The 72,089-nt window shown below is 40.4% G+C and overlaps 2 protein-coding genes across 4 annotated transcripts; both read right to left on the bottom strand.

Moving 5' to 3' along the window:
• Positions 1–1,174: 1,174 nt before the first annotated feature.
• On the bottom strand, positions 1,175–55,859 carry MSH2 (mutS homolog 2). 3 transcript variants are annotated; one of them, XM_050893098.1, is made up of 16 exons: positions 55,628–55,859; positions 52,664–52,818; positions 51,979–52,257; positions 51,504–51,650; positions 50,272–50,421; positions 47,686–47,819; positions 27,945–28,144; positions 22,695–22,804; positions 16,935–17,058; positions 16,410–16,560; positions 13,297–13,394; positions 11,185–11,430; positions 9,461–9,665; positions 8,824–9,071; positions 4,036–4,208; positions 1,175–1,579 (listed from the first exon to the last, which is right to left on the bottom strand). In XM_050893098.1, exons 1-16 carry the CDS (start codon positions 55,845–55,847, stop codon positions 1,409–1,411), a joined length of 2,811 nt encoding a protein of 936 aa, XP_050749055.1. In that variant the 5' UTR covers positions 55,848–55,859; the 3' UTR covers positions 1,175–1,408. The 3 variants fall into 3 exon arrangements, with proteins under 3 accessions (XP_050749055.1, XP_050749054.1, XP_050749057.1); XM_050893097.1 differs by lacking the exon at positions 50,272–50,421 and having other exon boundaries at positions 55,628–55,847; XM_050893100.1 differs by lacking the exons at positions 1,175–1,579; positions 4,036–4,208; positions 8,824–9,071; positions 9,461–9,665; positions 13,297–13,394 and having other exon boundaries at positions 11,334–11,430; positions 55,628–55,847.
• Positions 55,860–63,333: 7,474 nt separating this feature from the next.
• Positions 63,334–69,261, bottom strand: EPCAM (epithelial cell adhesion molecule). The gene is made up of 9 exons (XM_050894219.1): positions 69,048–69,261; positions 68,446–68,550; positions 67,561–67,801; positions 67,205–67,270; positions 65,854–65,917; positions 65,363–65,464; positions 65,007–65,201; positions 64,557–64,598; positions 63,334–63,853 (listed from the first exon to the last, which is right to left on the bottom strand). The coding sequence occupies exons 1-9, from the start codon at positions 69,112–69,114 to the stop codon at positions 63,812–63,814; spliced, it is 924 nt and encodes a 307-aa protein (XP_050750176.1). The 5' UTR covers positions 69,115–69,261; the 3' UTR covers positions 63,334–63,811.
• Positions 69,262–72,089: the final 2,828 nt, after the last annotated feature.

Consider the following 72,089-nt stretch of genomic DNA (forward strand, 5'->3'; position numbering starts at 1 on the left):
TCTGTATTTTTTGATAGCTTGTACTTGAACCAATTGAATTTACAAAAACAGCTATATTTTTCATTACTTTAACAGATTTTTCCATTCACACACTTTTCCAGACACAGCTACTGAATACATGTATCGACTGTGCTGTTTGTAAATGCAAGTCTATTTTTGTCTTTATAAGTAGAATGCATCCTAATTTAAAGACCAAAAAGGTGTTCTGCAGAACCTAAACCTCTCAAACTAGCCTTTATCTTCTTCTGTCGAGAAGTATATCTAGTATGTCCAAGTTCTAGTCTAACTACAAACAAATGTTATCCAACAGCAAGTTGAACAACACACCTCTTTTATGACTGTTGTTGGAACGTTTAAACGCAGACCACTGCAACACATTAATCCCTGACGCAGAGCTATAGCACAGCTTTAACAGCAGCACTGCTGTCCCCAGCACACACCCACTGATGCAATCTCTGAACACAGCAAGAGTTTGCATGGCATCTTCAGCATGATTTTATTCCTATAATCTCATGCAATAAACACCTTTTCCCATTAATCTTTCAACACTGACAGTTTTAAATATAGGTGAAGTGTTCTTGAGCTACAATTTAAAATGCTAAATTTCAAGGAGAATATAAACTTGTATCTGGATGCTTTCAAACTGTCTCAGTGCGAGAAGTACATTAGATAAAAATCAATATGTTCTTTCTTCGTAGGCAGACCTCACAAATCATGACCAACTCAGAAGTTCCAGTTAAACTGTAACTTCACCCCAGCCTCTGCTTACATTACAAAACCACCAAAATATGCAAGAGTGATCACCACTCAGGCATGAAGAGCAGGCCCATAGTATATTTGACTCGAGCATTACCGCCCACACAGCAAACAAAAAAAATCCCGCCCCGCCCCCCCAAGCTCCACGCAGGTACACATGCAAAAATTTTATGACAAATCACTTAGATTAGATGCTTTTTTCTATTGGAGCCCTAATATAGCGTTACTAGAACTTTGCTGAATTAATTAATGTAATTGCATCATACAAAAAAGAATCATGGTATAGGACAAAGATTTTGTGTATGCGCTGTTGTTTTTCAAGGCTGTGGTAGTTGTATGCCATCTCAATTGTTATACTTTCTAGCACACATTTCTGGTAAAATATTACGCATTTTGTTTGTACAGTTAATTCTCTCAATACTGAGAAAGCATTTTATTGAAAACTTCTAAAAGGACACAATGATCACAACTACAGCAGGAATCTGGCACAGAATGTGCTCAGAATTTTTTACAAAATAATTACAATTCAAGAAAAAAAATGCCTGCATAAATCAGTACAAGTATCACAAAGTATAAAAGCTATAAGACAAGAAAATCATAGTTCTTGCAATGTAAAACACGCTTCAAGAGCTGTATCCTGTTCTCACACCTTTTATGATTTAACTTTCGTTCGGGAAATGATTTCATTCACAAAACTGTTGTTCTTTGCCAACACATCATTTCTCAGCTGTTTCAGCTTGATTTTGATGTCTTCTTCTGACATATCTGTCAGGGGCAGTGCTTTCACTTGACAAAGAAAATCCTGAATTACCTTTTCACCTTCCTGAAATGGAGGGAGGAGAAGAAAAAGAAAACAGAAAGGATGTTTAGATTGCAAGCAGGATTTTTCCAAATCCCCCAAAGTATTATTCATCACCAGAAACTTTTTGCAGGCAAAAACCATTGTTATTTTTGCACTTGCTATCGTGTTCTCAACACCAGAACAATCCAGTTATACTGGTATCAGGAGTTCTTTCCCCTTTCAGTCCGTGAGCAAAAAGCGTCAGCTGATCAGCAGAAATACAATATTTAACATTGAGAGCTCATATATGTGTTCCACATTTAATTCCAGTGTGCAACCCCATTAGGTGAGGATTGCTAGCAATAATAGCATCAGAGTGGCCATATTACCCGAACTAGTTACTTTTTGGAGGACTTGTAAATCAAAACCAATGTTTCAGTATGCAAAAGGAAAGAACAAATTGTAACCAAGCAACTGGAGAGTGGCCGTCACCAAGGAGAACAGATGATAATTAAGCTTTATGCATATGCTTTTACACAAACAGGCAAAGTGGAACTTCCAAACAATCTGAATTGAATAGCAAGAACAAACATTTCAATGAACAGTATTCAGGATCCCTGTATTAGAAACAATTTGCCCAGAATACAGAATTTTGTCTAGTCCTCTGCATTTTGCATTTTAGAACCCTACTACAAAGTTTGCTTAGTTTTGTTTTATCATTTAAGACTAATGCAGTATGCTTTCAGTGCAGAAGTCTCCAAAGGACTTGGAAATGTAATAGCACGCTTTTCCCTCTAAACATGATGTTAACGAAGGCAGACAAATTGCCTGGGCGAGACATCTAAAGCCATGCCATTCTATTGCCTAGTTTATGAAATATTATGTATTACTGAAATATCCAAGAATAAAACATGATGCTCTATTTGTCAGAAGTGTTTGCCACGTCAATTTAATTTACACCAACTTAAGACCACACAGCCAGATCCAACTAATATGAAAAATACTTCACCATGATACCTAGCAAGCTGGCAAAGGAAAGGTAATAGTGGAGCAACTGAGGCAGCCGGAGGAGGAACCCTCCGGGCACTAAAAGGCAGGACAAACCAGAGATGGTTCATCCACAACATCAGATCCACTTACTGAGCCAGGAACAAATGCAGTAGACCTCTGAAACTGAAAATAAAGTAACAGGTAACAGCCTCTGTCTAGAGCAAAGGCTTTTTAAATGTAGAAAGTGCTTTAGATATGGACTAACACTTCAAGGCTTCCATATACTGGAGTATTACCAAGATTGCCACTGAGGAGATAAATGACTTACAAGGCTGTGAAGTTTCAGGCCAGCTGCTGGGACACAGAACTAAGATCTGTAAGCAGATTTATATGCATGCAGCAAGGAGGACCTGACTATTGGCCAAAAACAAGGCAAGTCATAAGGCAGCATGTGGATTTCCTAGGAGACTGCAACAGATGTCACTGTAAGGACTCTTAATCCAGCAATAAGACGACACCGGATATTCTTAAAAAGCTTCCTGCAAGCTATTGTTTTCCTTTACACTACCTGCTAAATGAAGCTTCTTTCAAGAGAAAGCGACGGGAGAAGAGAAAAACCGGTTCACTCAAATGGCTTTACACAACTGTATTATACAATGTAGACATGATCAGATCTGTGCTGAAGATGTGGGTTTCCTCAACTTCTGCTTGAAGCCTGGGCAAAGCCAAGAGCATTTTACTTCTCAGTTGAGCAGAGAGAACCAAGCTAAAATTCTCACATGTGAAATGGGAAGAACTTTATGACATCTGTAAAACAGACACTCCACGTCCAAATTGCCGTGTCCTTCAATATGATCAGCTTGTGAGACATGTTAGTACTGATGGGAGATGGAAGGGCACAAAGAAGAAAGCTGTGTACTCAGCTTTTCTCTGATGTGAACAGATCTGAACATGTTCATGTTGAGCTTCAAGAAATCAGCACTAATGAGCCCCCAAATAAGGGGGAGCAAAACCAGGTGCAACCCACCTGCAGAGCCAAGAATAATCTAAACAATTAAAACAAAAGCTATAACTTAAGTCCCAAGAAACATTGCATACAAACTAAGCAGCCAACAAAACTGATGAACACAAAATTCTGGCTTGGTTCATGGCATAAAGGAAACCCGAGAGGACACCTAGAGACATGGTGTCTTGTATGACTCCAGTTGTATGCCAATCATACTAACTGCTGATCATTATTCTTTAAGAAAAAAATTTGTTTCATTCTCATGACTATGTTTTTAGATAAAATTCTTGCTTATGTTAACTCGAAATGAATCTAAACCAAAACCCACTATCCTTGAACATCTCTTCAACTCCTAATAAACTTCACAGCTAAAACATTTTGTTAGGGAAAAATGAGATTATAGTTAATTATCCTCAAGCTTTGGGGGAATCTGAATCCTTAAACTATTTTGCTTGGGCTATTCCAGCTAAACAAATTTAAAAAAGCATTCTTGACAGCAAACCTCTCTTTCTCTGTAGAATTTCTTGGCTGGTGGTTCTCCTTCAGATTCCTTGGACTTGCCAATGTTTTGAAACTCCTCCAGCTCCAATGCTTTCTCTCTTGCACTTTCTATCACATGTTTTGGGAAAGCCGCCAACTCTGCTACATGTATTCCAAAACTCTGGTCACAAACACCTGGATGCAGAGGAAAAAAAACCAGCAAAGAACTCTCAAGAGATAATATGGCTACACAGAGATTATATGAACAAACTTGTAATAGTTCTCTGTTCTGAAGAATTAAGTGCATGACATCGTTTGGTTCTCCCAACAGTTTCTGATTTACCTTTTGGACTATACACAATAACACATACTAAAGAATATGCTCTTATTTAATTAAGCTCTCTTAGAGCAATAATTGCAGAGCTCCTGTCCTGGTTTCAGCTGGGATTTAGTGAATTTTCTTCCTAGGAGCTGGTATAGTGTTGTGTTTTGGATTTAGTATGAGAATAATGTTGATAGCAACAACTAAAACATCAGTGTGTTAAGTAGTGTTTATACTAAGTCAAGGACTTTTCAGCTTCTCATGCCCTGCCAGCGAGAAGGCTGGAGGGGCAGAAGAAGTTGCAAGGGGACACAGCCAGGACAGCTGACACAAACTGGCCAAAGGGATATTCCATACCATATGACATCATGCTCAGTATATAAACTGGGGGGAAAGCTGGCCAGGGGCCGCTGCTCAGGAACGGGTTGGGCATTACTCAGCGAGTGGTGAGTAATTGCATTGTGCATCACTTGTGTTGATATTCTAATTCTATTATTACCACCACCATTATTATTATTTTCTTCCTTTTCTGTCCTATTAAACTGTCTTTATCTCAACCCACGTGTTTTACTTTTTTTTCCCAGATTTCTCTTCCCCGATCCCGCTGGGGGTGGGGGGAGTGAGCGAGTGGCTATGTGGTGCTTAGTTCCCAGCTGGGGTTAAACCACGACAGCTCCAAAAGTGCTTCAGAAAGAAAGGGAAAACTCTTCAGGCAGAAAGCATTTCCCATACTTGGATGAAACTGAATAATGGTTTTTATTAAAGTACTTCAGCACAGTCTGTAAAATATAGTAGTTCGCATAATTTATTTTTTATATATCGCTCACATTTTTTCTATATTTATTTGAACACATATGTGTGTGTGTGTATATAAAAATATTTAAAATGTTGCATTCTCAGTCCTCCTCCTCCTCCTTTCCATCAGTACCATGTAACTCCTCAGTCTCCAGGAGTCGTCTTTAATTATATCAAAACCTTTCAACTTTAACTTTACACTTACTTCAATTAATACACTGTTTATAACATTTGGTTGAGAAAGAAAAGTTCTCATAATTGCTCAAAGTATGTCAATTATACACAGTTACATAAGAATTTTCACTTCAATATCAAAAGCCCTCTGATACAATCTGTCAACACCATTCATTTACATTACTATAATTCCCATTGGCCACCCACAAATATTACTACATCCTTTTAATTCTGGTGTCCAGCAAGGAGTTATGAACAAATGAATTACACATGTAAAATGATCCTTAACTAATCATCTATTAAATACTGAGTAACTGAAGAACAGGTAAAGGAAAACTTAGCATTCAGATTTTTTCTGGTTTATTAACCTTGTAATCTCTCAGGCTTCTTAAAGGAAATAAACATTTTAAAGCAGAAATTAGTCTTCTTGATTTTATATTAAGAACACACACCTCCCCAGACACAAAGCTAACTCAGGTCTCTGCTCAGAGAACAGTACTTTCTGTGTCTTCTCTTCCAGCGATTCTGTCACACTCGAAGCATGAAGACAGGGATGAAAGCACTGTATAAAAGTTCCTGGTCATGCATTTCAGATTTAGTTATACATTTCAAATGACATGAAACCTGTTATTTGTTTCAAAACACAGCTGTATCCAAGCTGCCTATACTCACATCCTTGACTGAGCAACATAACTCTTCCAAAAGGGAAAGAGCACAACACTAAATGCAAAAACTTATGTGAAAGACATCCAATTTGAGACCAGGTATTTCAAGATGAAGATTTCATAATGTTGTATCTGATCTGACAGAGGTTTAAGTAGACAGATATGAACTATTGTGCCTCTATGCTCAACAGCACTTCCAAGAAAATGGATCGAACGAAAAGACACTACATGTACAAAGAAAAGATGTGTATGACTAAAAATGGCAAAACTGATTGAAGAAAAACATGAAACCAGACTTCTAGAGTTTTCACCAGGACCGGAATGGGTGAGTTAATACAGGTTAAAAAAAAACCAAAAGAGGCGGGGGGAGGGTTTGAAGAAAGAGAATTCACCCAACTATCTGGGGAATATTAATTAGGAGTTTTTATCGTAAGAGTTTCTATTCCAAAGGATTTAGAATGTAGAAGGTTTAGATTTAGTGTATATTACTTCCCTCCCCAACATAAGTACTCAAAATAAGGCACCTAAATAAAGATGGCTTGTTTGAAGATACTGTACATCGCCAGCTCTTGCTGCATTGAAAACACTTATAGTTTCAATGTACGCTTGCAGCAATTTATGACTATACTTGTCTTCAGTTCCCATGCCACACTAAGTCATATTTTAAGCATTGATTTGAGCAAGGCATTCAGAGGGCTCTGAACCTTCACTTGGTGGAAGGAGCTCAACATGTGCTGGAGAAGATGGGAAACAACAAACTACAAAAGAACCACAGACACTGCCTCTCCACTGGAACAGGCTGGGTACCAGGGCCACAGCACTTTGGACTAATACTCAGAAGCAAAGCCTGGGCATCGCCTAGGAAAAGTGCATGAACAGAGAGGAGAACAGAGGCCATTTCTAAGGAATAAAGATCTCAAAAAGACAAGGACACAGAGTAAAAGAAACAAGACTGTGGCAGCTGGAGATGTTCTAACCAGCTTTAAGTAGGCTTTCAGTAAAGCCAGAGCAGAGCAGTACTTCTGGTCATGCTTTGATTCCCCTTGTTCAGAGCAGTCTCCTAGCTTTACAGAAAAGTATCCGAAACCTAATTGCAAGACTATAGCCAGAGGGGAATACAAAATTAGAAGTGGTTATACAAGTAATCAAAGGGCAAGAAATGAAGTAATTTAATGGATTTAAAACCAGCAGAAATGAGTAAGAAATAGTCAATTAGTAACATCATAGGAGGAAAACTAGCATGGTACCACTTGAGTGAGGCTCAGATCAGGATATAATAAAAACACATTTACTAGTTATCTAAAGACACTTAATAGTGTGGTGATAGCCTGTGATGATTATAAAAATTATCTTTAAAAGCATAACAGTAAAATTTAATAATTGGAGACCATATTAGATTCATTTCATATATGCCAGAAGGAATGAACTGAAAAGTCCTAAATTGGCTAAAGAAATCAGGAAATATTGGAGAGTGTTCCAGGATAACACATACTGAACATGCACTGATCATGAAAAGCAGAGTTATAGGGATGAACTAAGCAAGCAAAAGCAAGTATTTGGTATTGTGTCAACATGACAAAACAGCTTTTAAAATGAGGAATGAAGTTCAGCAATTGTACCTGTAAGATTAAATCCTAAACTAAAAAGATATAAGTAAACATCAGTCTCCAGGACTTGAGATATGAGACAAGGAAAAGCTCCTTAGCCTTAACAAGAATGGATAATACTTAATTGTTTTAGTGAAGATAATAGCCTAACTCCTCAAATAGTTATTCCTTATTTGAGACAAAACCACTCCACAAGGTAAGTTGTTGATTGGATCCAGTATAGCCACAGTGTTCTATCAACCTGAGTGTCATCTAACTCATTCCTTCATTGTGGAACTCAGAAAAGGAAAATTAAGAGGTATTTTAAAGTGAAAACATAGCATAACAGTACACTGCCCACATTTTAAATCAAAATCTCAGTCCAGAGGTTGGCAACCTGACTGAAATGCTCTTATGGGAACAACCAAATCACTGTAGAGTTTACAACTAAATCTGAATGCCATAAATGACCACACCTTGCAAGCCACAGTTATACAGCCTTGCTTTATTTAGCATAAATATAGGCTCCTGCTGAAGGGAGCAAGAACAAATGATTGGGGATATAGACAAGCACGAGAAACCACTTATTGCGGTTAACAGATGAAATTTATGCCCAATTAAAAATTGTCTAATTTAATGCCAAAAGGAGGAATAACTGGATCCACCAAAGGGTTTTAATTAAATACATCTGACTTATCTTACACTAACAAAACAGGCTACTTGTTGTTTTACTATGATGCCATTTGCTAAAAACTAAACATATGATTTTTCCTACAGCAAACTACTGCATAAATTGAACAACATCTTTCTTCAATGACTAAGCCTTATTACAATGAAATAGACATTATTAAAAACTGTCAGCACATAAAAGTTGTACTCATTTCTTTTAAAAGAACAGTTTAAGGAACATAAGTCTTTTCTATCAGCAGGTTAAAATGGCTGATTTAGGAAAACAGAAAATAACCTTTTGGAACCCTCCTCTCTGCTCTTTAAAAAACAAAAAGGGACCAACCTCAAAAGCATCAACTTGAGTGGCAGAAATAACCTAGAAGTCTTAACAAATAATCATCAACATCACCACCAACTGTGTTCACACATGGACAGAGCTCCTGCCATACACACTCTCTATGGACAGAGAAGAATATGTCTACTATAAACCCTAAGTCTGGAGTAAGACATGAAATTTTTTTCATCTTTTTTCCATTAAGATTTCTTCCTCTCTCAGAGCGAAATAAAGTTTACCTCGTTCACCATTTACACAGTCTTACCTTCCTTGACACGATAAAGCATCGTCAGTGTGTCGTCACTGGTCAGAGCAGTAACATGTAGGTTATTTACTGTTGGCACTTGGTCAGCAAGAGCTGTCAGTTCATGAAAATGTGTAGCAAACATACAGAAAGCACGGATTTTGCTAGCAATGTATTCTGAAATAGCCCATGCTAAGCCAAAGCCATCATAGGTAGAAGTTCCTCTTCCCAGCTCATCAATGATTATTAGGGAGTTTTCAGATGCTGTCCTAAAAACACAAGAGCATTTTATAACGTTTGGGAACAGCATGAACTCTAGATATTGGAGTACCACAAGCTATGTTGTAGAGGCATAGCATAAAAGAGGCAAAAGACCTTTTCTATTTACATAACAACATACAAATAAAGTGCAGTACACACACACAGACCATTCCAAATTAGTTTCTTTGTCCCATTTAGACTTTGGTCTCCTGGTAGCAGCTCTATATGACCACTGAAATAAACAGAAGGCTACTTCAAGAACTTAAGACCCTGCTAAAGAGGACTTCAGATCCTCCACTGAGATCCTACATAAAAGGAAATCTTAAATGCATCTTTCTTAGAGCACCTCCTTTCCGATCAACTCCAACCAACAAAATCAAATAAGCACAGGACTTACCTAAGGATTGAAGCAGTTTCTAACATTTCAGCCATAAAAGTAGACACGCCTTTCAGCTGACTGTCTCCAGCTCCCACTCGAGCCAGGATACAATCCACAACAGTTATTTCTGCAGAGTCGCATGGTACAAAACACCCAATTTGGGCCATAAGAACAATCACCCCTGTCTGTCGGATGTAGGTTGACTTTCCCCCCATGTTAGGGCCTAAAGAAGAAATTTTGCAAATGAACTAAAAAACCATCATCTTTTACAATTCAACAGTTCTTTTAAAGGAGAACAGGCTCTAAATTAAAACAAAGAATGTTTAAACTTATCACTCTCTTGCCAGGAAAGAGTAGCAGACTTGTCTAACAGGTGCAACAAGCAGCTCCACTACTAATAAGGCTTGCTTTTATGTCTTACTGAATGCTGCTTTTTCAAAAGAAAGGTGATCGGAGAGCATTAGGGGCCTTCATAAGTTTTGGGACTTTTCAGAAGTATAAGCAGCCATCTAAAACACATCCATACCTAAAACTAATAAGCTTTAATTTAAAAGTCATCAGTATTGCTGCTTAAGAATGAAAATAATTTGCTTTCACCTCAAACAATTACAATTTGTCTGTAAAAATGAAATAGCTTAGTTACAGACCAGGTACAAGCTAATGGGTAATTTAAATTATAATCTAAAGGGATTCTGAATCAGCAAAACCAGATATTAATAAGTTAAAATTAACTGAAGTACAAATGAAATAAGAAGTATTTTCCAGAAAACTGATCATTAAAACCAATTTTACGCTTTTGCTAATCAGAAAAACACGGGTGTTACCATGCATTTATTCAGATTTTTAGTTTTTCTTTTTGATTATGTTAGAAGTGTTCATTAATCATTCTCTAATTTCAGATCTTTGCCACTCAGAATGTATGTCAAGGACATCTGGATGGAAATTAAAATTCAATTAAATCTATAAACACTAAAAATGTTTTCCTGTGTAGCAAAATTATCTTAATTACACCAGAGAATAGGGGGAAAAAAGGGTACAGTCATTGAAACATGTTTTGCATTTAAGATCGACTTTAATACCAAACAAAGAAAACATTAACAAAGAGGCTGCTTAAAATCTTGCCTACAGAAGGGGCCTACGTGGCTACAGTACAATTGATGCCTAGTGGAATTTTCCAAATCACTTAAGCAGGTTCAGGTTCTCCAGCTCCTGAGGTTGCCTGGCTTGTGGAGTTACATTCACTAAAGGCAAAGAATACATGTATTAAGGAAGCACTAATTTCTTATTTCCTACTGTCCTAGCAGCCTCCCTCTTCTTCCCAAATGACTATTTATAAATTAGTGGTCACCTTCTCCAAACAGTGCACTATAACTACAACTGTAACAACTAATTCCATGACTATTAGTTTGGAAGATGAGAAATATGTCTGTATGTGCATAAACATGTAGAATATCCACTATCAAAGGAAATATTTCACAAGAACACTGTGGACACTTTCTTTTTTTAGTATAATAAACAACAATAGCTTACAAATACCCTCCCTTCTTTTCCAGAGCTAAATCTTATCCCCCATACAGAGAGATGAATAACTTGCTAGCTGCTCACCCTTTGTTGATTGGAGAAATTGTTTTGACAGAGTTTTATTGGGTTGTTGGTTTGTTTTTTTAAAGACATCATTATTGGAAATACTTGAGACATTTAAAATGTAAATAACAAATGAAAAAGAGAACAGAAACATTTACCAGTAATAATGTGGAACATCTGCTTGCCCTTCTCAAACGTAATGTCATTGGGGATGAAAGCCACCTCATCTTGCACTTCGATGCAAGGATGCCTGGCACCTTTCAGCACAATTCTTCCTTGTCCCTTTTCCAGAATGACAGGACGGACATACGGCACTGGTGCTCCGTTTGACACATGAGCAAAACTGACAATTGCATCTAGTTGAGCTATCACATCATTCATTGTCTGTATTGGTTCTGCATAACCTGTTTTTTATTAGAGAGATATCCAAATTCAACACAGTTAGAAATTGTTTTGTTCTTGCTGAAAAGATATCTTAAAGCCTATATAGAGCCCATAAAATTAATTCATCTGCATTAAAAGTCAATTTTGTTCTAGGTAACAGTCACTTTCTATGAGAGTCTAAGATGTAATACTAAAGTTTCCATGCTTTGACTACAAAGGGAACTTCTTCAAACAAAGAGAAGGAAGAGGTGAGGCCCTGTTGATTGTTTTGCCTTAACACTAGATGAGAAACAGCTTGTCTCAGTACAGGAAGGCAAATGCTCACAGTGGCAAGACAGCTGGAAATCCAGTAAGTTTCCTCCCTCAATAATACACTGCATTTTGATGCTCATGCAAACAAAGACAATAAAGACACAGCACTGACAACTCAGACACAGCAACCATTTACGCTTATGTATGGAGAGGTCTGTAAGATACAGTGCCTGTGATACCAGACAACTAGACTAGATGGCCCAGCATCCCCAGTACCAGTTTTTAAGTTCTGGTGTTTGGGTTTTTTCAGTGAAAGGGATGAGGGACAGGAGGTCCTCTACAGAGGTAAACCATCCAACACCTGCGAATGGGATGCATGTGTCAGAAGAGGTGAGCAGCAACTTGCAGAAAGAGTCCTACCTGTACAAAGTACATTTACTGTTCTAACATCATCTCTTGAACTGGCTAGGTATAGATCATTAAGAGGATTTTAAGTCACTTTCATTCAAGAATTACACACATAATCCAGTCTTTTTCGTTAAACTGCCTCCACTTGGGAAGAAAAATGCTTTTTAAATACGCGTATACACTTGTAAGTCTATGACTGCACACCACTGAAGCTTTAAGCAGCACCAAAGGACTTTATTAAACATACTAGGTATTTATAGATGACATATTGAAGCTAATCCCGCTATAATACCCAATTAGCTTTCCACATAAATATACAAACCTTAGTATGCTACACACAGAAAAACACCACTTGAAAATTACCAAGATACAAAAACCCGCCAAATATCTAACAAGCTACTGATTTTGCAATACACTGGCGAATTCCTTATCAAGACAACGGGTCAAAGCTTATGAAAATTTCCACTGTAACTTAATACACACTCAAATATATTAATACATCAGCTTAAAAAGGGTTTTTATCTTTAATCCTTTCACCCTTAGTTTAGTATTCATTAGTACTTTCACTTTCCACTTCTCTCTTTCAAAGAGCTAAGATTTGTTCTGCTGGAACTAGTGCCTTTGGGAGAGTGAATTTTTACAGAATCCTGCAGCCCAACTTCCCTGATGTCTCTTCGCCTTTTGGTGAAGGATAGTAAAGAATGCCCTGTAAGTAGGCAATCTTGGAGCAAAATATATGGAAATTAATTAGGAAAACAATAATTTTTTATTGTACCATACAAGTAATGAATAACTTGATGTTATATTGTATACCAACGTTATTTCTTCACCATCCTTCACAGACCTCAGGTCCCACTCCCTCAGTTCTCTGTTGTCCTTGACCTCTTCTGCCTTCTACTTAGTCTGCCATTTGGGTGGAGATGCCCAGAGTCAGGGAGGTAGATGGAGGACAGATGTGGCCTTTATGGGTGTACTTTTGTTCCTTTTATGGGATTAGCATTTGCACACACCCCATCACTGCACATTTGTAGCAATGTCAGGAAAGGGTCTGACCACAGAAGACAATATATTTCAAACTTTCAACAACTGTCTAAACGCCAAACCTCATTTTTCACACTAATTCTTTGGGGAATGTTATGGTTCTTCTCTATAGAAGGATCTACAAAGTAACTGCAAGTCCTCCCAGCATTCCAGACTGTGATACACATCAACATTGACATACTCACCTGAAGCAATGTTAATGATTTCCTTAACAATTGCATCCTGAGCCTCTTCATACTCTTCCCTGTTCTTTATATATTCGTCATTGACGGAGCTCAGTTTGCTGTGAACAAAACCACAATATTTAGAAGCTGTGATGTTCTGTCTTCACTGCTGCAACACCAAACTTCTGGCCTCCTCATCTATGAGTCAATACCAGTTGTCCCCACTTGTTTTAACAGCAAGGTTCAGCACAAGGACCACAAAGCAACTAATCTATGATTCATCCACACCAGGATATCAGTCAGACTAATTCCAAGTTGAAGATCACCCACAAGGGCCAAACCAGCAATTCTAGCATCTCTGAACACATCATTCTTAAAAATCTTACACTAGTTGTTTGTTATAGACATACTATGTGATAAGGACTTGCTCTTACAGCTGAGTTTCTGGCCATTTTGCAACGAGATGTGGCACATTATAGCACTGGCAGAGGAGAATTTCTGCTAAGCAACTGTGTAATTAGCCCAGAGTCCTACAACAGGCTTATCAGAGCTGAAGGCATTGACTTCTTTCATTTAGTAAAAACTTCAGTGAACTACTGTCACTAAGAACAGGTTCTAGTCTTCAAAATAAGGTAAGCTGAAATCAAGAGATAGTTGAAACAAGTGTTTATTCCTCTCAAGCTCATCTCCAAACACAGAGCAGAGTCTGCAGGACTGAATATGAAACCCACCCAAGTAACGCACCCACACTATAAGCAGAAGTCAGCCTTGTGCTTCTAGTACCATCTACAGAAGCAACTATAACTTAATTAAGCACAGAGAAGTCTGTTTTATTAGTGATCCACGGGTTTCTTCCCTAAGGGAAAGTAACAGATGACACTTACAGAGGTTCTAAGTACCATCTTCTCAGTTACAGAAAAGCCTAACTTCATCATTACGTTTAGATTCATAACATATTTAGAAGCAAAAAAAGCTGTTTTAAATTTCAGGAATGTTTTGAAAAAAAATCCTCTGAGTAAATGTTAAAACAAAATGCAATTAAGGTTTACACTTTGTTCATTTAAGTAAATTGGTGTGAAATACACCAACATATTGGTTGGCGTGAACCAGTACGTTTGCCCTCCTTTTCAAAGCAAAGGATTTATTACTATGAAAGTGAGTGATTAACAGAAACAGTCACTATTAGTAATAGCACTGGCTTGAAACCAACCTTGCCCTGTAGGCAGTTCTCCTCATACATGTCTATCAATCAAGATCTCTCTCTCTCAATAAACTCACTTCTCTGATGCTAACTCCAGCAGGAACTGTTATACATAAAGCAATAGCAGCATGGTTTGTCTGAAACAGACTGTATGATGTATTAATCTCTGCTATTTTTACCCTTCCATACATAACACATGCAGGAGACTTAAAGACTAGTTTTCTCCTGGACCTGCCACTGACAGACATGAAGGAACTTGTCAGGAGGTTGAAGTCCAATTAGTGGCTGATTATTAGCGGCATTTCTTAGGGTTGATACTGGGGCTGATACTATTTATGCCTTGATTAACAACTTGAATGATGGGACTGAATGCACTCTGAAATGCACTCTCAGCAAGGTTGTGAACAAGACCACATTAAGGGGAGCTGCCAGTACGCTGGAGGACAGGGCTGCCATTCACTGGGATATCTACAGACTAGAGAAATAGGTGGACAAGAATTTCAACACAGGCAAATGCAACATCCTGCACTTGGGATGAAACTCCATGCAACAGTACAGACTGGGGTCCAAACGGCTATAGAACATCTATTTCATAAAAGTTGGGGGACCCAGTAGACAAGAAGCTGAACACAAGCCAGCAGTGTGCCCCTGAGGCAGAGAAGGCCAAGTCCATACTGGCTGTACTAGCAAGAGCACAGCCAGCATGTCGAAGGAAGTGATTCTTCCCCTCTATTCAGCACTCGTGAGACCACATCTGCAGTGCTGTCTCCAGTTTTGTCTTCCCAGTATAAGAGAGACATCGAACCTGGAGCAGATGGCCACCACGAAGATTTGGAGCTGGAGCACATGGCATACAAGGACAGGCTGAGAGAGATGCCTGCCCAGGCTGAGAGAATCTGAAGTCAGCCTGGAGAGGAGAGGCACCAGACTCTTCTTGGAGGTGCACAACAGAAGAATGAGATACTAAAACCCCAAGCTTCTGCAAGGAAAATTCTCATTAGATCTGACTAGGAAATTTTTCACAAAGAGTGGTTCAGCACTGGAACTTGTGCCCCACCAGGTTGTGAAGGATGCTTGGAGGATGGGCACCTGGGCAAGGCCTTGAATGACCTCATCTAACTTTGAGATAGGACCTAATTTCCAAGGTGGCTCTGCTTTGAGTGAGGGGTTAGACCAGTTAACCTCAAGAGATCGCCTTCAACCTAAGTTATTACCTGATTCTGCATATGCAACTTTCTACTTTGTTTGCTCTGTGTAAAAATAATGAAGTACAGAAAGAGAGACATCTGACGACCAAGGTAGCCCTTGCTCCTTCTAAAATGCTCTAGAAGAGCTAAAAATTCAACAAAAAGTACAGACTTTTTGCTTGGCTGATCTGTGACAGAACTGCTGTCCTGACAAGGAGGCACTGAAACAGCATCAATGCAATTAGCCTGAAGACTGAAATTTTTAAATAGCTTAATCTACAGAGCCACAGAATCAAAGTCCAATACATAGGACCAACAGAAATTACAGTGTGATTTGCAACAAAAAAAAGGTAATCACCAACAAAACTGCTGCATGTCGTATTTGGTGATAAACATAAATAGCTCTTTTCCTATTGCAGCTTGTGAAAGTGTCTGTATAAACACTCACAGTGAATGCAATTATGCTACTAGCTGCAGCTAAAGCAGAGAAATTAGCCCAAGTCAAAGGACCAAAAATAGCTAACAGTTGGCAAAGTAAATGGGGAATGCAGCTTTTAACAGAAACTGTATGACTACTCATCCCTCATGCCAGTCTTGCTCACATCTCAATCTGTGAGCCAATTAAAAAGGTGGAAATTCAGCCATTCAAGATGTAGGGAAACCAGTGTATTGGCATAATTATAAAGAAAGGAACAATTTTATTTCTTTCACAATAGGCTTGAAAAACTACCAAGATGATCTCATACCTGTTAGTAAATTTCACACCATTCTTCTGTGTATCAACTATTCCATATTTTGAATTGTTACGGAGAACTTTTTCCTCCTTGCAAGTTATTCGAAAGTGATGTCCAAACTGTGAATTTGTCTCCAGTTTGATACTTTTGCCAGCTTCCAAACCTTTTAGATGAAAAGAAAGAAAAAAGAAAACAACTGTATAGAGTTTCAATGCATGTCCTCAAAGGCTGTAAAATAGAACTAGGCTTAGCTAAGAGTTAGATGAGTTACAGTTCTACAAGATGAATTCTGCAGTATCTTGCAACATACATGATAATTTCTGAAATATTCTGGAATGCCATCCTTAAAAAAAAAAAAGGCCAAGTTATAAACCAAAAATCACTCAGTTTTCAACAGATTGTACTGTGACAAATAAAGTCACCCCAAACTAATAATAAAATACAAACATTCCTTAACTCCTCTATACCAGTTTTCATCACTTGATCTCAAAACATTTTACAAAGGAGGTAAGAATCAAAGGGAGTTTCATACCCTACCTAGTTCTTTGGCTGCACTCTTTAAAAAGGACTGCATTTTTTCTTCCAGTTCATTCATCTTCTCTCTTAATTCTGTCAAATTAGGATCAAAAGAAGCCTTGACAAGAAATTCATGATTCTCTACCTAGGGAAAAACAACAAGAAAAAATTCATATGAACATAGGCAGTTAAAAAAAAAAAAAAGAATCACCTCCCTGATCATACACAGTGAAATGAGTTTACTTAATCATTTATTCCATTTATTTTTTATATATATAATTTTGTATTGCAATGCTGTTTGTGATAATTGGTGTCTGATTCAACTACAAAACAAATACATCTCTAACACTCATTTTCTCAAATAATATACTTTATACAAGCAAAACATACCAATTTAACAGACTCCTTTACTTTGAAATGGAGTCGTCTGCACATTTATTTGCATACAAATAACTGAGCAGTAGGCAGGAAAAAAGGGAAGTCAGAGGAAATGAAATTGTTATTTACATAATCTGTATGCTAGCCTGGACTTATGCAGCTAATCAAGACAGAGTGTAAAAGGATGGGGCGTTTCAAAACAAGAAGTCTTTGGAAATAGAAGTTTCTGAAACAGTAATTCCGCCCCAAAACACACCCAAGAGGTTACAGAAGGAGCCTAAATAATATCACCAAAATTCCTACCCAATTTCAACCCAGTTATTCTGAGTTGAAAAGCATACACATTTCCTTCCAAGCTAAACATTTTCAGAGGCACAGATGAAGTAAGTAGTGTTTCATCTTTTTCCTCTCTCTTCCCCATGCTTCCACTGCCAGGTGTGTGTTTCTGATGACCTCACAAGCCTCAAGTTTAATTCACAAGCACAACTTGTAACTGCTAAATAAAAGAAACTTGATTTTTAATATACAAACCATTACAGTCAACAAAATATTAGCACTGTTGTCCAACATGGAAACTAAGCACTGGGTTTCATATTAGTAATATATTTAATCTAATTAAGTTAAAAAAACCAAACCAAAACAACACTTTCATGAAGCTTCCCCTAGCTGGGAATTATCTGCAAAGTTGTACACAAAGCAGCTGCAAATACTTTGCAAAACACATCGAAACAACATGGTGGTTTACATACAATTTCACTTTTACCCACAAACATATGTTAGCAAGAAGAGGAAGGAGAAGAGGAAAGGGAGGTTCACAGTTCCTTTACTCCTTCCCAGGCAATAAAAGTATCACTCCAGAAAGCACCGAGCAACAGGAACTATAACTGCAAGAACCACCACATACATCTTGTTCTACTAAGCACAAGAAGCACTTCAAATCTGCAGTGCATCAAAACAATTGTAAAAGCATTAGACTGAAGACTCCCAGGTTTTACAGCAACTTGGAACAAAGACCTGGGAATGCAATCTGGAGATGAAAGCCACAGGGCTTATGCCTTTTGAATTTGGAATGGGGGGACAAGTAAATTATCATATGAAGAAACTGCACAGCATACGGTATGTTCAAAGGATTGCTACTTTATTCTGAGAATTATCTTCTCCCAACAGATAATTTGATCTTCCACAGATGTTGCATCACAGAAAACTGAACCGTTGGTGCTTATTTGCTCTGTGCAATTACCAGTACTGCAAGGCATTACACTCAGCCTGCCGTTTTGGTTCCAGCTGTGTTGTGTGCAAACACACTGCAATGGCAAAGTTCTCCAGTTGCTTAACCAGAGATGTGGACTCCACAAAATAATGGATTATGAGATTTTAGAGGACCATCTTGAAACTTGGAGGCGTTAAGAAAGGGGTACGAACAAATTCATTCCCTGTTATGTCCCTGTTGATAGGCCTGCTCCTCCCATTCCCTTAATAATTCTGCTAAAAGAACAGCAATGAACTTTTATGACAGAGCATACAGCAGAAAAGACCATTCCTGGTTTTGTAGGGCAGATCCTGGATCGGAAACAGAAACTGGAAACGCTGGGATGCAAATGCCATGCATGCCAGCCCTTGTCACGTCTGGCTTCATGAGACAACCAAAGTTGACAGACAAGTGAAAAGTAATTTTGTTTCACAGCTTCAACGAATTATTTGCAGCCTGGAATAAACGGCAGAAATCCCATAACCTCAGGAGAAGTAGGGTAACATTCCCAAGGACCCATAATGCTCCACCAGCCCCAGCAGGGCACCCAGTCTGGCTGTCGGTTCTGGCCTTCACCCAGGCTGCCATGTCAGAGAGGCTGACCAGAACCGAAGCTGTGCCCTGCACTTCTGCCCTTCAGGGCCTCCTCGCTGCAGGCAAGCTTTCATTTCGCTGCAAGCAAAGATCCATATGTGGCTAGAGCTTATAATGTGCAAAAAAGCTATGTTATTGCCTCACCCACTGTTCAGTCCAGCAGTCATGGGGATGGACTTAGTTTTCATGTGCTTGTTGCTAACTCCATTACAACTCCAACAGACCTGTGATGACAAATGAACCCAGAGGCTGCTAGCGTGCAAGAAATAAACCCTAAACTGCTGTGAAGTTTCGGGACAGGAGCATTAAAGTAAAATTACTGCAGCTTCCATTTACATTAATAGTCTGGGTTAGGGACTGTAGCAGTTCAAGAACCAGTTCGCAGCAGACCAGGCACTCCAGCCCCAGGGTAAGTGCCCAGTGGCTTTTCCAGGTGTAGATACCAAGTCTTTAGGACATCTAGCAGCCTATATCACATTACCTCAGCCTGAAAATCTGAATTTAAAAATGTGTAAGATCCAGGTTTGAAGACAGCTTCTAATATATTGCATTACCTACCCCAACTATGATAGGGTAGCTCCTTCCTCATTCAGGCCTCATGAAGTAACCCTTACCAGGTGAAAAACAGAACTGCTCCATCTGACCACGCTCTCCAAGTGAAAGCCAAGTGTGATCAAGTGAATAGAAAACATTTTAAAATTAAATTAAAAGTTCAGCTAAACGGCTAAGGAAGTAAAATTATTATGGTTTACTAAAAATATTCAAAACTTGTGCTACTAATTAATATATAAAAACATCAGGCACCCAGAACTACATTATCCTCTAACGTTCTGCTCAAGCTGTGCTCCTCCTACAGCAGGATCTCAGATATAATTAGGTAAGTCACTTAAAGCAAACTTTTGCTTTTCTCTTCCACAGCCCTCAGTGTAAACATGGCCAATGATCTGGCAAGATAAGCATTAACAGGAATGTGGTATTTGTGTTCTTCGTGCTTTGTACCTAATGAATCCACCATCAGTTATGGTCCAGTAAGGCTACACCTCACCAGAAAAATGGAAGGAAATACCAGTGAACCCAACTCACTCCCCTCTCATCTCCCCAAAAGAAGAATAAAACTACTCACCATCATTGTGATATTTCACCAATATATTGATCGCTGAAATGCACTTAAGTCTAAATTACAACTCCGTACTGCATTAAATACAAACATTAAATCTGCTTCAGAGATTAAGGAATGCAACAGACGTGCAACAGATTGGTCTGAACACTCTTGCTACCACCTTCACTCTATATATAACCTTTTACTGGCAACAGTCGTGCAAAGGGTTATAATGAAAGCAAATCCCTTAACACAATATGGATAAGAAGCAGGTAGACATTCCCTTTTGCTGTACTAAACACACTGCACTTTTTTTGGTGTAAGTTTTTGCTCAGAGCTACTCTGAAATGAATGTTCAAAGTATAAAATATTTAATGTGGTAAGTAGCACACTAACGTCACAGCATTGACAACACTTTCATACCTGCATATGTTTACTTACATGAAATAAGACCCAAGTGAGTCACATTTCCAAGGGGTGCTCAAATGAATGAGGTGACAGCAAATAATTTGCAGACTCTGGGACTATGTTGAGCTAGCTAGCTAATTTGAAAAACAAGTCCATCTGTAAAGGGCTGTACTCTTAATACTCAAACCAAAATACTATATACTGAAAGCACTAACAAACTCTGAAGTTGCCCTGACTTGAGGAGGAGGTTGGAGTAGCTGGTTTTTCGAAGGTTCCCATGATTCTGTGAAAGGCAGGAATGGAAGTGACAGTTTCTCAACTTTTATTACAGCTAGGTAAATGAATAACCACATCCCACACTTTTTGAACTTAGATGTTTCTTTTTATATTAGACTGGATTATTGACATAATTTAGTTGCTATGACAACCTGTCCTTCAATCACACTCAGAGCTGGGTATTTTGTTTGAACTCCCTAAAAATCTAAAAGGAATTTCAAGTCAAAGTTCAAGTTTTAACATTCATATGGACAAGGTTTATTCCTCTGGTAAAACCAGCGTTGGCTTATCTATAGCCATTTTCCAGTATCTTGGGGGGGGGGTGGAATTCAACACACCAGATTCTATGGGACTTGATTAAAAATAACTGACTTCTTGTTATTCTGTTTAGAAGGACAACAAAACATTTTTAAAGTAGAAGCTGAAAAGAAATTTGAAGAGCTGGACTATGAAGGGTAAAGGCTTAGAACAGCTGTTAGTTTTAAAGAAAACAGAGTCCCAGGGCATACAAACTCCATCAACAGATGGTCTGTAACTAGTATAAAGCTATAAATTTCTTCATTAGCATATATCACAAATTACAGCAACATGTCAATCAAACACAGTCTTTCCTTAAACAGTAAAATGCAGTTGATGAATGCATACACAATACAAAGAGATAAAGTGTGGTGCTTCTGCCTTTGGAGAAAATTATGCACGTTCAAAATTTTAAAGCCATTGCAGTTTTCAAAAGTTCAACACCTTGTCCTTAGTACCATGCCTGGCACGTGGTTAGGTAGGTCTCATACTTCTAGTCAGCTGAGACTGACACTCACAACAATCCTAAAAGCCTCCCAAGTTTTCCAAAATGACTGAAACATCTTATTGAGAAGGGAACATTAAATACGTTTCTAACCAGGCATGTACATTTCAAAATATGTCTCACCAATTCTCTAACAAACATAGTGGGAAAAAAATATGTACAAAACTCACTAAAAACCTCTGCATTGTTTCACCCAGTTAAGCAATAGTTCATCTTTTTGCCTGTGTCCTAAGTGTTCAATGTTAAACAACGACAAATCAGTCATTTATACTCATCCCTTCTCCTTTCCGCTACAGATTTAAGGAACAGGAATGTTCCTTTCAGGTTTCTTTGGCCAACTTTTACTCTGAAAAAATGCCAGTTTTCCCTTGCAAGCATAGTCCTATCATCAGTAATATTTTAGAAGCAAGTGTAGATGCAAGGCTAAGATAATTGTAGTAGCTTTCTCTCTAGTGAGAAATGTCTTTACACTGGAAAGTAAAGTCAGTCTTTATACCTAGGTCAATCATTTTTCAGAGAGGCAAACTGTTAGTTATGAAGACTTAGTCCCACCAAATAGAACCAAGTCTAATGAACTTTATAGAAGCAGAGAAATATGTAATAAACATATTCTGTCTACATTCTAGATTTGAGACATATCACAGTAACTTTGAAAATATGAAGAAACAGAAAAGTGACAAAATAACTTCCCCACTTTTAATACTGATGAGGTGTTTAAAAAGATAGTTTCAGGTCCACAGCATCCATGTACCCAAAGCATTTTTTCATTGGCTAGATAATTTCAGACAGCGGGTGAATATCCTCTTGATATTCAACTGCTATACTAATAACAGTCTTCATATATTCCGCAGCTAAACTATCACTAACTACTTAATATAGATGATCAATTAAATTTAGTGAGTGTAGAGCAGATTGCAAAGTTCAATAAGAAACTTTAATTGCTAAGTAAACCCCCTCCCACTCACCAGCCCATACCTTATCCATGTCCAATGTTGTTTCTATCATCTCCAGAAACTTTGAGAAGTCAGAGTAGATATCATTAAGAGGTGTTATAAACACCGCCAACAACAACATCTGGTGAGCTCCTGTTAAGAACAAACAAGAAAAATTATCATTCACAAAACCCCACAACTCTACCAGAATTCGCTTATCCAAGATAAACAGCACAACTATGTAGCTGGTTAATTTTTATTAAGATTTGTTATGATTATTTCACTGACACACGCATATCTTTTTCTAAAATTGGCATTATCCAATTTATATTCTGATTAAGCTTGTATGTATTCCGTCATTTTTGTTCACATCTGGTTGCATTAATTCCCTTCTACTATGAGTAAAACTACAGACAAACAACGGTTTGAAAGCAAACCTGCTGTCTTAACATTACCTATTCTTGCACGTAAAAAGTTGAAATGGCTTTAGTAAAAAGTGTATTCCACAGCAACCAATTTTAAAGATACAAACTGTATCTCATCATCCACACTCAGAGTTTTTAATTTTTCTTAATTCAAAATTACCAAAAATCTGGAATATTTGGTAGGTTACAACATGGACATAAATAGAAATTGAGGTGTATGGTTTTTGGTTTTGTTTTCCTTAAAAAAAGACCATCTACCCTAACCAGATCTTTATAGTCACTGATCTTTCCACTAAACAGGAAGGCACCAAGTATAACTGCATAGCACACATACAGGTTGGAAGTCCATGGAACACTGTAAGCATCAAATGCAACATGCGGTTCACAGTTAACTTAGCATGCACAGATATTGCCAATTTTGTGAAAGAAGTATTTTCTTCACAAATAAGCACCTATCCAGCAGCCAGCTGTGAAAACACTGTCAGTAAATGAATGTTTATATCTTTGCAGCCACTTCAAGTTATGATTTCATCACAGAAAGATTAGCACTATTGACTATATGATTTACACAAAATGCCTCAAAAAGAATCCAATACTATGAGCTTATAGTCGTTGGATTATGTACAGAGTTACGATACTTGCCTCCAATGTTTACAGGCAAGGCTTTGCACATTAACAGAGAAACACAGAATTAAGCTCTGGCTATTCCAGAGCCTCCTAATTTCTTACCAGACTAGAGGAAAAGTCCTAATCTTTCCTAAGAAAAATTTCCGTACAAATTTATAAAGATCACACAGTGGGGACATGATTACCCAAGGGAATCTCTCCTCTCTCAGCACTGTAACTCAAGTAGAAAGAAAAAGTTTGGTTTGTTTCCTTTTCCTCCTGTGCCTTTTTGCTCTCCCATTCCCCCAAGCTTTTAAAGTTAAAGCTCTTAACTGATTAGTGTCTATTAATAGAGAAAAAAATTACATGTTGTTGAGAGATTACTGAACTTGTAAAAATGGAGTCTTCTGCTGACTAAAAATCTTCAAAACTAAGGGAGAACTGAAATAAAGTACAGCTTGCTTTTTATTCCAAATCTCTTGCTTGCTCTCTGTCACATCTTTTTTTTCCCCCCTCCTGTAAGATGACACATCTAAACCAACCTAGAAAATAAAAGGAAGCAGTAAAGAAGGAAGAGACTGAAGAGCAGAAAAGTTTCACATCCATTCTTCAGAGTGGACTTAGCAGTTCCCAGTGCACCAGCTGACAGAGTGCATGGCACACACAATGAAATGATCTTCAGCATTCTTGAATTAATGAAAAATTATTGTGCTTGAACTTAAAGTAGCGATTACAATTTCTTTTCTTGAAAGGAGTAAGTAGGAAAGCTTCATGATACCATTTCATTATTTAAGGTTGAAGAGTACATCTTCAGACACCATAGGAAGATGTCACATTCAAAAATTAGAAAAATATTAATTTATTAAGTAAATAAAATACTAATGTATTTACATAGATTTATGATATGGTTCAAACTGATATGTTGCAAAATTGATTTACGCTTCCAATCCAGCTTCAAATTCGGTATCCAACACTTGAAGAAAGTAAAATAGTGGAGTCAGTGAATACTGAGGATTTATAAAAGTTGTATGTGTATGCTTTTCTTAAAAGCGTAACACTTGGCATTAAGAGAATATGAGCAAGAAACACCACGGAAGAATTCTAAATTAAACTCCAACTTGTCTTGCACCTGCATTCATAAACTCATATAAAAGATGCATGGTAAAAAAACCCCACTTTTGCCCCGACTCAACATTATTAGCATGTAAGCTAACCATTGAGAGAAAGAATAATAGACCTATGTAACGTCAAAAGCAGAGATGCATATTGATCACAAAGCCTATCTGCTCCCACATACAGTTTTTAATTTAAACCATAATTTACTTACTGAAGCAGATAAGTGTTTATTACATGCATTAAAGACTTTACTATTAATATGGTTTAAAACGTTGTATAGAAATTAAAATCAAGCACTAATCTTCAAACTTGAAACATTTATATAGTTAGTTTGGCAGCAAACAGAAGTATGAAAACTGACACTATTCTATCAAGGGAAAACAGACAAATCTCAACAACTAAATGCATTTAAACCAGCCATTTTGATGGTACAAAAGGTCTTATAAAAAATGATGAGGAAAGAACAAGGAGCAAAATGGAAATTGGGATAAAATATAGTACGAGTTTACTAGAGGTGGATCATACCTGTATAGCACAACATCTGTCTGAGACAATTGACTGCCTAAGACAAAAGGAAATCTGTAGACCTAATCTGGGCTCTTCTAAAGCACTCAATACGGTGTCACATGGGATGCTAAGATGCAAGATTTATGATTAATACAATGATCAGAAGGCAGATAAAGAGACCATCACCGACTTGCAAAAGATGAATGAGCTGGAAGGACATCAGCAATACAGTTCCTCAAGGGCTCATACAAGCATTTACCTTTTTAAGATGTGTGAATTAATAATATTAATGCACAAAAGAAGGCTGCTTATAAAATTCACTAATATATACAATGTGGAAGATATCAGTAGATGAAATTGGAACAAAATAAATCAGGAACATAACCAACTGACCTTGAAAACTAGGCTAATAGAAATGAAGTAAAATTTAACAGTGAGCAAGATGACACATTGATAGATAAACAAGTTTCCACTATGAGTAGGGGAACAATCAGCTGGAAATGACAAAGGATGGGAAAGAGCCAAGTTTGATCACAACATTGTTATAACACACCAGTGCAACAGTCATGGAAAGAACAGTACTGGAACATGCAAGAGGTATTTCCACAAGCAGTGAGGAGGTATTCAAGCCACTGTATACAATATGGTAAAAATACACCTGGAACCCAGCATACAATTTCTATATCCTGCATATTTACAGGCTTAAAGTAAATAGTATCAGTCTAAGATGGGAAGGAAGATGCTTCAGCAGCTTCTTGAAGACAGACATCTTGTAAGTACTTAGATTTTATGCCCCAGCAATTTGAGTAATGAACAACTGCTCCCTTTTGCCAGCAATAGCAAAATGATTTGATGACTAAGAGTCCTTTCCAGTCTTATGCAGGTTTCTTACATCTAAAATAAAAAAGTCATCTTCACTCATTACCCCCTTCCTCAGCTTTTATCATCCATAAAAACAAGCATCTCAACAAAGCAATGCTTCATACTGAGGGAAAGGCAATCACTGCTGATCACTTCATGGTGTTGCTGCTCTATGTTCCCATAGCCATTCACAAGAAAAGAAAGTTCTGAAACTGGCAGATACTCAGAATTGTCAAAAATCTTTCTGACTGTCCATCTTTTGATGAGTTAAAAGATTTCGTACAGTCTTAAACAGGAAAACGATCAGATCTAGTCTGAATCAGTCACATAAAAGAATGGTCTGGTAATTTTGAATGTACTTTAAACAAGGGTGTACAAGTACAAAGAAACATAAAAATAACACATTTCACCTGTTTTAAATTATCTTAGATATACTGCAGATGAATGCCCTACTAAGGCCGACTGATTCATGTGTAAAACAGCAAAAACCTTTTGCAGTCTATTAATTTTTCCATATGGTGAGCTGAGCAGTTTGCCTTACCCGGCTTGCTCCTCAAAATTTCTAAAAATGGAACTTTTTTCCTACCCCAATGTTATGACAGAGAAACTCTGCTGATCCATATGACAACTAATAGAAAAAGAAGTAAAGACAGGAAGTGAGTATTTTGAACTAATACCTCAGTTTAAGATGGAAATCCAAGAGCTCCATGCCAAGGCAAAAAACAAGCACAGTCTGTTTGGAAAAGCCAAAGGGACATGACTGAGGCAGCTAAAGCGTGGCACAGCTCTTTAAAAAAAAGTTGTATCTGCCAGTTCCTTCCCAGTTTTAGATCTTAACTGCTTTTGGAATAACACAGCCAGCAACCAAAAATTAATTTAAGATTAATATTTTAGAAGATAAGTTTCACTACTTGAAGTCATAAAACTATAGAAGTCATGACTACCCAGTCAAAAAAAGATACTGGGTAATATTACTGTCACTCAAATACAGGAAAGAAATTTTTGTAAATGTACCATTTCAAAAAATATTTCTATTTAAGGCTTTGGTGTTTGCTTTATGCAAAGAGATTTTCAAACAAATTAATGGGCTTCTACAACAATATGCTTTCTGACAGGCTAGGACTGCTATTGCTGTATTGAATCACCCCTCTGTTATGCCGACACTATCTTATTCTGCATTTTCTTGGTAACACATAGAAAAGGAAAAGAAATAGCAACCTTTGTATTTTCTAGACTTGCTTGTCATAGCATTGAGCTTCCTACTAATGAAGATCAGAAGAAACCTTGCCATGTTACTCTTATCAAATACAGGAGCATTACGATTTAAAAAAAAAAAAAAAAGCCATTCAAATTATACTGATGCCTAAACTGTTTTTTTGTGTTTAATTACAACCCAAAGTGCAAAGTGTCTTCAAAAGGGACATAACAATATTGTAAATCATTACAAAATTATTGTAAGATCATAATACACACACAACTGGTCACAAATTCTTAGAGACAAGTTGACGTCAAAGATTAGCAGATCATCACCCAACAGTTCAAGCATTTCAGCTACACGCTAATTGGAACACTTTTTCATTTAAAGATTTGGCTATGTTTATTTTTAAGTATCTGACTGGCATTTCAGAATTTCAGCTCACTTCAAATTCAAACGTCTTTAAGCTTTATTCCTGCAACAGAAGTACACAGGAAAAAAGTAATCTTTGGAAAACTACACACTATTTCTTCACATCATCAGTGTATTATAAAACATTGAAAATAGGTGGGGGTGGCATTACCTTCATGTTTTTCTAGTGCTTGTACAACATTAGGCAGTTGATTAATAGCCTGGTACATTCGGTAACAGTCCTGTAAGTTTGCCGCTTGTCTCTGAAATTTCTTCGCCAGCCGGTTAAGATCCGGGAAGCGACGTAAGAGATCTTCTTGAAGGCACTGACGTAGTTCTGGATCCACCACAAAAGCTTCAACCAAATTCAACCTAAATAAGAAGTTCATAACAATGATGAGCACAGCATGGTCTATAATTCTTTTATGTCACTAATTAGAATGAAAACATTTATCTGGCAGTTTCTATCTATCCTTTCTCTATGGCTGTATCCATTGGCCAACTTCCTGATAAAAGAACAAATGAAACTAGGACAACACATGAGCTGAGAAAGCAAGGATATTTAGCCTACGTCATGCTTCTGTAGTTTTTAACAGTTGGGGTATCTAATGAACAGCATTGGAGTGAAACTGTTTCAAGCACAAATGCCAATATCTGTTCTGTAGGGGTGTCGAAGCTCAGAATTTACTTTGAGATGAATCCCTGCACTGTACCATAAAAACAGTCATCCCGTAGTCCATGAAAGAACAGATATTAAGTAGGAAAACCCCACACTGTTGGAAAAAACCCACTCTCAGTAGACTTTAGCTGCCTGTGGTCAAGGCCAACATTGACACTGTGCAGCTGGGCAACCCTGGATCACAGAATCAGAATGCTTGAGGCTGGAAGGCACCTCTGGACATTGACTACTCCAACCCCTTTGCTCAAAGCAGAGTCAGCTAGAGCCAGCTGCCCAGGACTGTGTCCAGTCATGTTTTGGGTATCCCTAAGGATGGCCCCAGTGTCAACCCCTGGGATACACCACTAGTGACCAGCCTCCAGCTGGACTTCATGCCCCTAATCACAATTCTTTGGGCCTGGCAGTTCAGCTAGTTTTCAGTCCACCACACTGTCTACTTATCTAGTCCATACTTCATCAGATGTAATGGGAGACAGTGACAAAAGCCTGCTGAAGTCAAGATAAACAATATTCACTGCTATCCCCTTATCCAAAAACCTAGTCAATTTGTTGTAGAAGGCCATCAGGTTGGTCAGGCACGACTTTCCCTTCATAAATCCATGCCAACTCCTTCCAATCACCATCCTGCCCTTAGTACGTTTAGCAATGCTTTACAGGATTATTTACTCAATCACCTTCCCAAGGATGAAGATGAGGCTGACCAACCTGTAATTCCCTGGATAGTCCTTTTTGCCCTTCTTGAGGACTGGAAGAAAGCAAATGTCACTCCTATCTTCAGAAGCCTCCTCCAACCATCATGACCTTTTTGAGACAATCAAGATTGGTCCCACAATGACTTTGACCAGCTACCTCAGCACTTGTGGGTGTATTCCTTGGGTCCCACGGACTTGCATGTGTCCAATTTGTTTAAATGTTTGCTAACCTGATCCTCCTCTAATGAGGTTGTGTTGTCTTTGCTCCAGACTTTGCCACTGGTCTTCAGGTGCTTGGGATTCCTGAAGGCAAATCTTACCAGTAAAGACCACTGTGAAGAGTTGTGTAAGAAAGAGGTGTGAGAAGCCTTGTCTGGGGCCTCCTCACCTTCACTCAAGAGCTGCTTTCAAACTAAGGCACTTGTCCTTGGTTCTCACCTGAGCTACGCTGCAGCCATGCCTGTGCCTGGCCATGCACCCCACTGATCCAGACCATGACCCACTGACTTCACTTCCTTGCTTCACCTCAGATCATCACTATAGACTTGCCTGGAGACCCAGACTGTTGCCAAACCTGGTTACTGTCACCAGATATACCTTGTTTGCCTCATGCAAGTATTGGGGGACTGCATCCTTATCAATGAGGGTACTGTCTCTACCTGCTTTGTTGTCACCATTGACTCCCAGCTTGCCTTCCCTTCAGCCTGCCCTTGCTGCGGCTTCCTGACATTTTGTTTGGTTTTTTTTTTTTAAATAGTGAAATAAATACTCTTTAAGTGTTGAAAGCAAGGATAAATCTCAATGAGAAGTGACAGAGCATTAAGTTATATTTTCCCCACTAGAATGTAAGCGAACTTTCATACATTGCTTGCTTTCTTTTTTGCATCAGTTAACATTGCCATCTTTACATATTTTGTATTAATTTGCATTCACAGTTAAACAAAGAAGTCAGATATTGTTCATTTTGGAATGCTGGAGAGGTCAGTGTTCTTTGGTCACACTAGGAATACAAAGGAAGAACTCTGCTCCCTTCAGAGACTTCCACACACGATATACTGTGTTGATTTCTGGTGAATCACATTAACATTCTATCTATCAGTATCTTGGTTTCAGCAGGGAAGTTAATTTCATTTAGAGACATGCAAGCAGAGAAAGGAGCTTTCACCACATTATTTCTACTGTTTTGCTTACTGGCAGAAAAATGCATCAGTTTCAATAACAGAACATTTGCATTTGCAAACGACAAATTCTTTTTCTCATTTTGAAAGCAGTCATCTCTACATTACAACATGCAGTGTTCTGCAGAGAGCGCTAGACACTGGAAACAGTACACAGAGGTTAACATGGTACACTGCCTCAGCTAATTAGTAAAGACAGTCACTCAAGAAACAAAGGCTTTGTCTAAGGTAACACAAGAGATAGAGACCCCTGGACAGGTAGCAGTACATTTCTGAATATAAAAAATTCAAAAGGAATGTCCTTCTGTTGCAGAAAGTGTTCTACGCACACCACTCCAGTAAATCTTCCATATTATACCGAACAAAATCAATGAAAAACGTAAGAAGAATCCTACCTCTACATTTATCCATTCAACTATTGCTTTAATAAATAAGTTTAAAGACTGACATTACTGACCCACAATGGTGCTTTATTTCCAAAAAGGACAGGAAACGTGGGGAATCTCTAAAAGAAACATTAAAGTTTCAGCATGTATACAGAGCTTGTGAGAAGTAGACAGGAACATACTTAAGATACCTACTGCAAGAATGCAGAACAAGATTTGTATAAGAAACATCATAATAGCCAAATAATTTCCAATTCTTATCCCTGTTGGTGTTTCTGAGCACAATTTCTAGCTTTCAGGCTTCTGTCAAATGGTTTGGAGGAATAACAAGAATTACACGATCTTTGTCACAGCAGATACATTGCCATGTTTATTAAAAATCCCTACAATTTACCTAGCAGACCTGACCTAAGACTCACATCACAAACTGTCTTCTCAGAAGCACCAGCAGCAACTGGTGACCAAACACACTTTGTGAAGACCAGATTTTTTTAATATTAAAAAAAGAACAAAACAAACAAACAAAAAAAACCACAAAGACACCTGATACAACTGCTTAACAGCCTAAATATAAGCCCACTAACCAGATGTCTGCCTGCCCTCCCAGGGGATTACAGAAGGAAGAAATCCCATCTGCAGGTCTTCCCCTCAAAGTATCTTCTGCCTCTGTCAGAGCTTACTGAAACTAGGGGCAGTATCTGTCAACTTGTTCCTCTTCACAGAAACCAAGTAACTTGGTCATTTTTAGTCCTGTCATCTGGAAACAATTCCTTCAACAAAAACAAGACAGGATTCACTGAAAACTTGTCCATAAAGCATACCCATGTGTTCTTACTGTTACCTTGCTTGGCTTCAGCAGTTATGGTCATGGCAAACACACAAGAGGTTGTACTATTCTGATGTTATGTCCTATCACTTCCCAGGTGATATGCAAGATTTGGAAACCTATTTATTACTTCTCAATTATCAAAATATCACCACACATTAATCCATAAAGAGGCAGTAGTTGCAAATACCTTCAAGTTTTATTACCTGCAAAATTGCATGAAGTTCTGGTTTAAAACATCATTTCTTCACTTAAAGTAGTAGGAAGAAAGCAAGACACATTTGGAGTGTTTATCCAATTACAAAAGTGAATTTTAATCTAGAAAAATTCTACTCTTGCCTGGGGTAGGAAACCAGGGTTTGGTGGTTTTATCCAACCTGCTTAATCTACAGACTACTCCATGATTACCACATTAAAATTTCCAGTATAAAAACTATTTTCTCTAATTTTGATGACCAATCTCAGACATGCAAGAATGTGCAAAATTCAAGTTCGTCCTCTGCCTTAGATCCCATCTTGCCCTCTGCTGGCTTCTGTTTAAAGCCAGAGAATTTAGTTTCTCTTCCAAGAGGTCCTTACACAATCAATAATCCTGGCATATGGATATATACACATGGAATCACTTCTTGAAACTTAGTAAATTTTGCACTTGGAAAAGACCAGCAGCAACAGTTTCTATAATGCCACCATACCTTATCTTTAAAACCCAACTGCACAGAGACTTGCCTTCAACCTGACACACAGATGCCCAACACCCTTCTGAATTCATGTAAAGCTCTGTAAGACACAGGCAGATCACGTTCTTGCTTTCTGTACACATTGCTTTATACTTATTCCCATTAAAATCCAAACCATCCCTGTTCTGTCCAATCAGTCGGCCTGTTTTGGTTTTCATTAAAAGTTTGGTCCTTACTTGTGTCACCTATAAAAGCATCAGTACCTTACTATCCAGCTGCTATCCTGATCATTAGAGAAATTCAAGTGCAGCTTCTGGACTCTTGAGCTTACCTTTGCCAAGATTAAAACCTTTTTTTCTTCTGCTTGTGCCTTTTACACAAACAAACCCTTCACTTTCATCCCACGACTCCCTCAGCTTGTTCAACAGCCTCTTGGATAAGAACTTGTCAAAGGCGTTTTGAAAGCTCTAATTTATTCCTTTTTTTTTGCCTTTATCCACAATAATGACAAGTTCAAAGAGTTCTCAGATCAGCATGATACAATTTTCCTCTGCCAAAACCACGCTAATTAGACTAACATCTCATGACCTTCCTAGCACTGTTCCATCTTCCACCCTCATATTTGCCAACCACAAATATAAGGCTGACAGGTTTGTGTTCATGCCACATTTTGCATAACAATTTCCTGTATGGTAACAATACATACAAGGTTGCTGAATAGAAAAGGCTACATTAAGATAATGCAACTATAAGCCGTGCCTAATGCAAGTAATAATGAAATCAAATGACAGGGGGTTTTTAATATAAAGCTCAACCGAGGAAACAAAAAAAGAAAATACAAAAAGAAACAAATAAAAAAATCCAAGAAAGTGTAATCAAACAACAGCCAACAACATTTGGTAACTTGTTTTTCCCACACAGCTGAAAGAGAAAGGAAAATAAGGCAAAACTTTCCACCACAGATCTAGGCAGCATAGTCAAGATAACAGAAACAATTATAACTAGTGAAACCACACTAGAATATAAACAAAATCTTTGTTTCAAGACGGTTATTTAAATTTGCAAATTAAACCACAAAAAACAGCAAACAAAATTTCAGCTAATATAACTTAAAACCAACACAAGTACTTTTCTCAAACTTGGAAATAACAACCCCCTTTTTTTTGCTGCTATTCAAAACCATGGCTATTTATCAGCTTTGAATTCTGTGTAATAACAAGTAACATTAGGCTTAGCATGCTCTTCAAGACAAGAGAAAAATAACCCCACCTATCTCCAAGTTTCTGTTGGATATTCTGGAATCCAGCTGAAAGCATTTCATCCTTTCCCGTGTTTTATTGTTGGTACGAGGTGTCTCTCGGACCTACTATTAACAGACAACAGACTAACACTCCACACCAAAAAAGAGACAACAAAAATCTGTTTTCAATCTAATAAATGGCACACTTTCCCAAGTCTCATCACAATGCTTCCATTCCACCCAGGTTTACATCTCATTTGACATCAGAAAAGACTGCTTCTTCCTTTGCTACATCTATGCAGCATTTTTCTTCACGATTTTAACGTTATTGCATTCAATACTGCCACAACACAGAGGTTGTCAGGAGGGTTTAATTATATTTCTAGGCTTTTACAGAGCTAGGTATAGAAGTTTAAGTTAACAGGAAAACATTAATCAAGCCTGATTTGTATACAGATTTCATAGAAGGATGAAAAGAATTCTGTCTGTAGAAATAATAACTAAACTAATAGATCAAAATAAAAGACCAGAGTTAGAATGAATAGAGTATTTTTAATGCCTGAGTAAGATCGGCCAGCACAAAAAAAACCCCTAACAAACCAGTGAGCTGTACAACAAGCTGAGTTATAAAGCACCCAGGTTTTAACCTCTACTCTACCAACATCCTGCAAACCCTGGGCAGTTCTGTGCCTCTCCGTGCATGCAGGAAGGAGAATGCTTCCTCCAAGCACCGCTGCTCAGAAAAAGGACTCTGTGGTTTTTTATCATATTATGAAACTTGGATCCATATATAATCAGTAATATATATATTTAATAATGAGTAATATATATTTAATTACTACTACAGAGTAGTAACTTAAAATCCCAAATTCTGGTAGACATTTTCATGGGGAAAAACTGTACTAACTAAAAATTCCACATGACACAACGAAAAGAGTGTTAACACTGAAACCAAATTAAGAATGCACTCTTTTACAGGAGAAGCTGACTTACTTTTAAGAAGATCTTAAACGTTGTAACTCCCCTGGCTATACAACAGCCAAGTCTTCTGAAAAGCATGCACTTGTATTCTCTGCCTGCTAAAGGTTTTCTATGACTGCAGAATAAGACAACTTTTCTGTCCAGCTGTTCAACTTGATTATAGAGAATTTTATCAGAGAAACGCCACTTACAAAAGCAGCATATTAAGGACTGCTTTAAGATACGCTAAGACTTTCATCTCACCACAAAAGTTTCAGAATATGCACAGTTATACCAGCTTAATTTCGTACTTCCTTTATACAAAGGAAAGTGGAAAACACTTCATGTACCATTATTTTGGTTTCCCTCGGGTTTCTTTCAAACTCAGATCTCTTCTTAATCCAACGTAGCTGAGGTAAACCCTCCCTGGACACACTTAACCCAGACATATAAAACTGATAAATTCTTCTTTTCTAATCCTATAGACATTACCAGAATAACGTAATAAACTACAGCCTCAGGTACTGCCTCTTCAGTAGGAGGGCAGGGCAAAGCCAAGCCACCATCTTACCTGTTCTAATTGGGTTTTCTTTTCCACACAAAGCACTTGGGATTTTAACACCCTGGAGGAAGTCCACACTAGAGCAAGTTGCTGTAGTTGATTAATACCAGCATTTGTGTTTTGCAGCCAGAAATAAGCAAGGCACTGTTCTATGCTCCCTTTATAAACTTCTCCCTGGTGGCCCCATCACTACCTAGACAAACATCATCTCTCTCACAAAAATCAGCCAAAGTCCAGTTGTCACCACCTCAGGTAAGCAGTAAATATCACCTCAAATTTTCAAAGCTCTTTTCATGACAAAGAAACCCAGTACGCTTTACAGCCTCTGAAGTATTACGACAGACACCCAAGATAGGCACACAGGAGCCTAAATCGGATATCTGAAGCCTGGTATTGAGAATGACTTTACTCCAGCACACATCTTAGCAGCATAAAAATCACACTGACCATCCCACGTCATTTTGCCCAATACAATCAGAGTTGTTACACACATTTATAAAAACAACATTCAAAATTTCTCAGACAAGCACAAAGAAATAACAATGCAAAAGATCTAGACAACCCACACATGCTTTTGGAAGTGCTTAGTTATGCACAAAAGACTTTGTTATGAAACTGGAGCAATCTTTGTAAACAATTAGAAATAAAAATAACACAAAATCTGAGGAATAAGGAACCAGCAGCCTTAGAGAGACTAACACCATCAAAAGCCATTTTATTTTACTCATACACCATAGGCTTAGTATCACTGATCTTCTCAATCCCCCACTCAGCTTACACACTCAGTTCACACCGGACACTGCGCGCAGACAGAAGTTGCCCTGATTTCTGGCAGCAAGCCTCCAGCTGGTGGCAATATTTACCCAAGCAGCAGAAGCAGCCTTGCAGGGGACTCACCATAAGCATCAGTTCTTCCAGCACTTTGAAGACACAAGATTTGAATCCAGGTTTTTGTTTCGTCAACAACTCAGAACATTGCTCTCTGGATGAGCTGTATACATACCTCTCTAGCACATCTTACATATGAGAGAGAATATCCCAAGCAAGGGGTCAAAATCTTTATTTTAATGAAATTGGTACAATTTGGCCCTACAATATCATTCGGGTCCAAAACCTTATGTCTGAGTGAGTGCCGCAAGTTATTCATCTGAGTAAGCTCTCTTTCAGCTCTCCCAAATGCGCGTGCATGCACAAGAGCCTGTAGTTCAGAAGCAGACAACCCAGCCAGTTCCAACAGGCCTGTGTGAGAGGCTCGTGCCTAGGTAAGCAAGGCTTCTTCCTACTCTGTCTGCCAAAAAAGCAGCCTGCAACCTTCACATGTATTCCCCTCCACCCTAAATGCCTCAAGTTGTTCTGTTTCCCACCTGCTCTTGCCCAAACTGTGTGACCTGTTATCATTTCTTCTTAGCATGCTAGCACAAAGTTGGTTTTGTTTCCTCAGTGAAGAACATGTTATAAATGCTTCTGTAATATCAAATGACTTCACAGCTTCCCTCCCTGAAAACCACTGTTACAACCTAAAAAAAAAAAAAAGAGCTAAACTAAAAGATACAGCTTGCCTAAATAACAAAACTTTCAAGACGACAGTGAAGGAGTACAACAGTGTATATATATATCCTCAATTCAGAATTTAAAGTTCATTACTGTTTTATGTGGGGGATGTGAAAACTGTTTTATGTGGGGGATGTGAAATTACAGGCTTGTAGCAATTAAAAGATATTGTATAATAGATTAACAGAAACAGCAAACCAGGAACAAACAGCCTCATGGTGATGCATCTCACAGTTTACTGTAATGTCTGCATTCTTACAAAGACAATGCTGTCATCCCAGTAAGATTATAGCGATCCTTGTACTCTGATGATCTTCCTAGCTTCTTAAAAGATTTTGTCATGATTCACAGTTCTAGACCCGAACAGAAAGTTTCAAAATTTCTCCTCCGTAGAAACAAAAAAGTCATAGGGACCAAGCATGACCTGGCTCAGTTGGTACAGCTTGAAAGCTGTCCTGCTCTTTACACAGGCAAGCCACATACCATGGAGGAAGAAAAACTGGTAGTCTGGTAAAGGTAGCTGCAGACGCCTCAGGTTGACACTGAAGGTGATGCTCCCAGTTGCAGCCCCCTCCTTAAACACACATCTTCGTTTGCTGTGGCTGTGTTAGCTTTCCACCAGTGATGCTCCCCTGAACTACCTCGCTCTGGGGTGACACTGCCAGCTGTGGACAAGCCCAGTTGTATCTTGATGTTGGCTTAAGCTGGCTAGGAAATTATGCCCTCAAGCCACAGTCCCACAAACACTTCTAAGCTGGCAGAAACCAGCACTGCCACCACAAAAGGGGTGAGGTAGTATTGCTACCTGCTGCTCTTCTCCACCCTGCCATACCTTCTACCTCAAATCAGAAGTGAGCTAAACCAAGGGATCTCCAGGCAAGTACCCGATGCCTAGTACTAGAAATTGGCCTTCATTCCACTATTACAGGGCAGGGCTTTGGACTGAACTCTCTACTACTGTCTTTTATTCTCAAACATATAACTTGAAGCAACCATGAATATGCTGACTATTTTTTGCAGCTCTACTGAAGCAGTCCCTTGTAATACAGAGTCCAAGGTTTGAAGGGCAGCTTTAGACCCTAGGAGAGCCACAGAAATCACATTGCACACACTTCCAGAGCACTGGGTACACAAAGTGTGCTACTAAGCAGCCATACAAAAGCGCTCCACATCAGGCTCCCTGCTGTTTAACCTGGAAGATTAAGCAACATAGGAGAAAGCCACATCCAAACATCAGTCTCCTGCCTTTTCTAATTCTCCTAATTAGTCCCCAAACCACCCTACCATGAAAGCAACACTGGATATTTGTAACCTCAGAATGGTCCACTTACAGATAAATTTTTAAATTCAATAAATGCATTCTTCCAAACAATCAAGAGTTCACTCGTCTACATCAGTTACATTTATATAACAAAAAATTAATATGTAATAGACTCTTTCCCACCCTACATGAATTCCTGCATATACCATTTGAGTAAAATGTCAAAGCCATTATATTAGGCGTACCAGGCACATTTTCTATGACAATCAAGCAAAGCTTTGGAAGCTCTATGTATTGACTGTGAGGCTGCAAGCTAATGAGCTCAGAACAAAAAACAAAACAGGATTATCAGAAAAAGCACTGTTACCTCCAACGTAATGTTGGGTTTTTTCCCAAAGATACTTATTGCAGTCTTATGTATTCTGAAATAGGTTACCAATCATTCATTATTTTTGTACAAGTGTTTAAACATTTTCCAACCCCAGCAGATTAGGCAAGGTAAAGAAAACAATTCTTCAGCAGAAAAATAAAATCTTGGGTCTTATCCTTGCCAGCGAGGTACCACTTGATGCAATTAAGATCTTGCTCCTGAAGCAGACTGCTGCAACAGCAATATTTTTAGACCCTGAGGGAAGGGAGTGCCTGGCATCATTCTGAAGCATATGCAAATAAAGCAGCAGCACACAAGCAGAGCTCTGCTTTGCCTTCTCTAGCCAGAAAGCATGTCAAAGTGAAGAACTGCAGGGCTCTGAGGCATGCACACAAATTCCCTACAACGAAAAGTAAGAGAAGCAGAAAGGAAATATTTTTTTCTTCATTTATAAGGCAAGGCTGGCAGCACTCCTGGTGGTACCATCACACACCTATCTCTTCACATGGCCAAGAGCTGCAGGCTGCAAGCTGTGTTTCAGAGCAATAGAGAGGGATCTTCAGGAGCGTTTCTACAGGCAGGCAACGACCAGAGCTTGTCATGGGTCCCACTGTTTCTCTCCAGATAGGACAGAAGGCCACCTATGCCCTGCAGCAGGGACCCAAACAGGCCTACGACCGTCTCCCTCTGACCAGCTCTGATGGTTCACTTTGCAGCTGGGACTACTCCACGCTCCCATGGCAGGCCAGCCCTGCTCTACAAGACTTGGGTCCTGAAAATATTAAAACATTTAAAGCAAAAAGTATTGTTCCTGTCTATATTCTAAAGAAACTTTCATACACCTGTGCATCCAACCTACACATACATTATCACCCCAGTCACAATTAAAACAAAAACCAAGTGTCTTTTATTTCCCATTCCACAGCCTGGGTATATTACTTACAGTAAGTGTCAGCTATCCAAGTTACAGAAAAGGAAAATAAACCTTCACTTACGTTTCTCAAAAGTTACGTTTCCCAAATAAGAGTAAAGTTTATTTTTTAATTATTACTGAACTGCCATTCAGACTAGAGTTTTATGTAACAGCACTCTTTAGATTTGATTCACCACTCCTCCTCACTCTCAGTTAAGAAATAACAAAATTATTACCCTTAACGAATTAAAACAGCTCTACAGAAGAGGAGCTGGGATAAAAAGGGAAAACTCTCACCTTATAGCAACCTGCTACTTCACATAATGATACACACTGTTCCCAACTTTTAAACATGCATGCTTATAGAAGAAAAAACACACAGAAGATCCATCAGCAAAGCTGAATTTTGAACATAAGATGTTTTACACAGCAAATCCTCTTCCACCTCAAAAACCCAGCACAATCTTGCTGGACTAAACAGTCTCTTACCCTCAAGGAACTGTACAGACAAAAGTGATAAGATGATATTTCATAAAACAAGATTCTCTAAGTACCTCCCAAACACTTCGTCAGACATGTTTTCTGTCTTCCCAATGTTACAAAAGACTTGATTTATTAATTTATTTCCATGCATACATTATTTTTCATAAGATTTCCATAGTCTGTCTTCTGTAGGAGCTAAAAATATTCAAGTAGCATCTTCATAGTGAATTTGTCAGAAAGGCAGCAGGTTTACTGAGCAATGGTAGCGAACAGCTCCATTCCACAGATTCAGACACTTTTCCAATTCCAGGATAGGCAGATATCCAATTTATCCTCCTGTAGCAAGTCTGGTAATCCTACTCACAATATAAATTAATTAGCGTAAGCGCTAAAAAAGTCAAGATACCAAGAGAAAGCAAACACAAGTCAGATTATTAAATCTGAAGAACAGGCTTTTGGTATTGCTTATCTGCATTTAAGAAGATGTTAATCTTCTCATGTTTATGATGATAGCAGGTCATGGACCAGCTGCAGAGGAGCAAAAGGATTAATTTTAGATGACAACTCTCCTCACTTTTTCATGGATTAGTTTTCATCAGGTGAACAAGACAAACAAAATTATTCTGTAACTATGACACCAAAAAAAGGGAGCAGCAGGAGCTGAAGGCCAGAAAGGGGAACTGGGATTGCGCCTTTTGGCAACTGCCTAGTTTTACTGGATTAGATACTATATGACATTACACCCTTGATTATTTTAGCATGCTAAATTCCCCATCAAAAGATGAACCAAGCAGCTACATGAACACTAGTGCCAGTGCCAATAACAAAGGAACTGGTGACAATCCACAGTCAGGGAAGTAGGACTACACCTTTTGATTTAAAGTGGTTACAGACAGTGTCAACTATGAAACAACTCAGTGTCACAAGTTGCTGCATGATGCATAAGAGTCAAAAACAAACAAAAACCTTCACACTGAATTCTGACCACTGAAGACCAAGGAAATCCTACACACAGAACAGCTAGCGTGAGCAAGTGTCAAGGTCACGAAGGCAAAAATATCCTAATTTATAAAGACAAGAACAACCAGTTTCACAATGCTTTTTTTGAACATTGCCATTCCATCAACATACTATTTAGGCTTCTGGAAAACAAATGCCCATCTTTTAAGAATTACTAATAAACCTCCATTTCTTATATGATAACAAAGACCAACGAAGACAACAGAGCAAGAGCTCATCAAGTACCACACAGTCATGGGCAAGTTCGTAAACTCCATATAGCGAAACTGCCCCACCCAAAACCTTCCAGAGAAACCAAAGGTGGAAAGCAGCTAAGGCTGCTTCTCAGCCTAATGCCTTACACTGTGGAGGTGTTGTGCCAGTTTTACTTTTTAATTAAATACAGCATTTTGGGATCCAGTGTTAAAACAATATTACTGCGTGGTCTTCAAAGACTAGAGACAGCTGAGGAAAGGTATTTCTATTTTTTTTGTGTGTGTGTTTTATTCCTTACAAGTTTCCATACATTATTAAAATTAAGAGGTTAAGTTTATTACACTACTCCGTCAACACTAATACTCTTTTAAATTGCTAACCCTGTGCATTTCCTTAAACTTGTGCAGACTAAAAGCATACTGAACAAGTTCTATTTCTTTGCCGTAAAATACAAATATTTCTTCATTTGCATTCATTCTGTACAGAGGAGAAACTCAAAACTGTATGTAAACAAAACATTAAAGACTTTTACAACCCTTATACACGATAAATGAAATTAAATTACAAGTCACGACAAAATTATCTTGCCAAGAGCTTCCGTTACAGTTTCCTAACATGCCACCTTTCTAATGTTTGTGGATATAAATTAAACAGAGCAGAAACAATATGTTCACTGTTCTTTCATGGAGAACATACCATATTCCTGTACACAATGTTCAAAATAGTGACCACCAAGGATACTGTGACAAACGAGAGAGCTTTGCACATGTACATAGTAAAAGTTTTCATATGGTCACACTCTAACTGGAAACTTCATTAATTTATGGCTATGATTAAAAAAAAAAAACAAAACTGAATAATTAAACACAGATTCTAAGTAAAATTTAACTGCTGCAGTAATTACCATCCACCTCCTTTTGGCAGGCTGAGAGCAAAGAACAGTATGGCAGCTACAGATTCACATTTCCCTAAATACATAGCAATTTGATTATTTCTTAAAAATCTGAAAACCAATCTGACTTTTCAACTGAATTTTGGTTTAATTTTCATTTCCCCTGAGCTTCAAAATCCAGATGCAAAAGAAACTGACTAAAAGCTTAATCCTTCCATTTATTTTGCACCAAGTGAGGACTTGTCAGGATGAAGTGGGCGAGCTAGAAGTATCAACTAGGAGATACTATGACTACCTGCTCCAGTGCTGCACCACTGAATGTCACCTATAATTTACAGATTTCCAATGCTGATTGCTGATCCTTGACCTAGAAGACAAATGATTTGGATAACATGCAGAATACAAACAGCTTTTAGGCACTTCTCCAGCTCAAACAGCAACACTGTCTTTCCTACACCTGAAGGTGTCATGAGTCTTTTTTCAGCTCTTATTTACATCTCCCTGTTCCCTCCTCAAACAAGAAAATTAAAAACAAGTCTCTTGCAACACAAGAATCTAAGCTTTTTAATAGGTTTCAAGCGCCTGGGATTTTGATGGAAATTTTTTCCTAGAGACGTGGCCTGTCTGACATGTGCTTGACTAGTATAGCTTTTGTTTAATATTTCTAGACAGCACTGTCAACCTCAGTTTTACAAGCAAACCCAAATGAAAATGCAGGTGATCTAGTAGTTTTGAACATAGTAAACATAGGTGAAGGGAGGGGAGAGGGTTAAAGAAGCAGCGTCGACAGCTTCAAGCTCCAAACATTTATCTAGGGGACTTAGAGATGATAACTTTTGGAATGACAAAGGTGACATTTTTCTAACACTTCTAGAGGCTTACTGGGAAGCCAACACCATTTTCATGTCACTGGAGTGACAACTTCTTTCATGCGAAATACTTATTGCATCATGATCTGCATGACAATAACAAATGACATTTCTGTCTTCCAACCAGTTCAGATTCAACCTGTATTTCAGAAGCTTCTTACAGGCATTAGGGGCACTCCCAGCGTTTAAAGTGCATTTTAATTAAGCCATTTAGACAAACCTCCAAGTTGGTCACATTCTCCCCTCCCTTACTGAAGACACAGGCCACCACCTACTAATTTAACTGCCTGAAATCAGTCTGTTGCTGTGAAGTACTGACTTGTACTCGGAAAAGTACTGAAGGTCTTTCCAGAGCTGCTAGCCACAATGACAGAAGCAACAAAGCCTATGTGCAATGCTTTGCAGGGACAGCTGCAGGTTAGAAAAGAACACAAAAGCAGTGAAAACCTAACGCAGAACAATTTACGTTGGAAGGGAACTCAGGGCCTCTAGTTCCAGCCCTTGCTCAAAACAAGGCTAATTTCAGTTGAACATTGAACAAGAACAGAGATCCCTCCATCTCTCTGAGCACACATTCCAGAGTCTGACCATCCTCACGGTGAAGATTTTTTTTCTTTATACCCAGCTGAAGGGGCCTTTGGTGAAGTTGGTGTCTGTTTTGTCTCGTGCTTTTGCTGTGCCCTTGCAAGAAGCACCTGGCTTCACCTTCTCTATGACTCCCACCCACTAGGCAGCTGAAACCAGCAGTTAGGTCAGCCCCTTAGTCTTCTCTTCTCCAGGCTACAAACCCAGCTCCCTCAGCCTCTCTCCTCATACACCACATGCTGCAGCCCACAATCCTGCTCAGTGGCTTTCTGCTGGACCGGCTCCTGTTTGTCCATCTACCTGTACTGCAAATCCCCACACTGGTTACAGTACTCTAGATGCAGGCTCACAGCTACCAAGCAGGTGTGAACAATCACGTTCCTCAACCTGCTCTTACTAGTGGAGCCCAGTCCACGGTCACCTTTCGCTGCAGCAAGGGCACAACTGCTGACTCCCATTCAGCTGACTTGTCTGCCAGCGTGTGCAAAGACGCAAGTATCCTGCTTCACTCCAGCGGGTGCCGGGGTGGCTCAAGTCCTCCAAGAGAGCCAGGGCTTATGATCATGTTTCTTCTTGCTGTCTCAAGGCAGCTTTGTCCAATTCCTCATCTTGATGGGGCAGGTGTGCCGCAGAGGCTCACTGTAACGCCCCCCGCCTTGCCGACCCCTCTCTAGTCCTGACCCATAAGCTCGTGATAGGCCCGCTGCCCGCTCTGCAGCAGAGCTCTGTGCATTCAAGCCATACCTTTGCAGAAACACAACCCCTCCATCTTCCCTGCCCGGCCTTCGCAAAGAGCATGCATTACAGCACTCCAGTTGCATGATCACATTTCTGTGATCCGAGGGAGATCACAGGCCTGCAATGCACAGACTTCTCATTTCACCTGGCCATTTGTCATCCATGCTGTGTATTCGTGTGCACCTGAGATGAGCCCCCAGTCACATGGCTGCGGAGCTATCCCATACGCACTACCCCACTCTGTCCCTCCATTTATCTGCTAGAGAAAGCATATGTTATAGTTAACTTACTGCTAAATAAAGTACTGTAAAGGCACTCAAGCCTGCCTACACTAGCTAGCAACAAGTTGGGGTTTTTTTTCCTGTTTAAACAAGCTGCTACTTTAATTGTCATTCAAGACTGATTCATGAGAATGTTCTACAAACTTGGAAATTTTACCCTGCTAGCCACTTATTCACCTCAAGCTTCCTGAATCTATTACTTTCTGACTCTGCTAGAGACAGGACTTGTTTCTACAATGTGGCCCCCATGCAGCATGATATTTAGGAACACAGGAGAAAAGCTCAAAACAGGCTCGAATCAGAACAAGTGATGTTTGAGTACAGCCTTTAACTCCTCTGAGACCCCTGCATCTCTTCTATCACAGGACATAGACATATAAGAGGTTCAGCCACAGTATGTACAGACGACTAAAAAGGTGAGCTGGAATCTTATATTTGTGCTGTGTATAAATGTCAGATAGAGTTTCCTCCAAAAAACAGAAAAAAAATTAAATATATTCAGCACAAGCTCTCTTCTCGGGGCCTAACAAAACAAGTACTATTTTACACAGTGCCACATTTCTCAGACTTTCCAGTATCTGAAGAATAAACATTACATACTGAAGTTGCTTGCTGTATTACAGTCAATCGTGTTATGCAATTAATATATGTATTTGCACTTCCTGTCTCTGCAACTACATTTTAAATTCAGAAATATGCTGACTATAAGGCAAGGAGCAAGAACCTCATGTACTTGCCTTCTGAACACACCACGTGGGAGAAGTAGGGTTGTATCTTGTATACTTATGACTGATAATTATTTTTTTAATCACGGAAAACCAGTCAGACATGGGCAGAACCCCAAGTCTTTCAAGACAGGCAAGTATCAGGAACCCCTGTTTCCTTAGTTCTCATTAGGAGCTGTTCCAGTAGATAAACATTATTTTATCTGAAGCATATGCACTATGTACCTTAATTTGTGTTGTTACTGTATCAATGGTTAATATGGACTAGTGATGTAACACTGTGTTCTATTTATCCATAAATGTTAACAACACATTGCAGGTTACAAACTACTGAAAGAAGTTGATCCATTTAGCTCCAAAAGATGACTTGCACCACCTACAGGTCTTAACAGAGGCTTACACGAGTCTAACTTTTTAAAATAAACTTTCAGACATCCAATTCTACAATACTGGAATAAATGTTAAGTCAAAATACCTCCTGTATAAGCAAAACAACAGGCTTACTTCAAAACACTTTCACCTAACATCAGTCCAACTTCGGTAGTTCAGGCTAGTTTGATAAGAGATTTGCACTGCTTAGTGTTAAATGGGGTCCTTTAACATGGCTCACTTCAAGCTAAGAAATCAGTAACTCCCCTTGATGACAAAGGAAACATAAAGGAACAGCAGTCCAGGTATTTCCTTCTCAAACCACCTATATGTTCTAAATTATAATTTATAATTCTTAAAACAGCCACAATATACTGTAAAGCATATAGAAAACAACTTGGCAACTGCATATCTTTCAAAACATATTTGAATCTGTCAATACATCTCATCAGTCCCACTAACAGCTTCTTTTATTATGCTTGTTCCTTCGGATTAAAAAAAGAACAGTCCTACACACTTTGAAAAGCATTAAGATTGGGAGGATGGCACACCAACAGCTTAAGCATAAAATACATTGCTTTTATCCCAAAGAATTAAATTCATCAAAGTAGTACTTAAAAGCAAGATGCATTCAGACAGGCTTAGCTATACTGCAGCATAAACTGAAAAAGTATGACTACAGTATTTCAGTGTCCGTAAGTACAGATTAAAACAAACTACTTTTAACAAATTGCAGCCCCAACGGTTCTGTGGCTGGGCAAGATATAGGAGGTTATCAATGGACCTCTTTCAACCTCGTAACACTTGGATACACCAACCTTTACAAGCTTCACTAAGAGCTTAACTCCATTTAATTACTCCCCTCCTCCTTTAAATAAAGCTTTTCCTAAATGCAGTCCACATTAGCCATACAGGACCAGAACACAAAATGCAGAGAGGATCATAACTCTACAAAAGAGGTCAAGTTACAGTTTCTGCCTATAATTTAACTCCAGTCTTATAAAGAAAACACCACCTCTCTTCCAAACTTGCAGGACTTCTGATGCACAGTAATGAGCAAACAAGTTTGACACAAAAGTTAAAATTTCCAATGTTTACTTTGACATAAGAAAACTACAAATGGGAGTAATAACTTTCAAAATCTTAAAACCAACATCACCATAAAATTAAAGTTGGCTCAGATCTTAGGATCCAAAACTGACAGAAGCAGATGATCCTGGGTATGTAATCAAGAACTGATGATGAAAGCTCTTGTAACACACGCCAGAGTAAGATATAGCATTCAATAAACCTGGGGACAAATATTTCAGTGTCACATTAATAATATTTCTAAGTGGGCTCTGATGAAGTTACTAGGCACCATTCTGCAAATGATTAGAAAAAGTAGAAAAATTTGTTGAAGAGAAGCAAAATAACTCAGTCTCCAGAAATCTAGAGAGAAAATTACTCTTTGCATAACTTCCTTAAATATCAGCATGCCCAAGCCAAAATTTCTTTTTTGGTAGTAGTGATCTGTGCTAAAGCCCAACTACAGATATACCTGTAATGCCTTATCTGAAATATGAGCCTTAGAGAAGGTATCAAAGTTAAATCCAGTTTTCTGGCCTCTTCTGCTTTGTCAAGATACACATTAACATACATTTTGCAATGCATTAACCTGCTGATCACTTGAGTTGCATGAAGTTTGGTTTTAGATTATAAGAATATAGCTGTATTTAGCATGACTTTAAAAAAAGTGTAACTTTTGTTTGCATGGTGAACATAATCAAGAGATAAACACACACAGTAGGAATATGGCCTTTGCAGTTTTCCTTTCTGAAGGACTGAGAATTATCTGTACATTCTCAGCAGAGATTTGCCAGATTCTCCATGGCTTCGTATCAACTGATACTGCTATGTACTGGTAGGGCAGACGCATGGTGACAGGCAGCAGTATGAAAGAGCAAGGAAGAAAAACACCACTCACATTTGGGTCACAATATCTAGGCAAGATATGAGTGACCCACTGCAATCAAAGGTAGTTTTTTTCTGGAAATAGGAAGAGGTCACTACTGCTTAACTGTTTAGGTGTTTTGTTGATTTTTTTTTTTAATTGGTAAACTGGAAGTGACATCAAAATATTATTATACAGACTGAGCATTTGCAGTATGAATAATAGTTAGGACATGGCTACTACACTGCCTTAGCCTGTAGCATGAATCATTTGACCACCTAAACATATCATACCTCCTCTTTAAAATGTCATAATTGTAAAAAGCATTTAACCTAACAGTAACCTATCAATTTGCATCTCAGGGAAAAATATTTTCTGCTGTTTAACTACAGTGTGTTACAGGATAGCACACAAAAACCTCCAACCACCATTATGTCTTGGTTGTAGTATTCTGTGCTTAAAAAGAAAGAGCCTTCTGTGAAATAGTTGCTAACTGGTGTAAGTCTATCAAATACATAATACTGTTACCTTTCTTCAATTCTGTTCTTGTCCATAAGCGGTTGTTTGATCCACTGATTAACTAGTCTTTGTCCTTGAGGGGTCCTGCATTTATTTAGTAAACCAGCTAGAGACTGTGCAGTATTAGCATTTTCCACAGAACTCTGGAAAGGAGGAGGGGGAGGAAAAAAAAAAAAAAAAAAAAAAAAAAAAAGAGTTAGTGACATTTATTGACACCCACTGAATGGCACTCAACTTTGCTACCTAGGAACAGATCAGTGTTTCTTCTGTATTCAACTTGGCACCCATCAAAAAGGCAAATGAAACAACACGGCATCAAAGCACTTACACTCTGGTCCCTGGAACATGGCAAGCAAGGAGTAGGTTTGTCTATTTTGAAACTAATCCTGACTGAACAGGAAAGTTAGAAACGTACCTAGTCACTGGGCAGTTTGCCCTTTGAATAGGAAAAGTGGAAACAGACCTAGATATTTGCCAGTTTGCCCTTTGTAAGGTCAAAAAATAGAGGTCCTCTCTATCAAAAAAAAGCAGCAAGAAACAGGACTTGGGTTTAAGGGTTTTGGTTGGAGATCTTTTGGGGGTGCTGAGGCAGGAAGCAGGGACACAACAGAGTGAGGCAATGGGAAAGAACACAGTTACCCAAATTCTCTCAAGCTTCCCCAGATCATCTTTGGAGTATTATAAACATCTCTAAACTTAATCTGTTCAGATTATAGTTTACTATCTATAATTTAGGTTTAATATTAACTGGACTCAAGACAGCTTTTTGGGCATTTTCTTGGGGTTTTGTTTTTTGCACAAACAGCTAGGAAGTAAAAATCTTGTTTGACATTGAAAAACAGCAAACAAGCTTATTTCAACTCTTAACTTTGAAAAGAAAATCTCAACCCTCTCTACCCAAGAACGCCTGCAATTAAAACAGCAGGCAAGCATTCAACCAGGAGCAGGTCTGGGTGCCTGTAAACAACTGGGATGTAGAACTAGCATCACCACAACAGGAAATGAACGCAGTGAGAAGGTATACTGACACATTTAACCCCTGGAAAATCTAATATCTAAACTGGATGTGCCTATTTTCAGTGTTCTGGACAGTATCACATATGAAAAACTTCTGAATCCAAGAAAGCATCACAGAGCACATATATTATAGACTAATAACGTACTTCAGCACATCCAAGTTGGAAGGCTACAGTTTCATATAATGAACTGCATCTGCTGCACCGTAAGAATTTTACCTACATACCTCACAGAGCAACTCAAATTACAAAATATTTTGCCTTTGCTTTAGTGCCTGCCCAAAAACCTCCCCGCAGACAGCCTGCCACACAGGCAACAATGCGGCCTCCTGCTACATGGCAGAGACCTTGTTCCAAAGCTCACAACAGCCCCTAAAGACAGACATGTCAGTGTATTTCCTATCACAAAAGGCGTAACACCTGCAAGCACTTACAAAGGGATGCCGCTAAGACAGTGTTGAACTTCCTAGAACACCTGCATAAAGCTTGAGAAGAGATACAATTTTTGCTTCATTCCCTAGACAGTGGCACAGAATCAGGAAATAAAGCAAAAAAAAAAAACCAAAAACAAAAACACAGAACATCTCTCTCCAGGGTTAACCAGCTCAGATGCTGAGTATATGCTCTTTTTTCCCTCCAGAAATCCCTCTAAGGTAAACAGGGGATCATATTTGTGATTTCTTCCTATAAATCCGAAACTCAAGTGGATTAGCTCCAAGCAAAGATCACTAAGCAGGGTTTACTAACATGAAAACAAAAGAGAAAAGCTGATACAACACACTACTTTGAGTCCACATTTTCCTACAACTACAAAAAGGGGCAAAGCAGAAAAACAGACGTGGTAGGAGGTATGGAGGAGACTGGTAACCTGCTTGGATTTGTAGAAAATGTGTGTAAAAAGGAAAGTTGACACTGGCCAGTTAGCATGCCACGGTGCTTTCAGAATGTTCTTAAGTACTGTCCTGTTCATTGCCCTGCCTGCTGCAGTCAGCTCTCCCTTTCCATCACCAACAGCAGTGCTCCTGCCACATGCTTTCTGTTCCCCTAACACTAATTCAGGCTTCTATTCTCTTTCCCAAAAACAGCACTACTATATAAAGCAACTGTGCTTTGCAGTCTCCTGTCACACCACAAAACTACAGAACTCTCTTCCCCTCCCACACCCCAAGTCTGCTCCTGCCACTGGAGATGTGAACTTCTCTGACTAAAACCAAGGAAAGACAAAGCATTCCCCCTACTGCTTAGCCAGACTCCTCAGCAGCTACAACCATGAGGCACTTCTACAGCTCTTCCCATATCTGCATTCTACATAGACACTTCTTTGTGGCCACTTCCTACCTCCTTGATGATCTTTTCTTCTACATTCAAAGTAAGCTAACAAAAAAACAAAAACAAAAAAGGTGGTAACAGTAGCTGTTTAAAAAACACACTGTACAGGAACAGCTGAAAACAAAGCTAAAATGTACAAGCTGCCATTAATCAGAATCTGGGGAGTTGTGACTGGGCAGTCAGGCTACTTATCAAGCAGCTAAATAAGTATATTGCAAAACACTTACCAATTCAAGTGTGCGTTTCTTACCTGAAAAAGGTTGAGGGCTTGAACAGCTGCATTATCTAGAACCATATATTGACTAAGATCAAAAGTAGTCAGTTCAAATTGTCCAAAATTAGACTCATCTGACAGCAACTCTAAAAATTTGATAATGGCCGACAAAGACGAAACAGCAACCTGAAGTTTAAAAAAACAAAACAAAACAAAAAACACATGACATTCTAGTTAGAAACACTCCTGAATCGGGGAGTATTTGATAAATGCCCCTAGAAAATTACAGTTGGGGAAGACTTTGAGCCACGTCAATTCCAGCAGAGAGAGGACTCTGCTGTTTGACAAGACTTCATTTTCATAGGGACATTCTATGGCACTGCAGCACCTTTCTAGGTAGATGCAAGAACAACGAACTAGACATTTCCATAATCTGATAAACAAAATGTGAAGTGCACGCCTCACCAGCTTTCCAAAGCTGTTATCAGGATGTTTCTGGCTGAGGAACACAAACAAGTTACTGCAGATAAATGAGATATCATGGATCATCTCAGGACATGGTTTCAGGGTTAGTTTTCAGCCAGAACAAGGATTTGATCTGACTCACTGCATGGCATTACAAACGCTAGTGCCAGCACAAAAGAGAGGCAGCAGCACGACTGACTTGTTCAGCTGCAACACACTTCAAGCAATTTTAACCTGTTATGAAATCACACATTAAGGGAGAATAACTCTGTACCTGACACCTGCAGTGAGCATCAGCAGTGCAGGGCATTTTAAAACATGTTTATCTCAAGCAAATTACCTCTTGTTTGCAGCTAAGAACAAACATGTTCAGTTCACATGCAGGCACTAAATCATATGCTTGAGCCACAAGATGATATCAAACACAAAAATATTATCATAAACATTACTTCGTTTTCAAATACCAATTTTCCTGTCATGCAAAATAATCAAAGTACTGTATTTCAGTCCTTAGGATAGGTAGATTATGAACAGGAAGCACCTCTTGTGCACAGTCTATTTGCTACTTTAAAGAGGTAAGTGAAGGGTTTTCTCATTTTTTCCAGGACCCCTGGAATCCAGCTTCGACACAGACTCAAGCTGAGCAGAACTGCTAAACACTTCAGCCAGAATGTAGCTTAATATACCACAGGTTGTACAATATACTTTCCCAGAAGTATGGGAATCCAGCATAAAGCAGGACCAGCGAGGACAGAGGAGATCAGCTCACAACAGAAGCACATTAAACACTGCTCTGTGCTCACCTGCTTTTCCATCTCTGGCAATGCTGCGCTATTCATTTGTTCTTCTTTTTTTGATTTTAACAAGCGATTGAGATCCTGAACAATATCTTTTGTTGTGAAATCCGCCTTCTTTCTGTCTGTAATCAGGATTCCTCCCCTCTGAATGACCTGTTGTCCATAAACACCCACAGTTATCAATTACTTTCAATATTCAGGGGACAGATGTTCATCGCATAGAAGCAAACCCTGAAGAGACATTTACTTACTGCTAGGTTGCAGAGAGAAGAAAGATTTTACCCTTAGAACAACTTTTGCTGATCAAAATGCAAATGAGTCAACAGACAAATAATACATTTTGGATGCATAAATCAAAACTTCTTTGAGCTAACATATTGCTCCTTCATTTTTCCATAAATCATGGAGCCTAGCTAATAAGCTAGAAAACAGCTTTTTAGATAAAGTTTTGTCTAACTGTAAGCCACAATGGTTCCCTTACTTGTCGTAGTTTTCCCATCTCTCCTGCAGTCTCTCCTCCTGGTAGCACACACTCCTTCGGTCCTAGTTGAACCAGTAGAGCTTCAAGGTTTGAGAACTGATCATTATCTGGAAACTCACAGACACTCAATTTTCTCAGCGTAGTGTCGACATAACCCACTCCTACTACTCTTTGTCCATCAGTAGTAGACAGCTTAACCCCCACAACCCCAATGGCCGTTGACATATCATTGTTGGCAAAGAGAACTTCCTCAAACTGGGTAAGATTTCCTGGAGAACCCTATTTAGAAAAGAAATATATTTTTAAAGAGGGTGTATATATACACATACTTTTTTTTTTCCTTTAAAAAGGACAACTAATAAAACTAAGTACTGAACAGTCCATTAATATAAAACATACAGCTGTTCTATTTTTTTAACCATTAAAATTTTACATATCATCTACACAAAGTGAACTATTTCAGGTTTCCTTTATTTCCGAACCTATGGCAAAGATATAGAACAAGCTCCTGCAGCCTTAGAGCAGTAGAAAATACAGGGATATATAACAGACCACACGATTTACCATCATACCACCAATGTCAGTCCCTGAAAATCCCAAGCCTCCAAGCTGAGGGGCTCAGGAAAGAGGGTTCTTTTTTTTTTTCTTTCATCTCACAATTGTAAAGAAAGGTTGAAAATTGTACCTTGTATGCTAAATACCAGTCATTTTCTTTGATAGATTTACTCCCTGCTTTGTTCTTGTAAACTTCTACTCTGTAATGACGAACCAGAAGCAGATCTCTCACAAAAGATTCAAAGTTCATTTTACTAAGCACAACACTCTCAAGCTTCTGAGTTCCTACAAAAAAAGAAAAAAGAAAATTATGAGATACTTGAATTTGTTCATAAGTTTATTTTCTGTAATCAAAATCCCCAAGAACAGCCTTCAGGAAGGACACTATCCTAATATCAAAGAAGCAAACGTGTAATATCCATGAAACAACACAAAATCATAACATTCAACTGGTTAATATTAAGAATGAAGAAAGCGTACCCCATATCCAAATAAGAACAACATTCATTTCCAAATTTCACTAAATCTATACGTACATATATACAAAGAGATCTGTTCCTCTCACCCTTCCCCTCTCCTTACAATATTCTTGATCTGGTTTTCTAATTAATGTTTCACACATTTTAATCAAATGAGTGGTGGAAGCCTGCTACAGGTTTTCCTTCTGGATAACATCTTCTCTTTCCTGGATAAGCCACTTCTGTTGATAGAACAGACTGTCACTCTATTCGCACTCAGAAGATGGCAAGACACACATGCCAAGACGTTTCCCTTTTATCACAATATATGCTGTAAAAACAACGTATTCTCAGAAAAGTTTAAAAGTTTACATTAAAACCTAACTTAGAAAGTGCCTAATTGACAAACTTCTTGCTTCTGTTCCTATAAGCGTAGAGGCAGATGATACAGTTTAACAAATTTAATTCTATACAGCTGCCAAGAGGAGCAATACTACTTCTACCTCCCCACCTCCTGTGCCACCTCTGCCATCGGCCTGCTCACAGAATAAGATAATTCCACTACTACACAAACTGGGATTTCAAGTGGATATATTAAGTTTTCTGCCACATCAGCAAGTGGAATTAACTCAGACTGGTGTCAGACACACAAGAGCTAGATGACATATAAAGTAAGCACAAGCAATAGAGAGGGATTATTACATCCCTCTTTTCAGTAGCATGCCTTCGTCACATTTGAGGCTCTTCCTCCCTTCACATGAAAGATGTTAAACAGCAAATTTCCACACCCATAAGAACTTATGGGTTTATTTTAAATAGGATTTTTTCATTTTCTTTCCTCAAATCTCTAGTAAGGCTTTTTTTGGAAGCAGGTAAAAAACTAATTCCACATAATTAGGTTCTCTTTCCCAGTGCAGAACTGTCCAACAAAACACAATTTTTCTTTTTTTTCAGCTGAGACTACATAATAAACTAGCAGAGGGCAGCTGAAGCTGATGTGTGCTTTGAAATCATCCTGAAAGCAAAAAATGTAGTTTTATCCTGACTTTTAGTTGGATGTGCTAGATAAGGCTTTAAAGGTTTTAAAACCGGAGCTGATAGTCACAGGCTTACATCTGTGAAATGATCACATTTAAATGGAATATAAAAGTAATACTGATGGATGTGTTTCTAGTCTGGAAGACATATCAAATTCTACGCTTGAAACTATTAAGCTCTACAACTTCTCCACAAGTTGTTTTTTTTGTGAGGGTTTTTTTGTGGTTTTGGGGAGGGGTTGGGCTTTTTTTTGTTTTTTACGTATTAACTCATCACTTGCAATAGAAAGTGAAAAGCATATGAGAATGTCATTCTCTTTTTAATGCCACTGCACATGGCATTAAAAATGTATTCATAACAAACAGATTTATTTTGCAAAGTATGAGCCAATAACTTTGCAACATTATGTTCCTCGAGATTAAGGATAATACTAAGGTTTGCCTCTTCTGACAAGATAATTTATCTCAATGCTCTTACATCCGACATCTGCAAGCTCCACCATCTTATATCAAGAGATAAATAAAAAGCAACAGGGCGTGGATGGAAGAGAAAATCTTATGCAATGCATAATCAAATGTTATTTACTTCTGCAGGCCATCGTTAGTCAAGCGTGATGTTACCATTGTTTACCTATCACCTGCACTATAGAACTGTATGAGCCCCGTCCTCAGTTATCACAGAAAATATCATGCAATCACTTTCACAAATGAAAATCTACCAATGTGCTGGAAAAATGTTATTAGCTGCTGTTAGCCTACGCAACACACTGTGTTCAACTAACTATCCACATCTGACAGTCCTGTAGTATGAGCTTACGTGACGAGAAGTATATACTCAGAACCGTGCTTTCTGCTGTAGATACCTTCCTACGTTTGTACACCTACATCTGTCACACACATCCTACTCAGAATGGCTACTAATTATCATTCCAAAGCTGCAAGAGGCTGAAGAAGAAAGATTTGCCTTCAGTTATGCTTGCTTCCAAGCTGCAGTGAACTAGAGCGGACATTAAAATCCAGAGACCTCTTAATATCTCCCTTCCCACATTCATCAACACAGAGAACAGGAGCATGCATCACTGCCTTCACTCTCAGCAGTACCCGGGGTGCTGCAGGCTTCAGCAGCCCAATGCCTGCCAGCAGTTACACAGTGACGTAGAGCGGGAAGAAACCAGCAGCACCTCATTCTCTCGCCCTGACGAGGTCCCTATCTTTGAAAAATTATGCCACGGAGAACTTAGGCCCAAGGCAGTCACGAAATACCACGACTGAACGCGAAAACACGCAGCGTCTCGACCCGAGTGACACCTCAGAGGCCTTGCCCTTGAGAACACGCCACTGCTGCACCGGCTACCAGGGGCAGCTGCTGTCACCGGCACCCACCGTCACCGGCACCCACCGCCGCCTCGCCGCGGGCGGCCCTCCCGCTCCCCTCCGGCCACCCGAGGCCGGGCGCCCGACACCGCCCGCCCCTCCGCAGCAAGGCCCCGGGGGGACGAGTCCAACCCGCCGCCCGCGCCCGCACCGCTGGCCCCCCGCCGCCCCTCAGGCCCCCGGGCCCGGCGTCGTCGTCCCCGCCCCCCCCCCCCCCCCACCCACCCGGTGCCCCCGCCAGCTGGCGGATGACGGCGCGGGTGCGGAAGAGCTCGCGGGCGGCCAGCCGCGCGTCCGCGCCGTGCGCCGTGTAGTAGTCGCCGCGCTCGAAGAAGCGCACGGTGGTGTCGGGCTTCTCGGGCAGCGAGAGCACGGCGCGCACGAAGCCCGCCTCGGCCCCCGCGCCCTCCGGCCACACCACCTCCCGCGGCGGCTCCACCGCCATGCTGCCGCCTCCCGCCAACGACCGCCGCGCGCGCACCGCTCCGCCCGCGGCGCACGCGCGCCAGCGGCTGCACCCAATGGCTGCGGGGCCTGCGCAGCGCGTCACGCCCGCCCCGCCCCTACACGGCGCCCGGGCGCGCCACGGCGGGTGGCCGGCTGCGTTGTGAGAGCGGGGAGGATTGGGCCTTCCCGCGCGCCGTACGCTGCCATGGCAACGCCGGGGCGGTGAGGGCCGCCCCCCGCAGGCTGCCTGCCGCCGGGCCCCCGCGGGGCTAGCTGCTCCCTCTCGGTGGTCGCCGGTGAGGCGGTGAAGGCCGGGGGCGCAGTGCCAGTGCTCGGTGCTGCCTTGATCTCAGCGCCGAGACCCACGCGATGATAGGAGTTGTGTGTTTGTGTACAAGCTCATGTCAAAGCCGAAGTGCGCAGGCCTCATTCGCGCGGGCACGCAGTCCTCAGAGGTCTTCCCAGAAGAAGAAGGGAGCCCCAGGCAGCCATGCTGAGGTGGTTGCTCCGCTTACTCCATGAGGCGGAGACTGTGCAGTGTGTGCCCCGGAGCGTGGAGGCCCGCAGGGCTCAGTGTGCCGAGGAGCTCCATAGGCTGCCAGAAGGCAAATGCTGTGACACAGCCTGAGTACAGGGCTGTCACCTGGCTCGGACTGCCAGGAGGCAGAAGACTCTGGGGTAATGGGCCCTCTGCTTACAAGGGGAATGGTGTCCAGAGACCCCATGGGTGAAGAGAAAGCAACTCTCACCCTCCTTGCAGGGAGGGTCACTCCTCCCACGCAGTGCAAGGAGCAACGTGGCAAATGGCCAAAAAAATGAAGACCTGACCCCCATTTACACACTGGGGTCACCCAGCTCAGGGACAGAAAGGGCACTGTCGGCCCCACGGTGCTCGGAGGGATCCTGAGCCCTGGCTACAGGGTGGTCCCTGTGCCCACAGTGCTTTTGATTTTTCATCATCTTTTCCTTGCACTGTCCCATGCAATTTTTGATTTTTTGTTTTTCCTTCCGATGTAAAGACACAAAGGAATAGAAACAGTATAGGTATATTCTAACAATCTTTCATTTAGTGATTCTTAATAATGGGAAACTCAGGTTTCATCAGCTAAATCAAGTTGGGTTTTTTAATTTTTTTTGTCTTGCACCACTTTTCTTTTTCCAGTCCCAAATCATGATTCTTGTACCCCAATTCAGCTGTCTGCACCTTATCACCTATAGTCAAAACACATCTTAGAACTGAAGAAATGCCTTAGCATTTCTTGCATAAATGCTTATCCCTTCTTCTGGTTTGTCCATCTTGCTGCTTCAGAAGGTCCCTTCATCTGTGTCCCATTGCCTTCTCTCTCCTTTCCACACTATGTTACCTCAGCATCTTTCATCTCATCTCCTACCCTTCCTCCTTCTTCATGGCCCATCCCCAGTCCCAGCTATGGCATGCTTTTGGGACCTCTTTCCCCAGATTTCTCACCTGACTTCTCTCTTCTTTCCACTTGGTGAATCAATGTGCTCATCTTTAACATTTCTTGGTGTCAACAGGTGCTTTCCAAAAGGCCCTCAGAGGCCCACATAAGGACTACTTCAGGTTTTCACACTAAACTATCCTTTTACCACTGGGGCCACCCTGATACCTCAGTCTGAAGATATTGCCATGTGCGGGCTGTCTCTCCACAGGGAAGGCTTTAGTGTCCCCACCTCTGCCCCGTTCCTGCCCTGCGTCACCCTGGGCTGCCTGGCCCCACCTCAGCCTTCCCCACCCAAACCCCAGGCCTGTACCCCTGAAGTAACACAGCTTTTCCAGAAAAGGGCTTCAAAGCTCTTTTGCAAATGCACTCACTGAAGGACCACAGACGGTTCTTGTGGAGAAGAGAAAGTCCAATCTGCCTTCATCTGACTTAGGAAGTAAGAAGCAAAGCATAAGGTCACTAGAGCTTTGACAGCTTTGTCATTGCCCAAGATCTTCCTCTTATCTCCATAGCAGCTGTAAAAATGACATCATTCTGGCAGGGCAGCTGGATTTTTTTTCAGTATGAATAAGTGTACTTTTCCTAACCTTATTTTCAGAAGTGGCTAAACTATCTGGTCTGATACTTCACCAAAAGTGTTTGCTTGCAGCAGTACTCACAGAGGAAAATTCAGCCTAAATAATTGTCATTTAGCAAATACATAACCTTCTGAAGGCACTCATAATGTCAGGCAACCTTGCCAAGAGGTGATAATACCAGGTCAGCCCAAAATATACATTATGAATAGCTGGGAGTGCTTGTCTTTGTACGTACTGATGACTACAGATAAGGCAGAAGATAGGACAAGAAGGAAAAAAGTGTCCTGTACAAACAGCTGGAGAGCAGGTGGGCTCCAGGGACCTCATTACCACCTTCAAAAGAGATAAAATAACGTCTGCTGAGTTGTAATTGCTGCATGTTGCAGTGCTTCCTCCTCTCTCCTCTGGGCTGGTTACACCTTTTCATTCAGCAGTTTGCTCAAGGCAGCTCTGCTGAGCTGCAGGCTCCCATTTACAGAAAGCCACCACCTAAACCAGCCGCTAACGCTCTTAGCGTGGTGACCACACACAGTCCATGAAAAACATTTATGTTGTGACATCCATGACATCACTGGATCGATCACCTTTCCTCTGAGCTTCTGCCATGTTGTTTGCCCCGTCTGTTCTTCTAGGGCAGCTCAGTGCCCCAGCTGATCCACACAGGTCTAACTCTGAATGGGGACCATCTCCCTGTTGCCAGGCTTGGTTGCTTCACCGTGCTGTTGCTAACAGAGTGCTTCCTGCCTGGCCTACTAGGAGCTATGGGAAGGAGAAGATGGCTGTAATTGTTACGCGCGTGGCAGATGGAAAATAGATGCTGTCGTAGTTTAACCCCAGCCAGCAACTAAGCACCACACAGCCGCTCGCTCACTCCTCCCTGCTCCCAGTGGGATGGGGAGGAGAATCAGGAAAAAAAAAGTAAAACTCGTGGGTTGAGATAAGAACAGTTTAATAACTAAAATAAAATAATTACAATAATAATAATAATAGATAATAATAATAATTGTAATGAAAAGGAGTATAACAAAAAGAGAAAGAAATAAAACCCAAGAAAAGACAAGTGATGCACAATGCAGTTGTTCGCCACCCACTGATGGATGTCTGAGCAGCAATCTGCCCTTCCCGGCCAACTCCCCCCAGTTTATATACTGAGCATGACGTTCTATGGTATGGAATACCCCTTTGGCTAGTTCGGATCAGCTGTCCTGGCTCTGCTCCCTCCCAGCTTCTTGCACACCTGCTTGCTGGCAGAGCATGGGAAACTGAAAAATCCTTAACTTAGGATAAGTGCTACTTAGCAACAACTAAAACATCCGTATGTTATCAACATTATTCTCACACTAAATCCAAAACACAGCACTGTACCAGCTACTAAGAAGAAAATTAACTCTGAGCCAAAACCAGGACACATGCTAATCTAGACCTTAATTAATTTTGTTGCCTTCTTATGCATAACTAGCATATACAGAAAAGTTGCAATGGCTTTTCAGTTACGAAAATGGATGTCCTTTAACCACTCTACAGAAAAAAAAGAAAAAAATAAATCCTTTTTCACCGAAGGTTAATTAGTATACAAGTGTGATCAGTGACAGCTCTAATGCTTTCGAGTTGGTAGGGATGTTACCAGAAAATTTTGTGTTAGACTGGTGGGTATGTATGTATAACACAGCAGAGACTTACGATAATATTAACAAAATAAGAATATTTAGTTAACAGAAGTTTGAAAACAGAAAATGTGGCTGTTGCCTTGTAAAGGACCTTTTAACTTTCTTGCATGCCCTTTTTTCACTCAGATCAATTTGGCACAGCCAGGCCTCTACTTTGCAGGCACCTGAATGCGCAAGGATTCTGCAGTGCATTTAAGGGCTGGTAGAGAAAAAAGCCACTTCTTACATGTATGAAGTTTTTACATGCTATAACCTGGTAAGTGTTGCCTCTAACATTACACACCACCTCCTTTTTATCTACCACCCTCTCCCTTGCATACGTCTGCCATTGCATATCACTGCTAAGACAAGGAGGACAAAGATTTTAGCAAAGTTCATAAAACTCTGCAGGGATGGGCCCAACTATCCCCAACATACGAGCCACCCCTACAGCATGCCTGACTGCCCATATGCCCATCGATGGACCTTTGTAATACCGGACTGCAGCCTCTCCTGGGAGCTGCTAGAATTCAGTAGCTAGCAGTTGTAAAGTTGGGGCAGTGGAGCTGCTAGCATTTTTAGCTTCCTAGAATATTTTTCGGGCTATGTCAAGCAGTCTGTAATCCAAAGTCAGGGTATATTATAGCAATCAAAGTCCAGCAGGTGGATATACATAAACACGGTTCGCAAACAATGTCATTCCTCTTACCAAATTTACTATGATTGTTCAGGAGGGTAATGAGCATGCTACATCAACAGACCCTACATACGCAACACTGACCTTTCATTTTGTAGTTGTGGAAACTACGCTTACGGATTACTTACGTCTTTGAAAGAAAGTTGCATAGACTTTATTGGTCATGCTTTCTCAAATATGTTATTTGCATAGCCTCTTCTAAAAAGTCTCTCATTGTCTTTGCATAAACATTTAATTTTGCTCAGCAGTAGTAATAACTAATATATATGCTAGTGTAATAATTCATAAGGAAGTAATAGATTTGCACTTGCCTATATACAAACACTATTTTCCCATGTTTTACATAGGCAAAGATAAATATTATTACTAGGTTTTCTTGCACAGTTTGTGTCCATCCCCTCTCTGTAACAAAAGATCTCATTTATTCAGTCTCAAATTATTTAATGAATCTTCAGTCTGCCCTTCATATCCTTTATCACAATTGACATTACATTAAAAGAGAGGGAACATAGTATCACAACTTTATGTAGAACTTTAGATTTAAAAAACATGCTCCTTTCACGGAAGGAAGTTAAAATGGAAGGCAAATGGAAGCATTAAAATATTTACCTTGTCAAAAATTCACACAGTGACTGATACTCTTCTATTAAGTTCTATTGGTTTGTTTCTTTTGCAGGAAACTTGCTTTTTAACTTTGCTGAATGCTTTCAAAGTATTAAAATAGAGAACACTTAGTATTTTGCTAATTAATACCATATTATTTTTCAATAGCAATCATTTTTGCCAGCAGTTCAAAACTGCTCTATATATGAGAAGAAACATCACATGCATATGTGGAGAGTTGACACTATCTGATAGTGGCTTGCTTTGTTTTTTTAGTTTCAGCACATTAGCCTCCTCTAGCTATAAAAAAAAAACTATAAAACACAATAAAGGTGCACGATGCCGATACACTAGTTTCTCAACTCTTTTCTCCCTCATCCTTTTCCATTTCCCTATAAATACACACTTTTATGCAGCTGGACTGTTGCACAAATGCGGTGTTTAGTAAACAAAACAGAACAAAACAAAAGCCAATATAAAGGTCAACAAAACTATTTAGAAAAGGAAACTAGGGAAAAACCTGTTATTGACCACCATTTTCAGAGCTGAGCAGCATCACGTTTGTACCGTAGTAACTGAGTTTAGAAACAGATATAGTACAATCCCTTCAGTTGTGGATTTAGTTAAACAGTCGCCTATTTTTGAATTCATTTCTGTAAACTTTGTGGTTTTCTAACCCCTTGGATAGTGTCAGTCAAATTTGACAAGGAAGAAGACTGTATTAGAGACGCTAAGCTTGTGCAAGTATCTAACATGAAAAGCTCCATTAGGTAAAAAAATTGAAAAGGATCTAAATGCCTTCGCCTACTGTGGGAAAAGTAGGGAGAAAATGATTTTCAAACAAACCGACTAGGACAAGGTCCAGGCCACACAGCAGTTACATACCAGCCAGTCGAGTCAGCACATGTGTAGCTCCAGCCCAGCCACAGCACACAACATCTCTTTCCATCCCACAGGCCAAAAATAAGGTATGAAATAGGGATAGGGAGGGTAGGAAGAGGAGGATGAGAGGAAACAATAGCATTATGATCTTGGGGAGAAGAAAGGAATGGCAAGGATACTGTATCGCAGACATTTAAGAAAGTATAGGATATGCAGGGCGAAGAATTGGGGAAGACAGTGATACACACGACTCGGCAAAAGGCAAGCTTACTGAAAACAAGGCTTCATTTGTTTAACAGCTTACAAAATTGTATGAAATTCATCATACCTCAGCAGAACACCTACATACCTGGGGAGAAAGGGAGTGGCAAATATTGGCAGAGGGAGAGACTGCCCTACAGAAGTTGTCACTGAAAAGGCTGCAGAGCACTCCAGTAAATCCCCTACTTGAGGATTTTTGTGCTTAGGAGGAGCAGCAACTTGACAGAGCAAACTGATGCACGTCTCAACTTCCCAAAACATACAGTAGACTCAAGAGAAATTTAGTAAAACCTGGGGGCTGCAGCAGCTCAGCACACACACCTAAGTTCATAGCACCAGATGTTGGAAGACCCAAGGGAACAGTTGCTGCCTACGTTTCAACATCCAACACAGTAACACATGCATGTCACCTATCATCTTGTTCAAAGGCAGAAGGTATACTGGTGACCTGTGACATCGGAGGTACATTCAACACAGTCCAGTAACTTCCCTGTTGAGGCACACAAGCTCTCTAATGGGGTGAGTTTCACACAATTTTATGAACACAGTATGCAGAATGTCCTCTCAGTAGTTTATCCTACTTTTCCTGTTTTAGGGAGGGGAGTCAAACAAACACCACATCACTAATAAGATTTGTCATTCAGTTCCTTATCTTGTATCTCTATTTCTTTGGCAACAGGAGTTACAGCATTTCCTTTATAAACGAGATATGCTGGACAGACTATACATGTTTACTTGCTAGCCAATATATATTACATAGATTACTGACTGCCAAAGCAAGCTCTTTTATCCAAAGCTCTGGGAGGTAGATAGCCTGTGTAAGTTTGGTCAGCCTCCATGACAGTAAACAGTAACAGCAGAAAGATTCTAGCTGTGCAACAACTTTGCAATGGATAGCTATGCAAATCACGGTAATGGTACAACAGCCTTTCCCCCTAGCTCCACTGTCAGATGCCAAGTCTACCCACCCCCAACCCTACACCAGAGATGTTCTAGATTAGAGACTTGTTTTATTATACTTACATAGCATTTGAAGAACCAGTCTGTGCATTCCTGAAATTGCTACATTCACAGCATGTTTATTTTTTATACAAACAGTCCGTATTTTATCATTTTACTCCTGTTGCACATTAAGAGTGGAAAATAGGATAAAGCATACTTCTCACAGCTTTAAGGAAAAAAAAAAATCACACTATTGAGATGTTAGATGGCTAATACAAACTTTGTTAATTGGAGTTCTAGAATATTTTCACCTGTGCTGAGGTTGCTTGCTTTAAGGAAATACTACACTGCTGAATTTTTAAGCACAGTAGCTTAGCAGATCATCACCATTTCCACATGGAAGAATCAGAAGCCTGTTTCAAAGTTTTATTAATTCAAGTCATAAAAAAGTTACAGCAACTTCAAATATGTACAAACAGCCATAAAAACATCATGTTCAGTTATACAGGAGACAGTCTTGTTACAACATGGCTACAAAAATCATTATTTTCAATAAACCTCCCACAAGGGTAAAATAACCATTTAAGCATGTATGCTCCAAAACCCTAGTAACAGCAGTTGTCAACTCATTTCATCATCATAAAAAAAATAAAATCAGGGAGCAATAGTTAAGTTTGACTTGAGTAAGATGGGGCGTTTAAGATTTAACTCTCAACAAATAGCAAAAGTAGTAGCATGGTTACCAGTCTTGGCTGTTAAAGTTTTAACAATCATTAAGTGAGCACAATTGCCTCCCTTTCAGGAGGAATCTTTTTAAGAGTTAAGATCCATGCCTCCAATGTTTCTGTTGTCTTCTTGTTTGAATCTTACTCCATCTTCAGCTGATTTAATTAAGCATTCAGTCCTCTATGCATTTCATTCATTTCCTTTACCTGGAGGGGAGGAGGTAGAGGGAGATCAACATTTGTGCTGCTTCTCGGCATGAAACCCAAGAAGTCAATAGGACTTACCAACCCAGATTTTCATTAGCAAAGGGATTTGACATGTAACACTAACAGAATCAAACACACCAGGACCACTGTTAACACTTCAGCTTTTTTCTTTTAATTATTTAAAAAAACCCCACAGCAGTCTTTGGAGTGTGTGCAGGGAGCAGACTTCACTATTTAGCTGCAACACCCTTTGGATTCCTTTACAAAAGGCTCTACACTTGGGGTGAAGCACCATGCACTAGTATCATTTGTTACTATTCTATTGGAAAGTAGCTCTTCAATAGAAACTGCAAGCTCCATGCAAATACCTCAAGTAAAGGTCTTCATGACAGAAGACGACTATCAGTATTTCCTGTGGATTGTATAGCCCTTGCTATAGATATGTAAAAATAGTACTTGCTGTCAGCACTGCCCCCCACCCCTGGGAAATGCAGCAGATCACCAGTTGCCTTTGAAACTAGTGCAGTATGAACATGGTGAACTATATAGAGATGAAAACTAGTTACAGAATTTGAATACTTTCAGTCTCCTTGAACACATCTGAATCACCCAAAGCAAGCTTTTAACCTACAACAAACTTCGGCGTTTCTGGATTCTGGCCAACCTCCTCCCCACACATACACCATAAACAGAAATTAATTACCTCAGCTTTCACGTACTTCCCTTTCCTCCTCCTTGTGAAGACCTGTAAGAGAAGGACAGAATAATTGTGAAGTTTTATTTAAGTCTTGACTTTATCTGGCTGTGACTTTAAAACCCCAAACTTGAAGCTGTCCCTTCCCCATCCTTCCAAAGGAAGGTACACCAGAGGCTGTCTGTCACTCTCAACTACTTTAAACCAGGAGGCAAGACAGGTACTTTCTTCACCTCAATGAGTTTTTCCTAATACTTTCATTTTCCATGCACCACCCTTCAGTCGTAATCTGAAACAGTGACGGCATGTCCTTCACCTCTTTCCCACCTCCAAAGTCTCAGTAAGGAAGCCAGTTTACAGAGGAAGACTGTTTCTATCAGAGTCCAATTACCCTGGTATGCTGTTATTTCCCAAATTACACTGTCACCCGTTCTGCTTGGCAGCTTTGTTAGAACTTACCAGAACAACAATTGCAGCAACTATTGCTACTATTACTACTACAATGACAGCAATGAGGCCAGGAGTCAGAGACTTCATGGAAAACTCCGGTGCTATTTCATCAACGTAGTAGACTGCTGTCTTCTCAAAATGCAGCATTTCATTATCAATGCTGATGTTTAGTCTGTTATTATGAAAGATAGAGTCACCTTTTACCTAAGAACAGATAGGAAAAAAGAGACTTGCTAGTTCCCATCGTAATAGGCACTCATCTAGGCACTGCAATAATTCATCTTGCTTTAGCCAGTGCACAGTAAGACAACTGAATGCAATACACAGATCTAGTCTTTGGCAGACTTTATCCATGACACACTTACATCTTTTTCAAAGTAGTAGGCCACATCAGCTATATCCACATCTCCAGAAGACTTTTCTGAGGAATTTTGCTTCAAATCAATAGTAATGTAAGGTTTTTCATACTGCAAAAAATATAGTATGGTATTAAGAAGGGGCTAGTTTAAATCCAGCTATCAAATACACAGCAAAATATTATGATCCAGCTTGTGAACTCACATCCTGAATCAAGTTTCTGGTACTTGTTCTCAAGCCAACTGTTTACAGTATGATTCAAATTCCACTTTTTTAGTGAAGCAAAGTAAGAATTCATCTATAGACTGCGGAGAGCAGTATGTAACTTCTCAGTATTTCAGTTCAGATACAGCTATTTGCTAGCTGCTCAATGAATGACACTATTTTGAGAGCTTATCATAAGACTCATGCTGTACTGCATTAGTCAAACAAGAGTTTTCAAAGTTATTCACAACAAAATAAAATTCTGATACTTTACTAAAAATTATGTGCCTCTTACCAGAACACTACTTATATAGCGCCCATCCAGCATATAACGATTGGTAATTGTTTCCCTGAAGAATCTGCAGAAATATTAAAACCATAGCTGTTAAAAACAGTACTATTTTTACACATCTATTTTTGGAAGCAGGGAAGACTAGTATAATTGTTTTCTTCCCTGCAGCCTCTCTGTGGTGGGTTGACCCCCGCTGGCAGCTAAACCCCCACCTAGTCTCTCACTCACGTCCCTCTAGCAGGATTGGGAAGAGAATCGGAAGGGTAAAAGCAAGGAAAAAACCAACCCTCGTGGGTCAAGATAAAGACAGTTTAGTAAGTGAAAGGGTTGGGTGGGGGAAATAAAAAAAACCAAGCAATGCAAAAGCAATCACTCACCACTAGCAGACCAATGCCCAGCCAATCTCTGAGCAACGGCTACTTGGGAAAAACTTTCCCCCCAGTTTTATTGCTGAGCATGACATTCTACAATACGGGATACCTCTTTTGTCAATTCAGGTCAGCTGTCTCTGCTGTGTCCCCTCCCAACCACTTGCCCACCCCCAACCTACTCACTGGGGCAGCAGAGTGAGAGTCTGAGAAGGCCTCGACACTATGTAAGCACCGTTCAGCAACAGCTAAAACACTAGTGACTTATCAACACTGTTTTGGTCACCAGTCTGAAACACAGCACCATACCGACTGCTACCAAGAAAATTAACTCCATCCCAACCAAACCCAGTACACTCATCGTTAAGTTATACTAAGAGCTCTGTCAATTCCTAACAGCGAAGACACACTTACTGAAAAATACATACATACATTACTGCAGTGTTAGAGAGAAGAGTTTGAACAGTTTTGAGTTCAGACAAGGAGCTAGAGCGTAGCAGCGTTTGTTCCGGGGGGGGGGGGGGGGGGGGGGGGGGGGGGGGGGGGGGGGGGGGGGGGGGGGAATATAGCTACAAGCACATTTTTCTTGCTGTATGACCTCTGACAGAGAGAAGCAGGATTTTATTTTAGCCAAAAAATATCTCAACCATTGTTTTTCTCATGCTGCTTCTATGCAGTCCCTCTACCATCTCTGACAATTATTTTTTGGGCAATTTCACCTTATTACCTTCCATTCCCTTCAGTATGACGACTTGATAAAAAAAGCAGCTATCAATTTTAAACAGAAATGAATCTCATTAGCAGTTAATTTATTTCCAATAAAAATTAAAGCAATTCTATGAAGGATCTGTGGGTTACTTCTAAGATGTCTTATAAATGAGTTCACAAGTTTGACAATGCTTTTAAATGCTTCGCTGCTTAGAAGTACACTAGATATCCAATAGTGCATGCAGACATTGTCATGACATCTTACTATCATTACTTACTTCTTTAAAGATTCAGTGTTCAGAGGAACGTTTCTGTCGGCATGTTTCATTTCAATGATGATCCATCTGAAGTAATAGGCAAGTACAATGAATATTCTTAAAGCACGTACATATAACAATGCATACTAAAAACCTAACCCCAGGGAAAAAAACAGAGCAGTGAGAGAAAAAACAAAGAAACCCCCCTCCAAAACCCTTCCATGCCTCCTTGTTTCTGAAGAAAAAAAAAAAGCAGTAAGTGTTTATTGCTCTATCTTCATTCATCCCCAGCGCATCATTCATACAGATAAATCCTCTACAACGCAAAACCTAATACTGGAATGTTTTCATGTCACAGCACACCCAGAAAGACTTACGTCGTTCTGACTAATTGATTGCACTTCAAGTCTGCGTCATGCTTGTCAGTTCTTCTAACACCAGCTGTATTCACACACCAACAGGTAGTTCCGCTGCACTGCTTTGCCTTGAAAACACCAGTATTTTCGCACTCAGGATCATAAAGGCCATCAGTATCTTCAAATGCACCTTTTGGTTTCTCACGACGACCTGATTTTGAGCCTGTCACTTCTGCTTTCATCAACAGGCATTTTGAAGTCACTAAAATAACCAGAAATTCATATTATGTAGCATCAGACGACGCACGTTCAAAACAGAACTCTTTGTCTGTAAAAACACAAGGTTACATCAGAAGCAACCAGATTTGAAGCCATTACAAGGAAGAGAGAGTGTCTAACATGTAGGTGGTGCATAAAGTCAACACAACTGGGGTACGTCAGCTTCTCAAGGTAAACGCATAGGAAGTCCAGCCACCTTCCATTTCTTACAGCAAGAGGATCATTTATAGCTAAGCTGAGATCAAACCAAGAGTAAGGTCCTGAGACAAGGCTCTTTCACCTCTGGATTTGTAGGAAAAGTCATGATACATTCTTACAATGAAGCTAAAAATTAATCTTTGAGAAATCCTTGCCATTAGAGACCGAATATTAAGGAGAATGGGGGAGCCTGCATCAGTATAAGCACATCCAGACAAGTTACACAGGCGGAATCCCAAATGCATATCTTCCATTGCCAGTTGACCTGGAAGAGCAGGAAGCAGCTTTCCTTCCTTGCTACCATCATTTGCCGGGAACTCAATGGTCATTTTCACATATTCCCTTGTGTTTAGCTGGCACTTTTCCTTGCCGCCCCGTACCAGAGAGCCCACCCAGGCCAAGCGCGGCCGACACGCGTGCTTTACTCACAACTGTCGCAGTTCACAGACACGCCGGAGCCGACCGAGTCGCACCAGCAGACGCCGTTGGCCACCCTGCAGTTCGTGACACGCTTGTTCTTCTCGCAGATGCACGCTGGAAGAAAAGAGCGGCTGTGAGCGCGGATGCCCCCGGGTAAGCAGCCGGGCGCCCCAGGGCACGGCCACCCGCTGCTCCGCGGGCGGGGAGGAGAGACAAAGCCGGGCCTCACCGGACGGAGCCGGCTTCCCACCTGGCCACCCGCCCTTCCCTAGAGGAGGGCGAGAACTTCCTTCGGAACGCTCAGGCTCCCCGCGGGCTGCCGGGCCCCTCCGGCCGGGGACAAAGGGGCACGGAGGCCGGGTGCCCCTGCCCCCTCCTCACCTTCCCGCCCGCGGGGCGGCCCCTCCCCTCCCGCCAGCGGCCCCGCGCCCCCGGCGGAGAGGGGGCGCCATTTTGTGGCGCCGTGCGGAGCGGGGCGCGTACCGGGGCGGCTCCGCGGGCGGCGGAGGGCGAGAGGGGCCGCAGAAGGGGGTCACAGACCGGGGGGAGCCCGGTTGGGAGCCGGGATGGGGGGGGGAGCGCAGGACAGACAGAGGGGTGCGGACACTCACGGCTGTCCTGAGCGCAGGCGGCGGCGCAGAGCAGCAGCAGGAGGGCAGCCCCGCATAACAGCTTCATGGCTGGGGCCAGCGGTGAGGCGCGGCGAGGCCGGGGAAAAGTCCTCTGAGGCGCGGGCAGAAGAGACGGAGCAGTGCGTGCGCGGCGGCGAACCGATGTGAGCCGCCCGACAGGTTCCGCAGGTGGTGGAGGCTGCGCCGCGCCCTCCCGGCTCCGGTTACACCTGGGACGCGCAGGGGGCGGCGGCGACGGCTCCTCCTCCTCCCGGGCCAGCCGGGCGCGCTGTAAAACCGCCTCCCCCTGCACCTGGGCGAAACTGGATGGGGCAGGGCGGGTCCCCGCTCCAGTCCCGGCCCAAATATAGCCTCTTCCGCAGGGCTGGGGAGGGGGAGCAGCGGCCCAGGGGCGGGTGGGGAGGAGGAGGAGGTGGTGGGGGCCCCCACAAGGTGCGGTCCGTCCCGGTAAAGGGGCTGTGAAACCGCCCCGCCCGCGCTGGAGGGGCGGCGGGACGGGGCCGTGGCGGGGAGGAGGGATGTCGTCGGGGCGCCGGGGGGCGGCTGCCCCCGCCGCCGAGGAGAAACTTAGTCATCGGGGAAGTTCCCCGGCGTGTTTGCTCTGCGGGGTGGGGGGGCCGCCCCGCACGGTGACACACGGGCCGGGGGAGCAAAGCCGGCTCCTCTCCCGGCTCGGGGCTTGCCGCTCCCGCCGCTGACCTTCAGAAGGCCGGGACCGCGGGAAGGCCTCCGCCGCCGGCAGCCCCGGGGCTGGCCGGCCCCGAGGTCTCTGCCCTGGCCTTGTGGCCGCCGGGCCCCGCGTCTCCTTTCCCTCGGGGGAGAGGCGGGGGGTGTTTTCTCGCCCCTCTGCGGACAAGCGGCCGCGGATCAGTCCCGCAGTCCACTCTCGGCAAGCTGAGCGCCAGTCATAAATATTCACACTTTATATTTAGTTCTGTTCACATCCAGGGGTGCCCTTTGAACTACTCTGTGAGGACTTAGTGTTTAACATAAATCCTGATAGTCCCTCAGTTAAGAAAAAACAGAACACCTATCTGTATAGAATAAACTATTTCTTAAGGATCTTTCTGCTCGTTGTGGGTTGGTTTTTTTTTTGTTGTTGTTGTTTTCTAAAATACACACTAGATCACTCTGCCTTAGGACTGCTCTGAAGAGAGTCGCTTGTGGTGCTGCAGTATCCGCACTTCCTTGTTCAGAAAAACGTAGTCTTCGGTGCTTTGTCTCTGAGCAGCACAGCTTTGTGGGAACCTACAAAATGGTAGGTAGTGCCAGAGCCCTGCAAGGTTGCCGAGGAGGAAACATAGGAAAGCCTGCTGCAGGTTTTAAAATGGCTTTCCAAAGTGTAAAAGCAATGCCAAAATGGAAGACAAAAGATAGGTATCGTACACTGAAAATATTTTCTGAAGCTTTTTTTGAATTGATTAATTCAGTTAAAAAAATATGGATAGATCTTTCTGAAAGATATATTAGTGTCCCAGAAAAACAAGTTAGTTCAGTAGAGGAGAAAACCAGAATGACATCCCTGTAAGTCTGTTCCTGCATTTACGAGAAATCAACAGTTTCCAAAGACTTGAAACTTCCTCTTACCAGTGTTTACCTTCCCTGTACAATAAAATCATGTTGCTGCTTTTGTATGTGCAGACCTCAGTTAATGAAACTGTTTAAAACCTTTGCATGTTCTGAAATGTAGGTGCAGTTTACCTGTCTTTGTGGTTTTGTCTCTGTGCGCAGCTGTGTTTGTGTTGTATCTTTGGTTTTGTATTTACTGTTGTCTACAGTGCCCTGCTCAAATCAGGTAGGTGCTGTCTCAGATGGGTCTGAGTTAAATGACTGTTCTTTGGGTCTGCTGCAGGTACAGCCCGAATTAGACTTTTGCAGCATTTATCTTGGTTCTTCTTGAGTTTTTTTGTGGCTTCTTAATACTCTTCTGATACACTTGTCAAAGACTCAAAATAAGAGCATGATCTTAGCAATGTGAAAATTTGGGAAGACTTTAAAGTCTCAGATATGGACTTCTTGCATTGCTGCTGTCAAATGATGGCATTCTTCAGAAAAATGAGCAGGATCAATAGGCTCAGAAATACCTGCCTTATTGTAAAGCTCGTTTTCCATGTAAATGTGGTGGTTTGTTCAAGATGAGAAGAGTTACCCTGTCGTTATCAAATTGCCAAGCTGAACTACGTAAGCCTTGATAATAAGGAACAGTAAATTTTATGATAGGCTTTTTCTTTTTTTTTTTTTTAATATGTAAATGTAGAACACAACAGGCTGGGTACATGCTAATCCTGCTTGTTCTCATGGCCCTTGTTCTGTGTAGGTAAACCTCTGTGCCTAGTTTTAAAAATCCAAGCCTTAGTCTGCAGTCTTAAAACCTCACAGTGGCTGCTACTGAAAGTAGCACTGCTTCTTCAACCACCTCCAAATGCCAGACAGGTCTTTGTTGTCAGTATACAAAAAATAGCCATAACCTTTAGTGTCTAAGGGTTGAATGGTCTTAGGGTATTTGTGTGGACTAAAGAAGCCTCTTACAGTGTGTTTTGGCTTTTTAGTGTGACACATGTTTTCCCTGAACTGTTAGTTATCACCTATAGAAAGCCATACCATAACTGTGGTACAAAGGTAAGTGCATTGTGTTGCTTTCTGTAGTACAGCATTTAACTTGGCTCCAATTTGCAGGAGCTAATAAAGAGCTCATTACTATAATTTCCCCAGGTTTCCAAATCTGAAGAAATTAGTGTTTAAATGTTGCTCAGTATTTTGGAAGCAGAGAGTTGCTCTACACGATGTCATTCTCCAGCAAAGCAACGGAAATGAGGGACCACTCACAATAGCATTAATCTTACCCTCCTTCCAGGTTGTTTTGAGGGAAGCTTCTCCATGGAATCAAAGCCAGTGGAGCAGGCATGTGGTTAAAAAGATAAAAGGGCCCAAGTATCGAAGAAGCTTCATTACACAGATACCTTGGTGTCTAGGGGGTTGGAAGGCAGCGTCTTTTTTGCACCTTTTGTGGTGATACATAAC

This window comes from Gymnogyps californianus, chromosome 3, assembly GCF_018139145.2.
Source record: "Gymnogyps californianus isolate 813 chromosome 3, ASM1813914v2, whole genome shotgun sequence".
Lineage (NCBI taxonomy): Eukaryota > Metazoa > Chordata > Aves > Accipitriformes > Cathartidae > Gymnogyps > Gymnogyps californianus.

Bases quoted from the DNA above. Each gene is read 5' to 3' on its own strand.
- EPCAM (XM_050894219.1), bottom strand. From the start codon at position 69,114: ATGAAGCTGTTATGCGGGGCTGCCCTCCTGCTGCTGCTCTGCGCCGCC. The intron at 65,465-65,853 runs GTAAGAGGCACA...TATTTTTTGCAG, and splicing joins GCTATATAAGTAGTGTTCTG to TATGAAAAACCTTACATTAC. The intron at 64,599-65,006 runs GTAAGTTCTAAC...CTTCTCTTACAG, and splicing joins TTGCTGCAATTGTTGTTCTG to GTCTTCACAAGGAGGAGGAA.
- MSH2 (XM_050893098.1), bottom strand. From the start codon at position 55,847: ATGGCGGTGGAGCCGCCGCGGGAGGTGGTGTGGCCGGAGGGCGCGGGG. The intron at 28,145-47,685 runs GTAACAGTATTA...CTTCTTATTTAG, and splicing joins AAGAACAGAATTGAAGAAAG to GTTGAATTTGGTTGAAGCTT. The intron at 9,072-9,460 runs GTAAGTCCTGTG...TTGTGTTTTTAG, and splicing joins GAAACTGCTTCAATCCTTAG to GACAGCATCTGAAAACTCCC.